Source organism: Osmerus eperlanus, chromosome 12, assembly GCF_963692335.1.
Source record: "Osmerus eperlanus chromosome 12, fOsmEpe2.1, whole genome shotgun sequence".
Taxonomy (NCBI): domain Eukaryota; kingdom Metazoa; phylum Chordata; class Actinopteri; order Osmeriformes; family Osmeridae; genus Osmerus; species Osmerus eperlanus.
In genome coordinates this window covers 5,617,625-5,689,713 of record NC_085029.1, presented here as the reverse complement: position 1 = coordinate 5,689,713, position 72,089 = coordinate 5,617,625, and the positions used below count along the sequence as shown (strand labels likewise).

The 72,089-nt window shown below is 40.5% G+C and overlaps 2 protein-coding genes across 7 annotated transcripts; both read left to right on the top strand.

The window, feature by feature from the left end:
- Nucleotides 1–22,222: 22,222 nt before the first annotated feature.
- On the top strand, nt 22,223–64,717 carry plekhm1 (pleckstrin homology domain containing, family M (with RUN domain) member 1). 6 transcript variants are annotated; one of them, XM_062474377.1, is made up of 12 exons: nt 22,224–22,445; nt 23,170–23,259; nt 38,048–38,295; nt 39,478–40,146; nt 42,086–42,566; nt 44,682–44,856; nt 55,227–56,204; nt 56,348–56,493; nt 59,085–59,278; nt 61,464–61,527; nt 61,664–61,821; nt 61,897–64,717. In XM_062474377.1, the coding sequence occupies exons 2-12, from the start codon at nt 23,206–23,208 to the stop codon at nt 62,003–62,005; spliced, it is 3,276 nt and encodes a 1,091-aa protein (XP_062330361.1). In that variant the 5' UTR covers nt 22,224–22,445; nt 23,170–23,205; the 3' UTR covers nt 62,006–64,717. The 6 variants fall into 6 exon arrangements, with proteins under 6 accessions (XP_062330366.1, XP_062330361.1, XP_062330364.1 ...); XM_062474380.1 differs by having other exon boundaries at nt 22,241–22,260; XM_062474378.1 differs by lacking the exon at nt 22,224–22,445 and adding an exon at nt 22,861–22,978.
- LOC134031547 (uncharacterized) lies at nt 25,544–27,144 on the top strand. The gene is made up of 2 exons (XM_062475230.1): nt 25,544–25,767; nt 26,100–27,144. Exon 2 carries the CDS (start codon nt 26,176–26,178, stop codon nt 26,821–26,823), a length of 648 nt encoding a protein of 215 aa, XP_062331214.1. The 5' UTR covers nt 25,544–25,767; nt 26,100–26,175; the 3' UTR covers nt 26,824–27,144.
- Nucleotides 64,718–72,089: the final 7,372 nt, after the last annotated feature.

Genomic DNA, 72,089 nt, shown 5'->3' with positions numbered 1-72,089 from the left:
ACAATTTACCGGGGCAGCTTCTCCACACAGGGCTATATCACATTTTGCATTGTTACTGACAATGATCGCTACCAGTGAGCTTTTTATGAATGAGCAATTTTCCACTAAATAAATGTCAAGCTTATTTACGTTTTTGGGGGCATATTTTCAGTTAGCAGATGGTAGCTGTTTGAATCGCGATTCCATCTTCTGCTGCCAGTAACGTCGTAGAATAATCTTCAAAGGGGTTAATGAATGAATGCAATATGAGTAGCTAGGCTAAATGCCTGAAAATATCACGAGAAGGGAAAACTTACAAGGACGTTTAAGTCATAGAGATTAGGTCAATTTTTACACCGGTCTGCCAAATGTATTCGTTTTGATTCAGCTATGAGGCTGCCTCTTGCAGGGGAAATGAGAAGATATCATATTTCATTCTACACTTCACTCGTATTTTGAGTTGTAGGCTAAATGAGCAGCAAAAAAAAGATGCTTTTTAATCTATGTCATCTTTATAAATAATAAGTAGGCCCTATGCATTTTTATATAAAATATACAGAAATATCAGTTGTAAAAATGTCATTAAAAAATTGACTCCTGTGCAACCGACGCAAGAAAGCACACCCTACAATTTCCCCAGAAATTGTACCCTCTCTAGTTTTCTTTGTTAGCAGTCTGTAGTCAAACACCTTTGTAATGGTCACTTTGCTCCAACAAAGCGATTCAAAGTTAGAGCAGGGAGCGTGGCATTTAGGTTAACGTTACTGCAGATAAATTAGCCTACTCCATCAGTTATTCACACCGTAGCCATCTCGTAACAAGGCTAATCACATTGTACGATAGCTATCCTAGATAGGACGGCTAACTGTTTATAAACACAAATGTATCTCATAAGGATATTGAAATTAATAAAATTAAATTAATCATCTCATAAAGGTACCGAACACATGTTTTAACATTGTATATGTTAACATTACAGTCACATTTATGTAATTCATTATTACTGCCCCACTTGTACCTGTACCTAAGCAATGCAGCGTTACTTGAAGTTCCAATGACTTTCCGTTGCGCTAAATGACAGGACTACTTGCAGAATGATATGAAATATGTGAATCGACCGCAATTAGAAGCACAACACCCGTTGCCAATGACAGCGGTCATTACTTTTTCGCAGCGGTGAATCTAAAAAGAATTACTGACTTGCAAACATTGGGGTGGCCCATTAAAATCAACAGAACCTTTTGCAACATTGAGAGTGATGAGAGTATTGACTGATTTGTTTTGCATAGTTTCAGCTGCCATTTCGTACCTGCGTATTTTGACCAAGAATTGCGTAGTTGGTACACAAAATGCATTCAGGTTGGCAAGTATGCTCTTGGTCCATTGCCCTGGGCACTCTCCACACCAGATGGATTGCTGAGAAAAACAAACAAAGCTACTTTGGCCACAGCCTTGCAGAAAAATGTAGCACTACAGGAGAAACACCCAAAAAACTCTGCCACAGTAGTTGATGGGATGCACTTAGTCCAACGAGTGAAAAGGTGATAAAGTTACTTTCAGAGATGTTGCCACAACAATCCTGGCTATGGCTCTGAGGGAAGGCAGTCAGAGTAGAAGAATAGCTGTTGTGTTTGACACATATAAGCAGAACTCAATCAAGAATATAGCTGCAAGCAGCAATGGCGGATTCCTCCATCAACATGGCAAAATGTTGTAAAATTGACATAATAGATAGTTACACTGGGATTAACCAGAAGACTTGAAACTGTAATTTCTGTCAGAATAATAAAAAAAGTTTATACCTTTGCCTGGATTAGAACCCACCACCCTTCGCACATCAGCATTGCGTCTCATCCTACTAAGTTATTCACAGACTTAGACATTTGATTGTTCAGTTTTTGTATCAGGAAATAAGACATTTCTCCAATGGCATTGTCAGATTTGGTTGAAGTTCAAACAGCTGTAATTTAGTCCTATTTGAATATGGGACATACAAATGGGACAACAGGATGACTGGGTTGCTGCTGTAAAGAATAGCTTACTCGTAGTGCTTTAAAAAGGTTGTTTGGGGTGCCATAACTTGTCATGGAAGGGAATTTCAAATCATGCCTAGCATCAGTGGCGATTTGTCCTGGCTTAGGTTACTGAAATGAATTTGTGCAACAGGCAAGGGATCCACCTGAACAATCAATATACTTCATTAAAGCTAACTCGGTTGTGAATCTGAGACTACCATGCATAGACTCCAAGTAGCTAGCTACTGTGGTAAACCTGTCTTGTTTTGCAGTGGTTTACACAGTCTAGCTAAACAGATGATCGGAGTGTTGTTATGGGCTCAAATAAACACTCATTGCTATGTTTTACAACCGGAGGATTGACCGGAAAACTAGAAACCGTTCTGTCCAAAAAAAAAAATTGCCTTTGACTGGTTTTGAACCTACAACCCTATGTTTACCAGCACAACATCTCATCCAATTGAGCCATTCCCAGATCTGGACTAAGCATCCTGTGAAATGTGCCTAAAAACGCCTAAACAGCATACCCAAAGTAAATTGGAAGCTGTTCTTGAACCATTTGGAGTACATGCATGTAAATGATCTCTTTTGAAAGCTGACACTCTGAAGTTATGTCCCCTGTTGTCAGGACCCCTGTCAGTCCTTCTAGTGTTGAGTAATAGAAGCTTGAACACAAGGAAAGTGAAAATTTCTATTTCCGCCTAGATTTTGTTTTGAAAACAGAGGCCTGAAGAGGCCTAGAGGTGGTAGGTATTATCTGGAAGACTAAATTGGACCACAGGTTGAAGCCTTACCCAATTCAAATCAAAAGTCAAACATAATACCACAATATATTCATATTTGACACATGTTTTTATAAGAGTACATCCAGGAATTTTCTAAAAGGGTCTTTTGGAGACTCCAAAATGACCCTTTGTAACCAAGGTCAAGGTCAAATAAAAAGGTATTATTTTTCATAATTGTTATCTCTAATGAAAGGTGGTACTTAGAACTATCATATATAATAGCTAAATCCCTAATTAGTAATACTGAAACACAAAAACTGAAGCATGAACACATTGGAGTGCTTTATCTGATTCCAAGGATTGGCGCACAAAGAACACTGATTCTGTCAACCATATTGCGCAATCGACTGTTATTTTGAAGGCTCCACAGACGCATACAAATGAGGTATTGGCATTTTCAGCTAGCTGTCAGCTACAAGGCTAACGAGATAATTTCAGAGCCAGTCGAAGCCAGTTCGAGAAATTTGTTTAGAACGAGTGTGGGGGGGGGGGCGGGGGGGGGGCAGGACGCACAGACCTAGTTGGCTTTAGAGGGCTGTCAACGGGGCATGGAAGCTCCTATTGGGTCGAACAAGGTGTCAATCAAAAGGGGAGGGTTCAACGGACATTTTGATACCTTCATTTTGTAAATACTCCGTTGCTAACCGGAGAAAATAACACTTTTATGTGAACAAGTTGTTTCTTCCGTCGGCTAACTTGCATAATGAAACAAAGGATAATGGCTATTCATGAACGTAAAACATTGTATTTGGACGAATTACTTTACATGGTTAGATACTTTGAACCCTTGGGACTTACGCAGATCAAGTTTTGATGGCATGATTTGCACACCTGGACCTATTTGAACAACTTAGGGTGAGTACAACTTTTTTCTTTGGCATTGTTGAAGGAATGTTCACCGGAAAAAGACGTTGACTTTGCTTGCTATTGCGACTTGATCTTGAATTGGTTTATTTCAATGGAAGCACAAGAATCGTAGCTTTCCAACGATGTATAACATGTGTAGCGTCTAAAAAATATATTTGTTAGAATTTAGTGCGTCGTAACTGAGGGAGGGGGAGGCAGCATTTTTGTCTCACGGGCGAAACAGGAGCGTAAACAGGTTCCATGTTCAGTAACTGGATAATAAAATAAGGCAAGCATTGTCAGATTTGGTCCAAGCTCAAGCAGTTGTAATTCAGTCATATTTTCACATATCAAGGTGAAACTTTGCAGGGTACTTCGGGTGTCACCTTAAAGCCTATTAGGTTTGAAAAACCATCATTCAAAATGACATTGATTTAGTGACACAAACATATTGAGGCAATGTGGACATTTACATAAATACACCCCTTTCAGCCATTTTGAATTTGATTCAACTGTCTTAAGTAACGTTTTTAAATACATCAATGATACATATCTGTACAAAATTCCAAGTCAATTTGATCTTTGGTTCAAGAGAAGAGGAATTTTGAAGGTTTTCCCAAATTATCACTGTACAGGAAAATCCATCATGGCGGACCTTATGGGTGCTTCCACACCAAGATTCAGAAGAATTGGAGCAATGGGGTGGGAATGCCATCCCTTTGAAAATTTGACTTTTGGGCGTGGCCTGTGGCGCCCCCTATGGTCTGATGTGGCCCATATTTGGTGTGGGGGTACCCACTTGGATGTAGTATCAAAGTGCCAAATTAGAAAATTTATGACCAGGGACTTTTTAAGGTATTGAGGCGCAAGGAGAAGAAAAATAATAATAAATATAGCTGCAAGCAGCGATGCGGGTTCCTCCGCAAAATGGCAAAATATTATAAACATGTACACTGCAGAAGATCGAGAGTTGGACAACAAGGGAGCAAAACTACTTCATGTTTGGCCAACAACAGGCTGAATAGGGATTTGAACTCATGAGCATAAGGTTACAAGTCAGTCTCTCTACCCTCTCTGCTACACACCAACTGTTGAGATTGTATGAATAGAAAGGGCAGAGTATTAGCTTTGGTCAGCTTTTGGACAAAGGTTAAGAAACGGTTGACATTTCAAGGTGAAATTGCATGAAATTGTGCATCGTATTTCAGAATGATGTCATCCTGTTTAACTAAACAGATAATCAAAATTATGACAGGCCAAAAGATAATGGCTGGATTCCAACCAACTACCTTATACTTTACAGGTCACCATGCCAGCCCATTGAGCTATTCTCAGTGTTGAATATTGTCATGTTCAGTTACTGTATAAAAAAGTAAGCTGTTTCTCCTGTGGTAAGTGTTGTTAGATTCAGCCAACGTTGAAACAGCTTTAATTCAATCATATTTTGACATACCAAGGATAAATTGTTTGTGGTACTTCAGAAAGATGTCATCCTGTTGAACTAAACAGATAATCAAAATTATGACAGGCCAAAAGACTATGGCTGGATTCCAACCTACAACCTTATACTTTACAGGTCACCATCCCAGCCCTATTTTCAGTGTTGAATATTGTCATGTTCAGTTACTGTATAAAAAAGTAAGCTGTTTCTCCTGTGGTAAGTGTTGTTAGATTCAGCCTAAGTTGAAACTGCTTGTACATTTCCTATAAAAACGGGATGACTGGGTTGCTGCTGTAAAGAATAACTTTCTCATCGTTTTTTTTAACAGGTTGTTTGGAGTGCCATAACTTGTCATGGAAGGGAATTTTAAATCATGCCTAGCATCAGTGGGAATGTGTCCTGGCTTAGGTTACTGAAATAAATTTGTGCAACAGGCAAGGGATCCACCTGAACAATAAATTGACTTCATTAGAGAAAACCATTAGAGTTATCTCTACCATGCGTAGACTACAAGTAGCTAGCTACTGTGGTGAACCTGGCTTGTTTTGCAGTGGTTTACACAGTCTCGCTAAACAGATGATCAGAGTGTTGTGATGGGCTCAAATAAACACGCATTGCTATGTTTTTACAACCGGAGGATTGATCGGAAGACTAGAAACCGTTTTGCCAGAATAAAAAATTAAAAACTATGCTTCTGACTGGTTTTGAACCTTACCAGCCAATTGAGCCATTCCCAGACATGGATTACACAAAACTGGATAATAAAAAAAGCTGTTTCTCCAATGGCGAGCATTGTCAGATTTGGTCGAAGTTCAAACATCTGTAATTCAGTCATATTTCGACATATCAAAGTGAAACTTTGCATGGTACTTCAGGGGCATCTCACCTTAAAGCCTATTAAGTTTGAACCATCCTTCAAAAATACATTTGATTTAGTGACACAAACATATTGAGGCAATGTGTACATTTACATAAATACACCCATTTCAGCCATTTTGTACTTGATTCAATTGCCTTAAGTAACGTTTTTAAATACGTCAATGATACATATCTGTACCAAATTTCAAGTCAATTTCACCTTTGGTTCAAGAGAAGAGGAATTTTGAAGGTTTTCCCAAATTATCACAGTACAGGAAAATCCATCATGGCGGACCTTATGGGTTCTTGAGGCTTTTTTGTTCCTCATGAAAAATGAGGCATGCACACCAAGTTTCAGAAGAATTGGAGCAATGGGGTGGAAATGCCATCACTTTGAAAATCGGACTTTTGGGCGTGGCCTGTGGCGCCCCCTATGGTCCGATGTGGCCCATATTTGGTGTGGGGGTACCCACTTGGATGTAGTATCAATGTGCCAAATTAGAAAATGTATGACTAGGGACTTTGAGATATTGGGGCGCAAGGAGAAGAAAAATAATAATAAGAATACCAACAATAACAATAGGTTCCCTCCTACCGGAGGAACCTAATAAGAATACCCACAATAACAATAGGTTCCCTCCTACCGGAGGAACCCTAATAATAAATATAGCTGCAAGCAGCAATGAGGTTGCCAAACCGGTAAAGCAGGTAAAATGAACAAAAAAGATTTTAGACATCCTCAGAACAGGGTTCTGAGTAAATGCAGCTTTGAATCCATCATAGATTTGCTGAGATATGACCCAACTTCCTGTTTGCCGGCCTTGCCGCAGTTTTATAAAAAAAAATCACGTTTTATAAAACGTGAAATTGGCGTCCGCATCAATTCAGCTGGTATCACAAGTTAAAATGTGTCAGACACGGGATCGCCGCCTAGCGGTTAGATGACACAACCTTTTGTGGACCTCTTTGCAACAGGGTTCCGAGCACCTGTACCAAGTTTGATGTAAATTCAGCAAATATTTCCTGAGATATGATCTCACTTCCTGTTTTGGCGGCTTCATTGCCGACTTTGATCATTTACCGGAAAAACTATTTTGAAAATCCAAAACCATGTGAAAACGTTTGTGAATCTTGATCTGAAGATAATTGGTGCCAAATTTGTTCTTATTGCAGCGCCACCTAGTATGGAAGCAAATCGTTACCAAAATTCAAATGCATTTCCAGAAATGCATTTGCATTTTAAGAATGTGGCTGCATTATTTGACTCATAAATGAAATTAGTAATCAATCATTCTATTTGCATTTTAATTTTCTTCTTCAAGAGTGCTCAATCTTTCACTTAATTAAAATGAAAAAGAAATAGACATTTGAGATTTAATTTTCAAAACATGCCCCAGCAAATAGATACCAAAATTCAATTTGAAATGTAAAATTTGAAAATTAAAATGCATTTCCAGAAATGCATTTTCATTTTAAGAACGTGGCTGCAAAATCGTGACCACAATTCAAATTCAAATGCATTTCCAGAAATGCATTTTCATTTTCAAGAACATGGCTGCAAAATCGTGACCACAATTCAAATTCAAATGCATTTCCAGAAATGCATTTTCATTTTAAGAACGTGGCTGCAAAATCGTGACCAAAATTCAAATGCATTTCCAGAAATGCATTTTCATTTTAAGAACGTGGCTGCAAAATCGTGACCACAATTCAAATTCAAATGCATTTGCAGAAATGCAAAATGAACGAAAAAGCATTCTGAGCGGCGCAGCAGAGTGACGTCAGTAGCCGCTCTTCTTCAGCTCCCTGCTGACCGAGCTACCCATCTTGTTCGGTAGGGGGCGGTGTGCACATCTGCATTGCATTACATTGCAAATGTGCCGGGAAATTGATTGAATTGCCGGGTATTTAGAGCAGCGTTCCCCAACCGGTGCCCACCGGTCCGCGGACCGGTACCGCTCCGTGTGTCATTTCGTACCGGGCTGCACAAAAAATAATTAATAACATTATTTCCTTTTAATTGATTATCAGAGTCTGAAAGACGTTTTATTCTGAAAAATGACCTGATTCTCTCCTTCTCCGCGGGCCTTTTCCCCTGAGCAAAAAAGCTCTGCAAAGACGTGTGTTTACTCATTTTTTAGCAAGTTTGTGGGCTTTATTGTGCGGTCTCATGCGCGGTCTCATGCTCTTCCTCTTGACACATGACAAGTGATAGTTACTAAAGAATGTATAATACATTACAACACATATTCTAGAACTGTAATCACCAGCTGCATATCGGGCACGGCACTATCTATAATCCCAGTTATTTATATGTGTGGCATTTTAATCACTGAATGCATCACGGGCACTATGCACGAGTGAATATAACAACAGGAACAATGTTCGTACGACTTTATGAAGGATGCATGTCTTAAAGTTATGTATTGTGCTTATTAAAGTTATGTCTTATGAAACTTAGAAGTGTGCTCAGGCTTAAACATAGGGTCTCACACTGAGTGTGGGAAGCAGGCTGTTCTTTGTGTCTCTATCTCTTCATTTTCAGAAACAACCTTGAAACTGGGTGGAGATGGCACCCGAGCAGGTGGGATGCGTAGGCAAGAACAACTCCCTGATGCACGAGAGAACTCCTGTGGGAAGCGTTGTCAGATTTGACCCAAGTATAAAAAGCTGTAATTCAGTCCTATTTTGACATGTCAAGGTGATTGTGGTCTGAAGATAATCTGTCCCAAATTTGGTGATACATTTTGTAGGAGGAGTAGGACAAAAACGTTTTATTAATTCATTCAAAATGGCGGCATCAATTCGGCTGGTATCACAAGTTAACATGTGTCAGACACGGGATCGCCCCCCTAGAGGTTAGAGGACACATATCTACAAAGCACAATAAATCTGACTCTTCTTAAGTATAGATCCCCTGAGAATGAAACATTATCATTACCATTGTACTGTTAGACAGCTACTGTGGCATACCTGGCTTCACTAAACAGATAAACCAGTATCATGACATGCTTGATGACTGTGGCTGGGTTCGAACCTATGACCTTGCATTCAGAGGAACCCGTCTTATCCCAGTGAGCTATTCTCACTGCAGGGAAATGCTGTGTTCAGTTACTGTATAAAAATTCAGTTGCTGAATTTGATTGGCTGTAACTAACAAACAGTTGCGAAAATCAAAGCTCCAGAGGATAACTTTTGTGAGGCTTGGTCTGAAGATCATCTGTGGCAATTTTGAAGAAGATTCGTCAAGAATTGTAGGAGGAGTAGCGAAAAAACGCTTCAAAATGGCGGAGAATCTATATGACTGGGTATGACGTCATAGAGTACGTTGAACTTGTCTTGATCCAGGGAATCCAATGATACCTCATTTTGGAAAATGCGGCATATGGTTCAAAGGTAACGTGTGTAAACACACCTTCAACTTTGACCCATTGGTGGCGCTAGAGTGTATAAATGGGAGACATGAAACTTGGTGAAAGTGATGAGGGGACAGGTCCCTAAGAGTGTGCCAAATTTCACAACTTCTGAGCATGTGGTTCTAGGGGCTGCCATAGACTCCCATGGCAGATGTATAATAATAATAAAAAATATAGCTGCAAGCAGCAATGGAGGGGTCAAGCAGTCCAGAGCAGGACATGGCTTCCATAGCACTTGTGCAACAATTAAGTCACAACAACCTGTTGCACTCATGCAACACACCAAGTTTGGTTGAAATATATGTTTGCGTTCAAGAGTACTGAGAGTTCAAAGTTATTTTTATGGTATAACACTGCAGGCCTCCTCTGCTCCTCATGGGAACGATGGAACCCAAGTTTGGTGACAATCGCGCAAATGGTTGCTGAGATATGCTCTTGCGCCTCGTTTGGCGGCTTCGCCACCGCTTTTGATCGTCTCTACCGAACAAACGTTTTTGAAAATTCATCTGATTGCTTTTGTGAAACTGGGTCTAAAGATCATCTTTGCCAAATTTGGTAAACATTGGACAAAAATTGTGGCGTGCAAAAGGTTTTTACACTTTTCCATGAAATCCAAAATGGCGGCCACGTCCATTCGAATTTTATGAAAAGTTATTAATAGTCAGGCTTTATATCTCACAAGACATCAACAGACAAAGAAATTACTTTATTAAGGTAAACACTTCAACCGTTATTAGCCAAAACGCGTTTATGCTTCCGGCCACGCCCCCTTTTAGTCACATGACACAATTTTTGGAGGACATCCTCAGAATAAGGTTCCGAGGCGGCGTACCAAATTTAGTTTCACTGCCTCAAACAACTGCTGAGATATGACTTCACTTCCTGTTTGGCGGCTTTTCTGCTTATTTTGATTGGCTGTCACGGACAAACGGTTGTGGGTATCAAAATGCTCTACCATAACTTTTGTGCGGCTTGGTCTGAAGAGCATATCTGGTAATTTTGAAGAAGATTTGACAAAGATTGTAGGAGGAGTAGGCTTTTAAAGGTTTTTGATAAAACCGGAAATAGCGGAAAATCTATATAACCGGAAATTGACCCCATAGGGTGTGTTGAACTCGTCTTGGTCCAGGGAATCCAATGGTACCTCATTTTTTAAAATTGGTCATACGGTTCAAAAGTTGCGTGTGTAAACACAAGTCCAACTTTGACCCATTGGTGGCGCTAGAGTGCCCGAGTATGGGACATGAAACTTTGTGAATTGGACCAGGGGACTGTCCCCAATGAGTGTGCCAAATTTCACAACTTTCGACCAAGCGCTTCTAGGGCCTGCCATAGACACCCAGTCTTAAGAAGTATAATAATAAATATAGCTGCAGGCAGCAATGGCGGGTTCCTCCTCAGCATTGCAAACCATTACAAAATTGACATGACACAGACATGTATTTCATACATGTACACAACATTTCAAGACAATTGGATCAATGGCTGATTTGAAGTCATTTTTTGAAATTCTTCACAAATTGTCACTGTAGAGAAATATCCATGCTGCCGACATTATGGGTTCTTGAGACTTATTTGTTCCCCATTGGCAATAAGGCATGCGTACCAACTTTTAGACATGTTGGACTGACAGGGTTAAAATGCCACCCTTTTGAAAGTGGCAACTTTGAAGCGTGTTGTGTCAGGCCACCTGTGCTCTGGTCAGGCCCATCATGCAGAGATCCATTCTTTAACCCTTGTGTTATCTTCGGGTCATTCTGACCCATCAGTCATTGTGACCCACCGTCGTATTGCGACAACTTTACCGCATACCAAAACAAAGTGAATCATTTTCTTTTAACCGTTGGGCTGTCTCAGACCCCCCACATTGCGATGGTTAAAAGAAAATTATTTTTATTTGTTTTTGTATTGGGTAAAATTGGGTAAACACAACGATGGTTCGTTATGAACCTTTGGGTCATGTGACCCGAAGGCAGCACAAGGGTTAAGCTTTGATTACAACAATAACTTTATGAAAGTGAGGATACACTTCACTAAAGGAAGTGTGTAGGTTATGTACTACTACTGCTTGCTCTGCCCACACACTTTCCCCATCCATGCGGTTTCCCTCTATCCCAGCGCAGGTCATGCCAAGGCATAAATGCGGCAGCCGTATGAGTATTAGAAGTAGCCCAAAAAACATACCATACACAGTCACACTGTTTACAAAACTGAAACTGGTTACAAGACCATGGCTATTAGAACTCTACCTGAATTGAGCTCTCTCTAGAGTCTCAGTCAAACAACTGTCAAGAGTCATGTAGGGAACTGGACCAAGGTATAGCTAATGTCCAGCTGTTAGCAAGTGTACCTTGTGATGGTACAGCAGCTTAACAATACTTTGTCATGGTCAGACTCTCTGATCCCATTAAACTACACAACATGCACAATCAGGGTGACCAACAGTATTATCTTAAGTAAAAAACAATAACATTACACACATTTAAGTGAACGAACACAACAACTGAAATCCCTTGCACATCTGTTGTAACCAAGCTATTTGCGTTTCCACAGCTATTTGCGTTTTTGGTGTGCACTGCATGCTGGGTACCCAAGGGCGCTGACGCTACAATATTTATTATCTAGCTGTCTTCCGGCTGTGTAATATGACGAGATGCTAGCGATGCAAACATGAAAGCTTGTCTCGGGGGGTCATGCATGTGATCTCACTACAAGCTTTTGATTACACGTGAAGACTGTTAGCAAAGTATTTCTATTCGTGTTTTGTTAGTGATTGAATGGTAATGTCAGCTAGCTAAAAACAATGTTAGTTAGCTTGGCTAAAATGGTTTTCATAGCAACAGATATCAACAAATCAGATCAATCTAACTTTATTCAGAAGGGGGGGGGGGTGGGAACATATAAACTAGAGGTGAAATGGTAGGCATTGTTCTGCCTTGAAGCTGCGTGCGCATCCTCATTGTTTGTAACCACCAACCCATCTATATGTAAAGATAACATCCAAGCTAGCAATTTCGCCAAATTTGACTGCAGATTTTTTACACCACATGTACTTCGTTATGGTTTTTGAGTCAAACAACTTGCTAAATGATTAAATGTCTGTTAAATGTCAAATCTAACTTTAAATGTATAAAAGAGAGAATTAAACCTAGAGGTTGAAAAGGCTACGTTTGTCTAAACTGACATGCACAAACTCAGAGCACTGAGTTTCAACATCCATGTACACATTTTGTCTCTATTTTTTACTCTACTCTTTAACGCATGACTATGTTTAACTTAATGTCAGCACCTCTCTGTCATCAATTGTCTCTGGAGTGGGGGATGGGGGCTTCTTATCCAACAAATTACATCCCTGAACTTTTAAAACATATCAATGGCCTACTACAATTGTAAACATCCTTTGGCCTTCCCATGCTGGGAAGAAAACTACAGTTTTTCTTTGATTAAACGTTGACCTTGAATAAACGCTGCACCAAAAATGAACATTGTGTAATAAATGGCACCTTCGATTAAACGCCTCCCCCAAAAAATCAGAAAACGGTTATTTAATTGGTTAAAACACAGTATTTATTACACAAGTAATTTACAAGTGTAGCATACTATTATCCCATGAAACACTGGCAGGCACAAGTGTCTTTCTTGCTACAGATTTATTTGAAGCTTTTTCTCCAAATCCACCGTTAAAACTAAACTCACGCTGTAATGAGAAAATAAAGACCACATTAGCTTAATATGAACATGCAATGACATGCGCAGCATGTAAATAACATTCACCAAAGTCAAATACAGACACAAAACAACATACTTTGTTGGCTGCATGCTGTAGCCTACACAAGGGAATAGAGGTTTCCTTAGATTGCTAACAACCTCTATAACAACCTTAAACTTATCACTTAGAGTGAATGTGCATAAAGCTCCAGGACCTGACAACATCCCTGGCTGTGTTCTCAAGGCCTGTGCTCCTGAACTGGCAGAGGTGTTCACTGACATCTTTAACCTCTCCCTGTCGCAGTCTGTCGTCCCCAATAGGTTCAAGGGGGCCACCATCATCCCAGTCTCTAAGAAACCATCAGTGAGCTGTCTCAATGATTACCGCCCTGTTGCCCTGTTGTGATGAAATGCTTTGAGACTTTAGTCAAAGACCACATTACATCCTGCCTGTCACCTGCATTAGACCCACTCCAGTTTGCATATAGGCCGAACAGGTCTACAGATGATGTTGTAGCTTTGGCCTTGAACACTGCTCTCTTTCACTTGGATCAGAACAACATATAGGTGCGGATGCTCTTCATCGACTTCAGCTCCGTTTTCAACACCATAGTACCATCCAGGCTCATCATAAAACTACAGGACCGAACATCAGTCCTTCCATGTGCAGCTGGACAGGACACAGGCAGTACGGCTAGGTAACATCACCCCACCAGTCTAACACTCAGCACTGGTGCCCCACAGAGTTGTGTGTTAAGTCCACTGTTGTACTCTCTGTTCACCTATGGTTGTGCAGCCACAAAAAGGTCCAACACTATCATTATGTTTGCTGATGACACCACCATTATCGGCTGCATCAAGAATGGTGATGAGTCTGCCTACAGAGCAGAGTTGGCAACAATGACATCCTGGTGTCAGCATAACAGCCTGTTGCTTAATGTAGCAAAAACCAAGGAGTTGATAGTGGACTACTGGCGGCTGCAGGGAGAACATGCACCCATTCACATCGCGGGCACAGCTGTGGAGAGTCAAAAGTTTCAGATTTTTTGGTATCAACATCAGTGAGGATCTGAGCTGGACACCATATTGGTGTGGTTACAAGGACAGCAAAACAGAGGCTCTTTTTTCAGCGGCGACTGTGGAAATTTGGCATGGACTGCACTATACTGACCAATTTTTACCGGTGCACCATTGAGAGCATACTGACTGGTGGCATTACAACATGGTTTGGCAACAGCACTGCCCAGGACAGGAAGACACTACAAAGAGTGGTCAAATCTGCACAGCGTATTACAAGGACTGCATTACCATCCATTCAGGACCTTTACAGCCAGCGGTGCAGGAGAAAGGCCAAGTGGATCATTTCTGACCCTAGTCATCCCTGCCACAGTCTTTTCTCCCTCCTGCCTTCTGGAAGGCGATACAAGAGTATAAGGTCCTGTACCAGCAGATACAGGGATAGTTTTCTCACACATGCCATCAGGATGCTGAACTGTCCTTGAAATATCTTTTTGCACTACAATTTTTCTTATTTTTTCTACCCTTTTTCTCCATTCTTTAGTATTAATTTTTTTTATTCTGCAAGTTGAACGGACATTGAGCACAAAGAATTTCATTACTTATAAATGCTGTTTATGAGTATATGATCATAAACTTGAACTTGAAACTTTTATCAGAGCTTTAAATTGTCTGTGCTTCGCTTGCTGTTAGGTTGTCGACTCTCTCACTCATGAGCGTCCCAAAAGGCCTTCAAAATAAAGTCACGTAATAATTCTGAATACAATTATATAATTCTAAATTAAGACATTGCTTGAAAAAAAATTATACATTATTATAATGCAATTGCGACAATTGCATTCAGGCCTATAGATAGTTATACATATTGTATACAATATGGCGAGGTAGCTGACTTAACCATTCCTGAATGTGCTTTTCATCAACACCAAGTTTGCGTGCTATAGATCTGTTGCTGGTGGTGAGTGCTTTCTGCACAGGTTTCTGTTTGAAAGCTGTAAGAATGTTACGGCATGCTGCGTCAGATTTGTACACAAAGTAGAGACACGCGCGGCATACATTTTACACTGGGCTTTTGTTTGACTTCCTTGTCTATTCTGTGTTTGTCTATGGCTGCACTGCAGCTACAATTCACTGAATCTCTCTTACCAATTAAACGTTGCCCTTGAATGAACGCCACCCTCGAATAAACGCTGCACCACTAACTGCTCTATTAAAAGGGTTCACTATGAAGCAAACCATTCTAACAAAATAATAACAACATTTACAATGATTTCAACAAGAAGTCTCTCTGACTTGACAACTCTCTAAACAAGCAACTTTCCAAAGCAATCTCTGAAACAGCTGACCAGTGTGGTAATTTTATGTTGACAACTAAACCGCTGATTGGAAGTGCGCGGCTGATTGCCAATCACGAGATAGGGAGACTGATAGCCAACCGCCAACAAACGCTGACTAGACCATACCTGCATGCAGCGAATAGAAAGAAAGAGGGGAGAAAATAAAAAACACACAACCACAACTATACAGACTGAATTAGGACATTTTAAACATGGGTCCGTAACAAAGACGTTGTTAAAAATGCTCATTCACATTCATTTTTCTCAATTAATCTTATCACTTAAACACACTGGTTTAGCATTTTTTCCCACAAGGAAGTCTAACCTCAACAGTGGATCCTTGGTCCCTGGATCTCTTGCTGGAACATGGCATCTAAAAAACACATAGAAAAACCATCAAAAACTATGAAATGTAACATACCACACTACTGCTTAACAATTTCATAGTCTTACATTATCATAACTTCATACTCAACAGTTCTAGTATACAGACCTTTAAGAAAATATTGAAATGGTTAGGATTCTCAAAACACCAATCTCTGTACTTAAAAAAAATATTTAGACATCCATTATTTACCTTTATTCAATTTTACACTGTCTACATTCAAATTTAAGTCTGTAAAATGTAAACAGAGAAACGGACTCGACTATAAATACAAATTAAGACCAATTGAGAACAATTTATCTTGCAAATGGTTTTTACTTTAAATTCATGTTTCACCAAAAGAATCATCACAGTTTAACACAAATAACCAAACCTTACTGTTAAAATACTGCCAAGCCACTGACTCACATTAGAAAATTAAAACAAATAAACATAGCCTAGAAGATGTACCTGTAGGTCAATTACATAATCAAGAGCATGGAGTAGGAATGGATGGATGACAAAATACCCCGCCGAGCCCAATCCATTAAATATTTCCTACCCATAAGTTAATTTCCTGAAATGCAATAATTCACCAACATTTTGACAATTTCATGCTCCAAACTTTGTGGGAACAGTTTGGAGATGGCCCCTTCCTGTTCTAACATGACTGTGCAACAGTGCACAAAGCAAGGCCCATAAACACATGGATGAGGGAGATTGGTGTGGACGAACTTGAGTGGCCTGCACACAGTCCTGACCTCAACCCAATACAACACCTTTGGGATGAATTAGAGCAGGGACTGCGAGCCAAACCTTCTTGTTCCACATCAATGTTGGACCTCACAAATGCACTTCTGGAAGAATGGTAAAACATTTCCATAAACCTCTTAAACCTTGTGGAAAGCCTAGACGAGTTGAAACTATTATAGCTACAAAGGGTGGTCCGACATCATATCCTATGGTTTAAGAATGAGATGTCACTCACGTTCATGAGCGTGTAAAGGCAACCGAGCGAATACTTTGGCAATTTAGTGTATAAAATTGATACAAATATAAAATGTTATCAAGAGATGGGAAATCGTGCAGCATAGGACAACATGCCGATTACAAACGTATTGTAGCTCTATAGGCTTTCAATGGAACTCCTAAACGATCAAACCATGAACCCAAACAAAGCTAGCAAGCAAAACAACCATGGTACCATTGCTACTTGTTTAATGCTAGGTAGCTCTATCTGTGCAGCAAACTAGGCTACCTAGCTACAGTTTGGAAAAGAATAACTTACGATGTGAAGACCGTCAGAAAAACTTGGAACGAACAAACAAAATGACATCAACAATGACATGTAGCTAAAGATAGAATAACCCAACCGTAGGTACGTACAGTACATAAATTTGAAACGCCGTCCACAAAAGCAAAAACTAGCCTTAAGGGTTATAGCTTGCTCGGCATTTGTTTGACCTCCTTGTCTATTTGTTTGTGTATGGCCGCACTGCAACTACAATTCACTGAATCTGTCTTACTAATTAAACGTTGCCTTCGAATAAACGCCGCACCACAAATGATCATTGTGTAATACACGCTGCAGTGTTTAATCGAAAGACACATTTGGAACTCACCGTACTAATTTAAATTACATCAACAATGACATGTAAAAATATAACAACCCAACCGCATAGTTACGCACAGTATACAAATTTCAAACGCGTCTCACAGAAGCAAGTATAATGTTAAAGATTTTACGACTTGCTAGCCTGTAATACTGTCTGTACAAAGAGATATCCTTAGCTCAGCTAGCCTAGATAGATTAGCTGCTATCCTGTTTACGACAGTATAAAAGTCTTCAAGTTATCATACGAATACAAACGCTAAAATACATGTTTTGTACTGCCATTGTAGGATCTTATTACTCACTGTCAAATGTAACAATGAAAATCTCTGAGGGCTGCAGGAGTTCTCCAACGATAAAATAAAATGGTCGTCTTCTTGTGCGTGTACCAAGCTCGCGCGTGTGTCAAGGGGCTCTGGCCCCTTGTGTGTGTGAGAATGTGGAGCACGCGCGCACAGGAGCAAAGGGAGAGATGATTTGGGGAAACAGCCCTAGAAATTAGCCAAGCATGCATGTTTCAAATATTCACTAAAAATCGAGTTTTCATGTTACAGTCAACTTTTTCTCTGATTTGTGTACTCAACATTCTCAAGAGTCTTCATATGAACTAGTGATTGAATCAGAGTATCAGTTTTTGGCCGGCGGATGTGTAAAGCATTATTTTAGCATTAGCAATAAATTCAATTTGCTTTATATCAATCATTTTTAGAGGTATGAAGTTGCCTTTGCACATGGTAACATGTTGTAGTGTCTTCCACGTGACATACCAAGTTTGGTGTTGATATCTCAAAGATTTGCTGAGATTTGACCAAACGTCCTGTTTGGTTGCTTTGTTGCAGATTTTGATTGGCTCTACCGGACAAACGGTTTTGAAATTCAGAAATCCCTACGATAACTTTTGTGAGGCTCAGTCTGGATATCATCTATGGAAATTTTGAAGAAAATTCGACCAAAAATGTAGGAGGAGTAGGGAAAAAACGCGTTTCCTTAATCTTTATTATACAGACAAATTAAATATGGCGGCCGTTATAGCTTCTTGAGGCTTTTTTATTCCTCATGAGAAATAAGGCATATGTAATGAATTTCAGAATTTTGGGACTTATGGCCTGCAAATGGCATCAATTTGAAAATTGACATATTGGGGCGTGGCCTGTAGCGCCACCTATTGTCTCACATGGCCCATGTTTGGTATGGTAGTTACTAATGGTCTGCAGTTTCAACATGCCAAATTTCACAACTTTTTACGGTACTGGTCTAGGGGCTGCCATTGACTCCCATGGGTAAAACATAATAATAATACCACCAATAACAATAGGGTTCTCCTACCGGAGGAACCCTAAATATATATATGTCAGAGAACAATGGTTGTGCTCGCCGAAGGCGTGAGCACACCCAATAATAATATATATGTGAGAGAACAAAGGTTGTGCCCTTGCCGAAGGCACAGCACACCCAATTATGCCCTTTGAAGGTTTAATAATAATAAAGAAGCTGTCCTACATTCATTAGTCTCACTGTTGATCTTGGAAAACTGCCACATCACCCAAAAAAATATTGGTACTCGTACTTGGTCCTTAAAAAATGGTATCGGTGCATCCCTAGTTTAAATGTAAATGTATAGTCATAGTTGACTATGACTATGACTGAACTGCTATTCAGCCGGCTGTTGGTTGTGGGGGAGCAGTGCAGCATGGAGGTAGCCAACATCTTCAATTTTGAGCTAAGTCCAGTACCTGATGCCATGATCGACGAGTATAGCTGCTTGAGGAAAGGTGACAAGGCAGTGCTCGTCAAGTGTCTCTGTGTCTCTGTCACGACTCCACCTGCTCCAGACGTGGTGCTAGTAGATGCTGGCCAGCTGCTCTACCACCACAGGAGACCTGGCTGCAAGCTTCGGCACTCGACTGGCCCACTACCCTCCCAGTTCCAAGAAAAACGTCCTGTTTGACAGGTATGGCGAGGAAACTCCGAGTGCAAAGGACCACGAGCGGATGAGAAGAGGAAGCACTAAGGAAGTCCGGCTGACCCCAAACTCCCCCCTTCCTTGCCGAAAAGCTATTCTTCACAATGCCTTTAACAAGAGCCTGCTTAACAACATTCTTTGTGGCTACCCCCTTCCACACAACATCCAGCTGGTCAACTCAACAAGCTGGACTGTGTCGTCACTCATGCAGAAGCAGACATCACCCAGTGCAGCTACATGCTGAACACAGTGGCGGACGGCGCCCAGACAATCCGGATCCTCAGTGATGACACAGACGTCTTAGTCCTACTTGTGTACTGGACAACATTCAGATGGAAAAATGGAATGGCAATGTACTGGATGTAAACAACTGTTGAGCGGTTAGGCCCCAGAAAATGCAGCCAGCTTCTTGGTGTACACGTGCTGTTGGGCTGCAATACGGTGTCGTACCCCTTCGGAAAAGGGCAGCAGTCTGCTCTCAAGCTCCTGGAGATCGACATCCCAGGTCTTGATCAAGTGCTTGGACAGCCTGGTGCAACCCATGCTCAGCTCAAGGAGACAGCAGATAGCTTTTTCTTACCCTTCTATGTACAGAAGAGCTGTACAACAAGGACGGATGCGCGTGCTCACTTCTACCGCAGCCGTAAGAAGCCTCCGTCACAAAAAAAACTGCCGCCGACTGATGTCAACCTGCAGCTGCACATAATCTGAGCTCACCTTCAAATCCTTCTGTGGAAGGCAGCAGTAAAAGCAATCAAAATTGACGTAATTTAGCTGATTTATGGTCAAATTTGACCTTTGACCTTCTTTTGACCTTGACTTGACCCTGTAACAAAAATATAACTTCAGAAAGGGACTCTGTGCCATTGAAACCACCTAAAAAGAGGTATTACACAACCCTCTAAGTCATTGAGATCAAAAGTTGAAAATTGGCCAACAACCAATATGGCGGCACCCGCCATCTTGAATTCTGAGAAATGCTCAATGTTGCACAAGTAGCAACCCAGCTAATTTAGCTCTTCAAACTGCATAGAACACAATTCTGTAAAAGAGGTTTACAGTAATTAACATTGCAGGGTCAGCATTTTGGCAACTTGACTAGGATAATTTAGTCAGCTAGTAGTAGAAGAATGTGCAACAAGTTTGAAGTTTGTATGGTCGATTTTGACAAAGATATTGAGGAAACACTGAAAACCCTTACAAAAAAGAAGTTTATTAAAGTATACTATAAGTATACTAAAATATGAATAGTACACTTTTAGTTCACTTTTGATATACTTTTAAGAAGTATGCTTAGAAAATAGTTCACTTTTGATATACTTTTAAGTATGCTTTGAAAATAGTTCTCTTTTGATATACTTTTAAGAAGTATGCTTAGAAACACAAAATGAAAGTTTACTTACATTAATTGAAAGTGCACTTGAAAGTATTGCAAAGTATGAGGTACTTTAGGAAGTATACTTCATGAACTGAAAGTGCACTACACAGGTTAAAGTTTAGAGTATTCCAAAGTATACTTTGAAGTACTTTAGGAAGTATACTTCATGAACTAAAAGTGCACTACACAGGCTACTTTACAGTATTCAAAAGTAAACTTCAAATACACTATAAGTTTACTTTAAAGTATACTAAATTACCTAAAAAGTGGGCCAATTCAGTTTACTTAGTACAAAAATAGTATATAAATAAGTACACTGCTAGTATACTTTTAGTACCATGATAATAGTATACTTTTTTATACTAAGTATACTTACAAAATAAACTTACATTTACATTTAAGCAGACACTCTTATCCAGAGCGACTTACAGTAAGTACAGGGACATTACCCCCGAGGCAAGTAGGGTGAAGTGCCTTGCCCAAGGACACAACTTCTTTTGGCACGGCCGGGAATCGAACCGGCACCCTTCAGATTACTAGCCCTCTTCCCTACCCGCTCAGCCATCTGACTCCCTAGGCAACTTTGAAGTATACTTCTTTTTTGTAAGGGATATTTGTGTTTTCATTGATTTATTGGCTATGGGTTAATCAATAATCAACCTTATCACAAAACCAAAGTTTGGACAACGTGGTCAGCTAATAGTAGAAGAATGTGCAACAAGCTTAAAGTTTGTATGGTCGATTTTGACAAAGATATTGAGGAAACTCTGAAAAATGTGTGTTTTCATTGATTTTATGCTGCACTGCACTATGTTGACCATTCACGCTGCTCATTATTCTTATTTTTATATATATTTTATTTTATATTTAAATTGTTGTATTCTTAGATTGTTTAGTTTTTAGAAATTTGTACTTTTACTTAATTTAAGATCTGTATATGTTTAGTGTTTTGCACCTCCCTGCCACAGTAAATTCCGTGTTTGTATAACATACATGGCGAATAAACCGAATTCTGATTCTGATTTATTGGCTATGGGTTAATCAATAATAAACATTATCACTAAACCAAAGGTTGGACAACTTGGTCAGCTAAAAGTAGAATAATGTGCAACAAGTTTGTATGGTCGATTTTGACAAAGATATTTGAGAAACATTCGGGCTGTCTACTCTTTTACCCCAGTCCCTAAATATGAAGCGGAGCCTGAACGGAGGTACGAATATGAACGTCTGTTGAATATCTAATATAAAACTGATGTCACCTCGGTTCTTCACCGGACGTAAGCACATCTCACAATTTCACCAGAAATTGTACCCTCTCTAATTGTTAAAGACATTACACAAATCTTTTCAATTCCCGAAAATAGCAAAACAAAATAATCTTCAGGGAATGTAGCATTGACATTAAGATTCCTGATACTTGTGTTACTTTTGTAACTTTCACTACACTGTAGTGACATTACACCGGATTGCAGTAGGTGGCGCAGGTTTACCACAAGATCCAAGGAGCAAGAGTTCTTATCCCATAATGCATCAGCCAGCCTGTGAGTGTTGGAACAGTTAGTTTACCTGCTTGTACTGAGGAAAAATGTACTATTTCTGTAGTTGAATTTCGAATTGTGTGTGCTAGACTATAGGTCTACAGTCTTGAAGAGACGTATCGAAAACTGCCCGCTGCATGACTAAATTCCAAAGCAGCTAGCCATTTTGATGGTGCTGTCACAAAACGGTAAGCGCATGCATGGCCTGGTTGCTTGTGTTCGAGCTTTAGGAAAGCCTTTTCATGTCACAAACACAGCTTGCTAGCTAACGTTAGCTTATCTTCTCAGCCATATCAGTGTTTAAATATAAGTGTTTACATATCATGTTTGTGGCTCTATTGAAAATTCAGTGATGCAGTCTCAGATGACAATATGCTGTGAACAGTTTAAATTGCGCAACAGACAGTTGCTGAAAGAGATCTCGAGTTATCTTCAATCTTGGAACTCTGTCATGCATAGAGGCTGCTCCGTACCAGTCATAATATTTCCAATTGAGTCACACGTTCTGATGTCTGCCTTGGTTTAACACACACACTGTTCCCATGATTAGCAGTCACTGTACCCATGTTTCAGGAAGTATATGGCTAGCAGCTTCCTTTACAGTCGACCAAAAAACATCCAGTAGTCGCGTGACTGATTTTGTCAATGACAATAACCCAAAGCAATATCACGGAAAAAGCAATCGCCAGGTTTCTATGGATGACAGGGGGCAACAAATCCAGTTAATCCAGTTTTACATTTTTATGAGTTTAGGTTTTCCAGCGAAGTCAAATATAATTTTATGTTTCGTGTACGCTACGGGCTATGCTGAACATTGTAATAGTTGGAACGTGAGAGGATAGTTTTACGTAGTAAGAGTTTTTGTTTTGTGGAGTTGTCTGATAGTTGACTGTGTTATTTTGTTTGTTACAGTTTGCAATGCGGGACTAGAAGATTTCTGGAGACAAAATGCTAGCCACACAAACCCTAGATACGGGGCCAGAGGTGAAAGATGTCAAACTGGTAAATCTGACTTTTCACACTGAGAATTTATGACAACTTACTTCTTTACTACACGTTGTACATTGTATTTGTTGTAAATCGTTTTTGGAAAGTTTACGGACATGCAGAAAAGCTTGTCAATAACATTAAGTCAAAGGTTAGTGTTTTATGACGTCATCAAAATACCTACAAAATGTACTGTATAGTTTACTGAGTTACTTAGCCTACTAGTGAGTTATTATTCAAATTAGAGAGGTGTGCTTGACCATACCGTACCAGCGCTCCCACTGGCACATGACAGCGCTGCCAACATCTTACTATGGAAAGCCAAATGTGCCATAAAACAGCACGGCAAAATTTGTTGTCTGTATGTAACCGGTGTGAATCGGTGCAACTCACTCCTCAGGTATGTAACAGGCCACTCGCGTTAACGAATAGCTAGCTTTTCTTTGGCGTAGCTGGTAGTGGTTGCGCTTGGCAGTTCAGAGGTGGCGTGTTCGAGACCAGGCAGGGACGAACAAATGGTCCATAAAGCCTTCTGACAGAGCAAGACCACGTCTGTTACACCCCCGTTACATGTACACAGACGTAAGATTTGGGGTTTTGGCACATTTGGCTTTCCATATCTTACCAGTGTCTCGCGGCAGTGGCACTGTCTCTTGCAACAGTGTCTCGTAGCATTTGCATTCAGTGTCTTGCAGCTCTCTACTGCCCTGAAGCAATTTTTGAATGGGAGAACAGGCTACAAACTAGAAATAGAAGTTAAGCTGTTCGTGGTAACAAACGCCAAACCATACTTTAACTAGGGCTGGGCAATAAATCGATAAAAAATATTATCTAAGTAATGACTTCCCTCAATAAAGATATCATAACATTAATTCATTTTCAATATGATTGACGATAGAGAATAATTAGGAACAGCAAGGTTTCCCGCGGAAAATGTGTTAGTTAAGGTGGTAGGGTGGGGTGGGGCGATAGACTAATGCGTTCTGCAGAGAAGGGAGACTGGCTTTGGTCACGGTTTGGAATGGAAGGGAGGAAACGGGACAGAGTAACACGGCGGATATCGCTATAAAAAAAAAACGACAACGTAGTTAAGGCGGCAGGCGTGTGTGCTTTAGGCGGCCGCCCTAACTGAAAAGTGCTATGGGAAACCCTGATGAACAGCAGTCCATTAAATTTCGGTGACGCAGCAGGAAGTTGCGGAGGAATGGTATACGCCCACTAAAATACACTGAGCACCTCAAGTGGAGTAGCTAATATTAACCGCGGAAAATGAGTCTTGTTCCCGAAAACTGGCAGCGATAGCCATGGCGAGGGAACAACTTCCAATGAAGAAATTATTGATAAAAAGGGTTCGTCTTCTTCGGTTATTTAGAAGTGGTTTGGCTTTTTGAAATCCGACAAAGAGCAGAGCAATGTTCGGTGCAAATTGTGTAGCAAACAGGTGGCTACCAAGTCTAGTAATACGAGAAACCTTTTTTACCACCTGAACAGACTTGGTCTTTGTTGCGTGTAGACAGTAACTACCTCAACATAAGCTGGCATTCGCTAGAAGTTATAATGCATATTGATATGCATTTAGTCTTTTAAAATGTTGTTTATCTTGTTCATAACGTGTAAGGGTTTATAGCTTTCACATTGTTTTGTGAATGATAAAATTGTGATAAATATTAAGGGTGCTCCGATCGATCGCCGATCATTATCGTCCGATAATCATTTTAAATATTCAGATCGGTGCTCACTATAAAGGCCAATCAAAAGAGCAGAATTGTTTACATAATTTTTTGCTGTGCAGATGGTCCTTTATCTCCTACCTAAAGAAAAAAATGTGAAACAATATTTTGACTAGGGCCTTTTACGTTGCAGATTTTATAGTCTAAAGTTAAGATGTAAAACATTTATTTTATTATTCGGCAGGATAGTATAAGCAGTTATCCATAACTCAGCATAGGCTGCTATGGTTTATGTTGCGTCTCTAAAAAGCGTCTCTAAGAAAGAGAGTGGAATATGTTAAACATGTTTCATGATATTTTATCGTCTCTTTATTGTTATACTTAATATACATACTGAAGGTCTTTGCACACTGGACGCAACACAAATAAACGGCACGAAATAGCGAATAATTCGGATGAATATTTCAGAAAATGTATGACGCGCCTTATCATGCAAATCAAGCCTGACGCAATTTTGAGAATAAATTAAAGTTCTAAAATAATAACGGAAAAAACAGAAAAAAATTGACTCAACATCAAGCGATGATAAGTTGGTGCTTCTTTTAATAAATAATAAAAAAAAAAAAACGAAATACCTGGGTACACCCATTATTAACATGGAGAGGAGCACTTGGGGAGTTCCACTGCCTGGTTCAGGAGCTAAAACTGTACCACAGCCGCTTCAAAGCGTACTTCAGGATGTCCGTTGGAAAATTTGAAACACTGCTGCAACAGCTGGCACCATCTTGAAGAAGCAGACGACTAATTTCAGAAAGCCAATTGACCCAGAGCAGCGGCTAGCCTTATGTCTGAGGTAAGATGATCTTTTTTTCTATTTAATTTTAGGAAAGTCCCGTTTGTGAGTAAAGATTTGTAGCTGTGCCTAATGCTCATTTGGTCCATCCCATTCTTCCAATAGTTGGGTAGCCTGTAGCTCAGTAAAAAATAATTCAAAACGTCTGATCTTGAGTTAACATGTGCACCCATCAGACATTTTGCTTGGTCAATAAACACCCATTTCTGTTGTATAGCCATTTTGTGCGCTCTGAAGAAGGCAGCAAACTGCAACATGATGGTTTTCATTTAGTTTGAAGTCAATTATTTAGCAATTCAGAAAATTAAATACTTGTTTTAATTTCTTTGCAGATTTCTAAGCACTGGTGATAGTTAAACCACAATTGCAGCAAGTTTTCGTTTAGGTAGCTCAACAGTGGCACCAATAATGAGGGGAACCTGCAATGCCATCTGGGAAGTCCTGAAAGAAGACTACCTGCCATGTCCAAATAAGGATCTGTGGATGAATACTGCGAGGAGATTTGAAGAGCGATGGAACTTTCCACATTGCATAGGTGCACTGGATGGGAAGCACATTGTGATCCAGGCACCTCCCAACTCAGGATCACAATTCCATAATTATAATGCCACCTTCTCAGTAGTCTTGCTTGCCCTGGTAGATGCAGACTACCGATTTCTGGCTGTTGATGTTGGAGGTTTTGGCAGCAACAGCAACGGAGGCATCTTTGCCAACTCTCAACTTGGCAAAGCCCTCCAGGCAGGTGACCTTGATGTCCCCCCACCAGCTCTCTTACCTTCTGCACCAGAGTTGGGACATGTTCCATATGTGGTTGTGGCTGACGAGGCCTTCCCAATGAAGCCCTACCTCCTCCGGCCTTATCCAGGGCGACACCTTCAAGAGGACATGAGAGTCTTCAATTACCGTCTCTCAAGAGCACGCCGTATAGTGGAGAACTGTTTTGGCATCCTCATGCAACGCTGGCAAGTCTACTGTCGAAGACTGCAAGTGTGCCCTGATGCAGTAGACAGTATCGTGAAGGCAACATGCATACTATCCATATCTGCATTCTGCTGAGGAGGGTCAGAATCCAGACAATGGGGAGCCAGCTGAAGATGATGGTGGAGAGAGCATCCTAGGTCCAATCAGGAACCTGCGAGGAAACAGGGCATCGGCAGAAGCCCTAAGAGCGCGGGAAACCTTCCGCAACTACTTCAGCTAACCAGCCGGACAAGTGCCTTGGCAATATGCCCATGTACGTGGTTCTGCTTCCAAAAGAAAATTATATGTCCTGATCAGTTCCTTTAATTTTTTATCCCAGTAGAGCATACAAATACAAAACATTTCTCTGATAAATAGCCTATGTAGACTTTTAAATGTTAACTGCTTTTAGTACAAGCCATGTTTCTTGAACTTGCCTTACCATGTTTTTCAGACAATACAAACCAATTTGTTGTTACAATAAGATTTTATTGAACAAATTCAACAATAACATTAATATAACTTAAATAAATATGAAAAATATAGCAGCACCGTTACAAGGAAGTAACATTTGTGTATGGCTGAGAATAAACAGCTCCAAACTCTGCCTCATGACACACCTCCTGCATCTTGAACCTAACACAGGATTGCCTTTCTGGGGACAGATGCCTCATTGCAGGGGCTAAGCTTAAAAGAAACTGAGTGACCCCATCTCTCTCTAGTGCTCTTTCTCTCTCAGCTTCTCTGGCTTCCTTCTTCTTCAGGTAATCCTCCAGCATGCTGTCATTACTCTTCCTCTTTGCATTGGCTGGCCTGGGAGCTACAGCACTAGCTACAGCACTACCCTCTCGCTCACTTTCCTCTTGGTCACACACCTGCTCTCTTCCTGCTCTTCCTCAGCATCTAGATTGCTCTGGGTACTATTCAGATAATGACAAGTGTATAAGAGTCATTCTTAAACATAATATTCAGGCCCTGTGTAGATAACATTTTTTCGAATTGAGCCTACCTCCTAAATGAAGTGGACTTGTCTAGGAAAGACATTGCCTCCATATACTTCCATCTCTTCTTCTGTCTGTTACCTGCCTGGCCACTCTTCACATCTTCCTCTTCTTCATGTCCCTCAAATTTTTCCACAACTTCTTTATTTGTTCAACTATAAAGTAGTAATTATGCTGTAATGGTTAAACACAGTAAACAACACCAACTTGACTACACTCAGTCAAATAATAGGGATTAAAGAGCACACTACAGCTCATTGTATAATAGCTAGTTTGTTTGGAAACGTTCCTACAACGAAAATTTATTTGTGAGGAATGTTTATTTTAACGATTGAAAACAAATGCATCATAGACCACTGAAGTATGTGTTGCCCGGGCAACAGAGGCTAATGTCATGATGCTAATACTTCAGTGAAATAGTAGACTAGCCTACTGTTTCCGAAAGTAGATGTACTTCCTTAATAATATCAGCTTATATTGTACATTACACATCACAATTGTGTGTCATATCACAAAGTAAAATTAGTAAATAGTTATCACCCTGGCCTCTTTGCTTTTGGCGTTTCTGCAGCTGCCGTCCAGTAAAGCAGTTAGCTTAACTATCTCCCAGAAGTTAACGAGCTGCTAAACTATTGTTCTGCTAGAGGTAGTCACGCGAGTTTTCGTGACGTTAGTGACATAAGTAGCGTCATTGACTGTGGCTAGCAAGTTAGCCACCGTTAGCTTCACTTTTCGCCACAAAAACGTAATTTCTACTTAAACCGTGCAACGGAACGTAAATAAAAATACAAGCAACCCAATCGCTACCCAGATGAAACTTTTGACATTGACGTTGTCTATGTAGTCCAAATATGGATGAAGATTTAGGGGTGTGAAGAGAAACAATAATATTAATAATATATATGTGAGAGAACAAAGTTTGTGCCTTTGCCGAAGGCAAAGCACACCCAATAATAATAAAACTAACAATAACAATAGGTTTCCTCCTTACGGAGCAACGCGGTGGCGCTACCCCGAAACTTTTGATTACCTTCACGGCGTTGCGCAAAAGACGTATACCGAGTTTTGTAACGATAAGCCGATGCGTTTGGTAATTGTCATTTTGAGACAAAATGCGCTGGCTAGATGTAGCAGCGTTATATGTACAAAGCACAATGAATCCGCTTCTTCTTGACTATAAATCACCTGACAATGAAACGTTATAGTTACCATTGTGATAATACTGGGAGTCAGGTGGCTGAGCGGTTAGGGAAGCGGGCTAGTAATCAGAAGGTTGCCAGTTCGATTCCCGGCCGTTCCAGATGACGTTGTGTCCTTGGGCAAGGCACTTCACCCTACTTGCCTCAGGTAGAATGTCCCTGTACTTACTGTAAGTCGCTCTGGATAAGAGCGTCTGCTAAATGACTAAATGTAAATGTAAAATACTGGCTTCGCTAAACAGATGATCCGGTATCAAGACTTGCTTGATGACTGTGGTTGGATTCGATCCTACGACCTTGCCTTTCAAAGGAGCCCGTCTTATCCCAGTGAGCTATTCTCGCTGCTGGGAAATGCTGTGTTCGGTTACTTTATAAAAAAAAGGAAGCCGTTTCTCCCGTGGCAAGCTTTGTCAGATTTGACCCAAGTATAAACAGCTGTAATTCAGTCATATTTTGACAATTCAAGGTGATTGTGGTAGGAAGATGATTAGATGACGGTAAACCGTCGCAGAGACAAGGCCTCACGTCCGCTTTGGCGTGCTCTTTGTCAAATTCGTTTGCGCGTTACTCGTGATCGGTTTGACTTATCGATAAAATTCTAAAGATTTTTCGTTGGCATGGTCTGAAGATAATCTGTTACGATTTTCATGAAAATCGGAGCAACCGCCTAGGAGGAGTTCGAAAAAGTTGGCTTTTCGTACAATACAAATGACGGAAAAACCACCATGACGACAATGACGTCACAGGGTTCAGTCGAATCATCTGCATCTAAGGAATCCAATGATACCTCACTTAAGATAAACTGTCTCATGGTTCAAAAGTTATGGGCGTAAACACAACTCCAACTTTGACTCCTTGGTGGCGCTATAGTGCTTCAGGGATCGACATGAAACTTGGTGACAATAATCAGGAGACCGTTCCCAATCAGCATGCCAAATTTCAAAACTTCGCACCAATCGCTATGCATAATAATAATAAATATAGCTGCAAGCAGCGATGCGGGTTCCTCCGCAAAATGGCAAAATATTATAAACATGTACACTGTTGAAGATGGAGAGTTGGACAACAAGAGAGCAAAACTACTTCATGTTTGGCCAACAACAATAGGCAGAATGGGGATTTGAACTCATGAGCATAAGGTCACAAGTCAGTCTCTCTATCCTCTCTGCTACACACCAACTGTTGAGATTGTATGAGTAGAAAGGGCAGAGTATGAGCTTTGGTCAGCTTTGGGACAAAGGTTAAGAAACGGTTGACATTTCAAGGTAAAATTGCATAAAATTGCGCATGGTACATCAGAATGATGTCACCTTGAAGCCAATAAGGTTTGAATAACCATCAGACAAAATTATATTTGATTTATTGACACAAAGATATTGAGGCAATGTGGACACTTACATAAATACACCCCTTTCAGACATTTTGTATTGCATTTCTCATTCCATTTCACCCTATATAAAGTCACATCTGCCCGCACACTATCCCCATCCATGCTGTTTCCCTCTCTCCCAGCGCAGGTCATGCCAAAGCAGAAATGCTGCAGCAACCGCATGAGGTTTAGATGTAGTCCAAAAATTACCTCCCACAATCAATACATATCAACCGCAACATTATCAAACTTTCTCAAAGATGGCTTGAGAACCGTGGATATTCACTGTCTTCTTGAGTAGATCTCAAGAATAGCCTCATAGGCAACTGGTTAGGGTACAGCCCACGTCCAGATCCTTGCGAGTGTAGCCTCTGACAGTAAAATAGCCGACTCTCTGTTCCCATTAAACTACACGACATGCACACTCAGGGTGACCAACAAGATGATATTAACTAACAAACAACAACATTACAAACATCTAACTGAACGAAGACAACAACTGAAATCCCTCGCATGGCCGTTGTAACCGAACTATTTTCCATAAGTCTTTGCGTTTTTTGACATGCCGCACTGCATGCTGGGTACTCGAGTGCTGACAGCTGATTATCTAGCTGTGCTCCGACTGCGTGATATGACGAGATGCTAGTGACGCGCTAAGGTCTCCGAGTTTCCTGCATTAACAAGTTCTGCTCGATTAGCAAGCTACTTTTACTAATGTTTTGTTAGCTATTGAATGGTAATGCAAGCTAGCTAAAAACAATGTTAGTTAGCTTGGCTAAACTGGTTTTCATAGCAACAGAAATCAACAAATCAGATCAGTCAAACTTTATTCAGAAAGGGGGGATCTGTATTTTTTACTCTACTCTTAACGCATGACTATGTTTAACTTAATGTCTGCACCTCTATGTCACCAACTGTCTCTGGAGTGGAGGGTGGGGGCTTCATATCCAACAAATTACACCCCTGAACTTTTAAAACAGATCTAATGGCCTACTACAATTGTAAATATCCTATGGCTTCTTCTCCCATTGGGCCTCGATACAATGTCATCTAATATTTTCTGCCCATTCTGCACAGTTTTTGGGGACTTTCCACACCAGCACCCTTTGCCCAGTCCCTCTATTCTGCCCTACTACATGTGTTTTCAAACACCAGTTACAATCAACCCTGGGCAGGGACGGCGCCAGAGACTTTTTAATACAGGTGCTGAGGAGGTGCTAGATCATTGACAGGGGGAGCTGCGCAATTATATATACATAAATACTATTAATAAAGAATCAGTACTTCTCTTGAGTGGTTTTTATTCAGATGAATAATCATTGGATTCAGGTCAAAAGTCTATCACTTGAACTGGTTTAATCACTTAAGACACTAAAAGTCAGCAGCTTGGCATACTGGGACATTCAAAGGATTAAACATTTAGACTTTCATCAAAGTAAAAAATGCTGGTTTGTCCTTTTTCATCAATGTCCTCAAAAAAGCAGTCTGCAGAGCTACTGTGTCTGTGGGGTGACTGCAAACAGGGCCTGCAGGCAGGCAGGCAGGCAGGGCAGGCCAGCTGAATGAAGCTGTCCAGCTAGAGAGGGATAGTCCAGCAAGGGGTCTGTGATGCGCTCAGCATTCTCTGTTGTTGCTCTCAGCATCCTTTATTGAACTCTGTTGAGCAGGCCTCTGCATCACCCTCCAGACCTGTAAAAGTGAAGAAAAGATCCATGTCAGTTCAGTTGTGAAAAAAGCAGCTTTTTCCATCTACACTTGACATAAACAACAGTTTTGACTGTGAAATGCAGTGGCATTACTTGAACTTGAATCCAAAAATGCAGATGACACAGTGATCTATGCATCTAACACGTCGATTTCTAGGATTCAATCCACACTGCAATCTAACTTTAATGCCATCCAACTTTGGTTCCATTCCAACCACCTACTACTCAATAAGAAAAAATCATATAGTATGCTGTTTCCCACCAGATCAGCTACACTGAATCAAGACAACAATCTCTTACTTAAATTCTTAGATGATACTCCGCTAGTTAAAGTTGATAAACTCAAATATTTGGGCCTTGTACTTGACTCACAACTCTCCTTTAGGCGTCACATTCATTCAGTAGTCAATAAAATAAATTGTAATTTACGAATATTGTATCGTTCTATTAACTGTTTCACTCAACTGATTAGGTTAAGAATTGTGACACAGCTAACATTTCCTATATTAGACTATGTAGATGTTGTCTATCAAAACACATCAGAATCCAATCTAAAAGCACTAAATGTTGTTTTCAATAGTATGTGCAGATTTGTGTTGAGATGTCCGTTCACTACTCCCCATTGTATTATGTATAACACACTGAATTTATTATCACCAAAAGCCAGGAGACAGTTTCACTGGTACCAGATTATATTCAAATGTATCTACTCTGACTATCCTCCTTACCTGAAGGAATATTTAATTCCATATAGACCTATCTACAGACTGAGACACACCGAATACCCCTTCTTTACTGTACCAAACATCTCAAAAGAGAGTGGCAGGCGTACCTTTAAATTTAAAGCCCCTTCAGACTGGAATAGCCTACCAGGGTCTCTAAGATCTATCACCTCTTTGCACTCCTTTAAAATATCCCTTTATAATCACTTACAAGCAAATTGTTGCTGTAAATGTTTTGCTCATGTTTGACTGGACTTTTTTTTTTTTTTTTTTATTATTTATTTTTATGAATAAATACTATACGTGTGTATGGGTGAAGGTTTGTGTATATGTGTGCATATATATGTATGAATATGTGTATGTATGTATATGTGTATATATGCCTCTCAATAATACGATATGTTTTCAATAGGGAGTCGGTGGGGTGGGTGAGGTCTGGGGGTGGGAGAACTTGAGCGAGTTTGAATGTGCATGTATTTGTCTTTGTCTTGTGTCTTGAGGACCCCCTCGAAAACGAGATCTCAAGGGGTTATCCTCCAAACAATAAAATGTCAATATAAATGTGTTGACCTGATGGAGACCCATGCAAAGTCACTCAAAACACGGGTTCGATTCCAGGCTCTGGCAAGAGTATTTAGCTCTAAACTGGTCAATATATACACATCTGACAAAAGACCAGCTCGACCTTTGCCTGTAAACAGTGATTCTGACTGTCAGAGACCTTTAAATAGCCTGACTTACTGAAATTGGCAAAACTTCCTCCTTACGGAGGAATCCTAATAATACCACCAATAACAATAGGTTTCCTCCTACCGGAGGAACCCTAATAATACCACCAATAACAATAGGTTTCCTCCTACCAGAGGAACCCTAATAATAAGAATAAGAATACTAACAAAAACAATAGGTTCCCTCCTACCGGAGGAACCCTAATAAAACTAACAAAAACAATAGGCCCCTAATAAATATAGCTGCAAGCAGCAATGGCGGATTCCTCTTTACATTGCGAACCATTGAAAAATGTATATTCTTCACAAATTGTCACTATAGAAAAATCCATGCTGCAGACTTACCAATGGGATACCAAATCTGAAATGCAATACCATCAAGTTCCACAAGGGCCTTTGCTTCAAGCCAAGGAATGAGTGGAGGCTTGGTCAGCCCACAATCTCTTGAAATGTTGTGTGTGCGTCTTGCCAAGCTCGCGCGTGTGACAAGGGAAAGGCTGAGTGTGTGAGAATGTGGAGCGCGCGCGCTGAGGAGCAAAGGGTGACATTTCATTGGAAATATCCCTAGCAATTAGCCAAGCATGCATATTTGAAATATTCACAAGAAATCTATTTTTCATCTTACAGTCAACTTTCTCAGATTTGTGTACAAAACATTCTCAAGAGTCTTCATATGAACTTGTGATTGAATCAGATTATCAGTTTTTGACCGGCGGATGTGTAAAGCATTATTTTAGCGTCAGCGATAAATTCAATTTGCTTCATAACAATCATTTTTGGAGATATGAAGTTGACTTTGCACATGGGAACATGTTGTAGTGTTTACCACATATTTACCAAGTTTGGTGTTGATATCTCAAAGATTTGCTGAGATTTGACTCAACTTCCTGTTTGGTTGCTTTGTTGCCGATTTTGATTGGCTGTACCGGACAAACGGTTATGAAAATCTTAAATCCTTTGATAAGTTGAGTGAGGGTTGCTCTGACGGTTTTGAAAATCAAAAATCTGTTGAAGAATTCAGTGAGGCTTGGTCTAAAGATCATCTCTGGTAATTTTGAAGAAGACTTGACAACAATTGTAGGAGGAGTAGGCTTTCAAAGGTTTTTGATAAAACCGGAAATTGCGGATAATCTATGTAACCGGAAATTGACGCCATAGGGTGTGTTGAACTCGTCTTGATCCAGGGAATCCAATGGTACCTTATTTTTGAAAATCGGTCATACGGTTCAAAAGTGGCGTGTGTAAACACAAGTCCAACTTTGACCCGTTGGTGGCACTAGCAAACTCGCCTGACCTTAACCCCATTGAAAATCTATGGGGTATTGTGAAGAGGAAGATGCGATATGCCAGACCCAACAATGCAGAAGAGCTGAAGGCCGCTATCAGAGCAACCTGGGCTCTAATAACACCTGAGCAGTGCCATAGACTGATCGACTCCATGCCACGCCGCATTGCTGCAGTAATTCAGGCAAAAGGAGCCCCAACTAAGTATTGAGTGCTGTACATGCTCATACTATTCATGTTCATACTTTTCAGTTGGCCAAGATTTCAAAAAATCCTTTCTTTGTATTGGTCTTAACCTTTTCATGTTCCTGTTAAATTTGCCTGAAAACGCCTAAACAGCATACCCAAAGTAAATTGGAAGCTGTTCTTGAACCATTTGGAGTACATGCATGTAAATGATCTCTTTTGAAAGCTGACACTCTGAAGTTATGTCCCCTGTTGTCAGGACCCCTGTCAGTCCTTCTAGTGTTGAGTAATAGAAGCTTGAACACAAGGAAAGTGAAAATTTCTATTTCCGCCTAGATTTTGTTTTGAAAACAGAGGCCTGAATAGGCCTAGAGGTGGTAGGTATTATCTGGAAGACTAAATTGGACCACAGGTTGAAGCCTTACCCAATTCAAATCAAAAGTCAAACATAATACCACAATATATTCATATTTGACACATGTTTTTATAAGAGTACATCCAGGAATTTTCTAAAAGGGTCTTTTGGAGACTCCAAAATGACCCTTTGTAACCAAGGTCAAGGTCAAATAAAAAGGTATTATTTTTCATAATTGTTATCTCTGGCCCATCTCTGGTACTTAGAAATATCATATATAATAGCTAAATCCCTAATTAGTAATACTGAAACACAAAAACTGAAGCATGAACACATTGGAGTGCTTTATCTGATTCCAAGGATTGGCGCACAAAGAACACTGATTCTGTCAACCATATTGCGCAATCGACTGTTATTTTGAAGGCTCCACAGACGCATACAAATGAGGTATTGGCATTTTCAGCTAGCTGTCAGCTACAAGGCTAACGAGCTAATTTCAGAGCCAGTCGAAGCCAGTTCGAGAAATTTGTTTAGAACCAGTGTGGGGGGGGGGGGGGGCGGGGGGCAGGACGCACAGACCTAGTTGGCTTTAGAGGGCTGTCAACGGGGCATGGAAGCTCCTATTGGGTCGAACAAGGTGTCAATCAAAAGGGGAGGGTTCAACGGACATTTTGAGACCTTCATTTTGTAAATACTCCGTTGATAAATCGGAGAAAATAACACTTATGTGAACAAGTTGTTTCTTCCGTCGGCTAACTTGCATAATGAAACAAAGGATAATGGCTATTCATGAACGTAAAACATTGTATTTGGACGAATTACTTTACATGGTTAGATACTTTGAACCCTTGGGACTTACGCAGATCAAGTTTTGATGGCATGATTTGCACACCTGGACCTATTTGAACAACTTAGGGTGAGTACAACTTTTTTCTTTGGCATTGTTGAAGGAATGTTCACCGGAAAAAGACGTTGACTTTGCTTGCTATTGCGACTTGATCTTGAATTGGTTTATTTCAATGGAAGCACAAGAATCGTAGCTTTCCAACGATGTATAACATGTGTAGCGTCTAAAAAATATATTTTTTAGAATTTAGTGCGTCGTAACTGAGGAAGGGGGAGGCAGCATTTTTGTCTCGCGGGCGAAACAGGAGCGTAAACAGGTTCTAATTTTATGAGATACTGAATTTGGGATTTTCCTTAGTTGTCAGTTATAATCATCAAAATTAAAAGAAATAAACATTTGAAATGTATCAGTCTGTGTGTAATGAATTTAATATAATATACAAGTTTCACTTTTTGAATGGAATTAGTGAAATCAACTTTTTGATGATATTCTAATTATATGACCAGCACCTGTGTATATATATTATTTTTTATTTTTTATGTATTTTCCGACCCCAACTCGTCCCTCAATTTCTGCACTACATAGACAATGTCGGTTTCAAAGTGTTCGTCTTTGTCACGATTGCGCTGCTTGAATTGGATTTCACGTTCCGTTGCATGGTTTAGGCTTAACTTAAGTTTTTGTGGCGAAAAGTGAAGCTAATGGTGGCTAATTAGCTAGCCACAGTCAGAAACGTCACTAACATCACGAACACACGCGTGATTATCTATAGTAGAACATTAGTTTAGCAGCTCGTTAACGTCTGGTAGATGGCTAGAGTGAGCGGCTCCATTATCGTCCATTCAAACTCTGCAACATTCCAGACCCCACTATCATCCACGACCGTTTCTTCCGTTAATTTCTTAAAGAAGATATGCAGCAACAACAAAAGAAAGAAAATAACTCACCGATATGTACACACCTTTATATTGCTGCACACCAAATTACAGGCTCTTACTTTGAGATTTGACTATGTAAACACATTCTCAAACCGTATGTGTAGCATCTGCCTTGCGCAGCGTCAAACTTGACATTTCTACACAATGCTGTGACATAATGTTTTTAATTTGTATTATATCGACATTTTAATAACAATTTCTGACTAGCGTCAAGAGCTAGGTGGACGCTAGTTGAAACGTAGGCCTACATCTACGAATGTGTGGTCTCACAAATAAAAAAATAAATATATTAACTCCTCAAAAAAAGTTTGGAAACGTTATTTTGGTTGATTATTCCTCCCCTTTAATAATACCAATTGGTATTGTATTTTATATCGTTGGAAAGCCTGATTAGTCACCTTTACAACGAGGTACAACTTGTAAGGATCGTGCATTCGTGGAATGAGCAACACAGCTAAGCGTGTGGGTAGCGGCCCAAAAAAATGTGCCAGCAATATTCTTCTGTTGGTATTCACTCTCGTTTTGAGTTGCTTGGTGGATTGGATGATTGCACTCTCCTCTCTACTCTCTTGCACTAAGGAAAATGAGAAGAGAACCGTGTCATTCTACACTTCACTCTTAGCATTCTGAAGTGTAAATGAGCAGCAACAAATGTATGCTTTTTAATCTCTGCAATCTTCTTAAATATTAAGTATGCATACTTATTTAAAATAAACAAAAATATCAGTTGGAAAATGTAAGTACACATGAAAAATCTTTGAATCTGGATATTAGTTTAAACAATAGGTTACCTCAAGACGGAGATTATTTAGTTTTTTTCTGCCTTTGAGTTGTTTCCACTGTGGTAGAAAGTTACTTCCAGCATTGTGTAACTCAAAGTGGTAGTGCTTGGTCGTAGAGTGGGAAAGTTGGGATGTTTCGTTCAGTGTCGTTTCTGGCACCCTAGGCAAGAGACTTTCAATAATCAGACACTTGTGTCCTCTAGTGCATCAAAGAGAAGTTGGCGCTGGCACTCAAGGTTCTGCAGAAGCGTTATGTGACGACCGATGCTATGGTGACCAGCGAGGACGGGGACGCCAACCTCCTGTGCTGTACCCTTGAGGCTGTCTTCATCCACGGGATCAAGAGCAAGTATATCCGCTATGAGGCTGGGGGCCGCAACCGAAAAGAAGGCTCCCGGGGACCGCTACCTCAGCCGGTCTTCTGGAGTTTGCTCAAGAGCGTCACTCATCGGTGAGTTGCGGCAAAAGCAGTGCACCAACTGCAATTTCCACTTTTAGTATCTGATAATACAGAAGACAATCAATACTTGATAATACCTGAGAATATTTAATAATGGATTGTGATGTGTTTAATAACCAGTGTTAGGGAGTAACGGAATACATGTACCGGCGTTACGCATTCAGAATACAAATTATGAGTAAATTCTGTTACAGATACAATTTAAATAGTTGGTATTTAGAATACAGTTACATTGTTGAAATCAATTGATTACATTACGATACTTATCTGTTTCACAAGTTTATTCACTCTCTAAATAAATTAAGGCAACTAAATTAATGCATTTCCCATAACTTCTATCTGGTGGTTTCTACACTGTACAAACACAACTACATCTATCGCTCCCATGTCATTGCCTCTCGTTCTTTCCTTCTGCAATGCTATTGGCTAAGCCAATGCATGGTCATCACATGCACGGGGGATGCAAACTTGCATACCATAGTTGGCCAAAGCATGCCTCATCCACTCTCAAGTAGTTCTTAACCCTCGTGCTGCCTTCGGGTCACATGACCCAAAGGTTCATAACGAACCATTGTTGTGTTTACCCAATTTTACCCAATACAAAAACAAATTAAAATAATTTTCTTTTAACCATCGCAATGTGGGGGGTCTGAGACAGCCTAGCTGTTAAAATAAAATGCTTCACTTTGTCTTTGTATGCGGTAAATTTGTCGCAATACGACGGTGGGTCACAATGACTGATGGGTCAGAATGACCCGAAGATAACACAAGGGTTAAGAGACACGTACGAGGGATCTCCTTACGAGCATGTTCGGGAAACGCACGTAAGAAATAACGATGGTTTGTTATTTTGCTAGTAGAGAACCCTCGTAACAACTAAGATCCATCGTTATTGGGAAACACAGTTTAGAAAGCAGGATTTGATGGCCGCATTCCTGCACTTATAAAATGCAATTCAATGTCGAAGTAATCCAAGTATTCAGAATATGTTACTCAGATTGAGTAACGTAACGGAATACGTATTCTGTAACAAAATATGTTTTGAAAGTATCCTTCCCAACACTGTTAATAACCTACAGCAAATGGATACCATTTGGACACTGTCTATACTGTACACAATTACACGTAAAGTACTTTTAATTATAAAATGGCATGATGTCACTCTCCCCATAGTGACGTGATTACAGAGGTGGAGAAGCTGTGCTTCGTGGGCACTGACGTGGGCCGTTGCCGAGCTTGGGTACGGCTAGCCCTCAACCATGGCCTGGTGGAATGTTACTTGGCTGCGTTGTTCCGTGAGGGCTCCAAGCTGCAGGGCCACTATCAACCCAACGCTCTGCTTTTGAACCCAGAAGAGCGTGAGGTGCTGCTCAGCTACCTCCAGGGCCTGGGATCCCTCACCTTTAACCTGTCCTACAAGTCTTCTGTGCTGAACGAGTGGACCACCACCCCGCTGGTTCTTTCTGGCCTTTGCCCTGCCTCCCAAGGTGAAACCGTTGACCTTTTCCTCAATGGGGCCAGTGGCTCCTCCTACTCTAAGTGCAAGGAGTCCTGGGATACAGCGTCCCAGTCGTCCTGTGGGTCGGACACAGTAGAGGTGCAGCAAGTGGGGTTGGGAGCAGTGATGGGGAGGGGGATGGGTGCAGTAGTGGGAGGACGGTCCCCCCTGAACTCATCCAATTTGAGCCTGGACACTACAGGTTCATCTCAACTCTCTTCCAGCCTGAGCTCTGACAGCCTGCTGCAGGGTCATGACCCCAGGAGCTCAGACAAGGAGCCCTGGCCATGTGACCTTGAGATATCCTCGATTTTAGAACACAACACCAAGAGGCCTTTTATAGAGTAAGTAATGCATGCAGTAGGGTTGGGAGATAGGAAAATATGCTCCTATCATCAACGCAATACTCGGAATACTATCTTAATTAAGTAACTTCATAATTTAATGAAGTGATGTATTCGGCAATTTGAAGTTAGTGATGTGTATATACAGTTAGGTCCATAAATATTTGGACATTGACACAATTTTCATCATTTTGGCTCTGTATACCACCACAATGGATTTGAAATGAAACAATCAAGATGTGCTTTAAGTGCAGACTTTCAGCTTTAATTTCAGGGTATTTACATCCAAATCAGGTGAACGGTGTAGGACTTACAATACATTTTATATGTGCCCCCCCCCCCTTTTTAAGGGACCAAAAGTAATTGGACAATTGGCTGCTCAGCTGTTCCATGGCCAGGTGTATGTTATTCCCTCATGGGAGTTTGTTATTTCATTGACAAGGAGCAGATAAAAGGTCTAGAGTTCATTTCAAGTATGGTATTTGTGTTTGGAATCTGTTGCTGTCAACTCTCAATATGAAGTCCAAAGAGCTGTCACCATCAGTGAAGCAAGCCATCGTTAGGCTGAAAAATCAAAACAAACCTATCAGAGAGATAGCAAAAACATTAGGTGTGGCCAAATCAACTGTTTGGTACATTCTTAAAAAGAAAGAACGCACTGGTGAGCTCAGCAACACCAAAAGACCCGGAAGACCACGGAAAACAACTGTGGTGGATGACAGAAGAATTCTTTCCCTGGTGAAGAAAAACCCCTTCACAACAGTTGGCCAGATCTAGAACACTCTCCAGGAGGTAGGCGTATCTGTGGCAAAGTCAAAAATTAAGAGAAGACTTCACCAGAGTAAATACAGAGGGTTCACCACAAGATGTAAACCATTGGTGAGTCTCAAAAACAGGAAGACCAGATTAGAGTTTGCCAAAAAACATCTAAAAGAGCCTGTACAGTTCTGGAACAACATCCTATGGACAGATGAGACCAAGATCAACTTGTACCAGAATGATGGGAAGAGAAGAGTATGGAGAAGGGAAGGAACTGCTCATGATCCAAAGCATACCACCTCATCAGTGAAGCATGGTGGAGGTAGTGTTATGGCGTGGGCATATATGGCTGCCAATGGAACTGGTTCCCTTGTATTTATCGATGATGTGACTGCTGACAAAAGCAGTAGGATGAATTCTGAAGTGTTTCTGGAAATATTATCTGCTCAGATTCAGCCAAATGCTTCAGAACTCATAGGACGGCGCTTCACAGTGCAGATGGACAATGACCCGAAGCATACTGCGAAAGCAACCAAAGTGTTTTTTAAGGCAAAGAAGTGGAATGTTCTGCAATGGCCAAGTCAATCACCTGACCTAAATCCAATTGAGCATGCATTTCACTTGCTAAAGACAAAACTGAAGGGAAAATGCCCCAAGAACAAGCAGGAACTGAAGACAGTTGCAGTAGAGGCCTGGCAGAGCATCACCAGGGACGAAACCCAGCGTCTGGTGATGTCTATGGGTTCCAGACTTCAGGCTGTCATTGACTGCAAAGGATTTGCAACCAAGTATTAAAAGTGACAATTAGATTTATGATTATGTTAGTTTGTCCAATTATTTTTGGTCCCTTAAAAAGGGGGGGGCCACATATAAAATGTGTTGTAATTCCTACACCGTTCACCTGATTTGGATGTAAATACCCTGAAATTAAAGCTGAAAGTCTGCACTTAAAGCACATCTTGATTGTTTGATTTCAAATCCATTGTGGTGGTATACAGAGCCAAAATGATGAAAATTGTGTCAATGTCCAAATATTTATGGACCTAACTGTATAAACATGATATGTATAAAATATATCAAGGAATACTATCTTAATTAAGTAACTTCATAATTGAATGAACTGAAAAGTTAAACATGGAATAAAATCTTGTGCCGTTCCTCTTGTGCTTGTGTACTACAGAAAGAGTGGCCACTCCAGTCAAGACTCCATGCGTGAAGATTCATACGTCTCCAGCTCTGGTACCAACCTCTTCTCTGAGACAACCGCCATCAGTGGCTCCGACAGTGAGACCCAGGGCCATGCTGCACTTTGCCCCGACAGTGAGACCCAGGGCCATGCTGCACTTTGCCCCGACAGTGAGACCCAGGGCCATGCTGCACTTTGCCCAGACCTCTCTGACCTTCAACTTGAGACCCGAGACCAGGAGTCGCCGCCAACAGAGATATTTGTGCCCTCAGCAATAAAACCCTCCCTCATCGGGCCTGTAGGAAAAGTTAAGACGCCTGACCTTGCGATTGCTGAGACTCCTCAAATAAGGAATAATGGACAAGAGAAGAAGGCGGAGAATTCCTCATTGAGTGTCTCAGAGCCTTCAGGCAAAATGGATCTATGGCGATCTGCTTGCATGCATAGCCGGAAAATGTCTGCAGACTTTCTCTCTGTAAGCAAAGTGCCTGCCTCCCCTCCCTCTGTCTGTCCTGAGTCGTGACTCGTCATATGATTGCCCTGACCTTTTTATCTTTGAGTGCTTTATGAAACTTGTACATTGTTTGCGACGTTAGTCCCTTTTACACAGCCTGTTTACGGTGGGAATGTTGTATCTTTATGCCTCCTTGCAGTTCTGTATAAAGGGTAAAAACATGAAATGGGGGGGTCATTGTTGTACTGGCATAAAGCTAGCAACAAAGGTAGTCACAGAGCTGAAAATATGGATAATAGGGAGATTCGCCGACATGGCGGGACTACATGCTAGATGCTGCCGTCACGCCTCTGATTCTGAATCCAAAACCACACATGGGGCAGCATTATGCAGGATTTGTTTGGTTCAGGGTGAACAAGCGATGTTGGCATAGTGATGGATCTTTATGGAAATTGACCTTTTGCAAAAGCCTTAGTTACTGTTGCTAGCCCGTCAAGCTTTGCTTCTTTGTATAGCGGGTACTACAGTAAACTGCTATAATTAGCATACTGCCAGTCAGTGTAAGTGATTCTTTTTGGAGTAATACATCCACAATATCCTCCAGAACGAGGCAAAAGGGATTGCAAAATGAAGTGGAGGAATATATTCAGAATAATTAAATCAACTAGGGAGGGGCCATAATAATAATTGAAGCACACATAATTCAACAGACACTACTACTACAGTACAGTACTACTAGTGGTCAAGGTTAAATTGTTTCAAGGATTTAAAGCTAAATAAATGTGTAATTGGTTTTTGGTATGTCATGTTCAAGTTTATAATCTTCAAAACGTCGGCTATGTGAAGCTTCCAGCACCCACTATAAATGCAACACAACATACTGTAGCCTAGCTCTAATACATTTTGTAGATTATAAATACGTAGCTCTACAGTAGCTGGCTAGTAATCTGTTGTAATTGTCTAGCTAGAGCCAATGCTATGTTAGATGTGAGGTAACATTTGCTAAACTGGATTTGCAAATTTTTGTAAAGAGTACAGTAGCTACGTTGGAACACAACAGACAGAAGTTTTTGATCTTTTAGATATTTAGCAGAGAATTGGGCATTCCACACAGTTTTACCCATGGGCTTTGGAAAGGGGAGAAATGACTCCAGTCAGCTTTCGGGGTAGCTCAGTTTACTTCATTTATACCCATAGGTACATTTGGTCTGCAGTGGGTGAGTTTGTACGTTTGACATATTTACAAGAACACAAATAGTGTATGACCTAAAAGTCTAAACAACATGATAAAACTACTGCTCCATGTTCCAAACAAACATTTAAAAACATTATAAATAAACAATAAAATCGACTTTGCTAGTACAGTAATATAGATGCAACGTTGCTTGGACTTATTCAAGCTGGTCTTGAAAACAAACCTGTTTTTATACCACTTTGTTCTGCACTTTGGAACAATAAACCTTCATCCAGAAGGAAGAAGCTGAAATTCACTGTGCAAAGGATGGGAGTCGTCATTAAATATCGAGCCAGCCAGCCAGCTGTAACTGGGTTAAACTGTGACTCCCCAATCAGGCTACTAGACTATTTGACAATTTGACTCAAACTATTTAGGTTCTTTAAGGATAGATTTATGAACCATGACACTAAAGAAAATTATAAAATAGATTCAATTAAAGCACGATAGAATAAAATCTTCATAGTTTTGTCAATGTGAAAATGAGACGGTTTTCTTGAGCAGTACACTTGCTATTGGATTTGTAGGTTCCGTATGCCCTTTTGCGCCTTAACGACCAAAAGCTTGACGGACCGTCTTCAAGTAGTGACTGGATGCTTAGGTAGACTTGGTCAAGCAAGTTTTGGAGTGGGGCTTTTGCAAAAGGTTGCAAAATTGCGGGATCTCTTAATAAATGTGTTTATTTATTGTCCCTCATCTGTATATCATAAAACTGCAGCTTGTGATGAAACTGAAACTATTCAACACAAATACATGATACTAGGGCCTGTTGTGTTCCATAACTATATTCTATTTTACCAACGTGCTCCCTCTAGAACAACAAACGTAGTTAAAGACACTGCAGACACAGCAGCAGTCTTTTGTTATGGTGACCCAGCAGTAACTCTTCTTTCTGTGTCCAGCATTCCTACTCCTGGATATCTGAGGATGACATCTACAAGCCTCACCTGGATATACTGTCTGACCATGCCGAGTTGCATGCTTTGGCCCCTGCTCATGTAAACTGCTCAACCTCACCCCCTCTTGAGCCCAAGGCCCCCCAGTCACCCCCCAGCGTGATTCACCGAAGACAAATAGGTAAGAATTTCAGACCAAGCCAGATGTTGCACTCTAAGCACTGATTTTGTCTCAGTAAGCCATTTTTGAGGGTCAAGCAGCGAAGTTTAACCTTTTCTATCTTCTTCTTATTATTATTATTATTACGTTGATTAGGGCATTTGTGAACAAGCAACGTCGTTTTTCCTAGGTCAAAATGGGTTTTCGGTGCTCCAAAAAATAATAATATATGTATATATATATTCTTATTTCTCTTCTTTTTTCTAATCAATGTATTTATTCCCAGGTGTTTTGCATCTCTCCTCCCCCCCCCCCCCCCCCCCCCCCCCACCCCCGCCGAAACTAAACCTATATTTCGGAACAGGTTAATGTAATAGTCTAATAGCTAATGTAATATTGCACATATTTTCGTCCTATTTCCCCTAAAGCAATAAAGTTAGGCTAATTAAAGACACCTTACACTCAAAGTATGTTCTAAATGGCATAAAGGCTGCCAATTAATAATTGACGTAACAACTTAATGTACATGGTCAGTAGCCTAGCCTATCGATTAAGGTAGGCCACTCTGAAGCATGTACACTGCCTGCTTCATTTGATCTTGATAGGCTAAGCATTCTGTAGCAAATAATAACAATAAACCCACTTTTTATTAATTAAAACCACTTCAGCATAATAATGCACCTAAAATACAAACCTGAGCAAGGGCAGCAATCGCTATCGAATCAACAGAAAATGTAGCTAGCAGGGGAAGAATACAAACAACGAAAATCACCAGATAACTTGATTTCAATTTGCTAACAGGCTTAAATGAACTGACAACAATACGACTTGCAGTTCACAAGGACGCACACACGCAATCTCAACTGCGGTGTGAAGCGCGTGTCCGTGCAATTCTCCGACATGCACTCTAACAATCACTGCTGATAGACGGCCTAAAATTTTGTACAGCCTGATTTCTGATACCGTGGCGGCAGAAATTTAGCCATAGAGGAAACACTGCACTATATATTATCATTCCAGGTTAAGAATACCAATGGAGGCTGCATTGGAAATCGTAAATCAAACTTTTGTCAGCATTTTGAGTGGAAATTTGGCAAGTTAGCCCATAGCTAGCATGAGCCCCCTCTATTTCTAGATCTAGAGGTTACCGGTACTTATCTGAACTAACAACATGATCACTATCACTAGATATAAAGAAAACGTTGACTTTCACTCGGTGCTATTCACTGACAGAAAAAAAATATATGTGTCGTTATTGTATGCACTGCTGTTCGTAGACTAGCTCCAGCGCTCGTTGCTAAATGATAGCAACTAACCAGGACACTTCACCAACTCTCCACTCATTCTCCTCGGACCGTGCATTTAATTCGCTTTGACGGCCATCTGTTCTCGGCAATTCCTCATTCGCCCTCTCACGTCTGACAGGTTCTAAATTATACGGCTGCGGGCCATAATACATACTATAAACATCTCCCCAACGTTACGTCATCACCGAATTGCGTTAAAAAAAAACCTGCTAATACCAAAAACGACAAACTGGCCTTTAACACAATTTGGAGACATATTTTTTTAATGATACACATATCTTGAGTACTTTATGTACCCGTTAATCGACAGGGGTGGTTAACCTGCAACATGGCCTTTAAACTAACAATAACAATAGATTGACAACATACTGAATCCCTAATTAAATCTTTCCCCTGACGTTGTAAACACATGTCCGATTAGATATCCCACGTTTTGATGGTAGCCTAGTGTCTGTGTCGCTGACGCGTGATATTAAGCTGTTTTCACATATACAGGCAATTCGCTTATTGCTCTTCGCCTCAAAAGTTACATTTATATTTGACTAAAGTTTGTGCAACGTTGCCCTTGTTATATACCTGATCGCCTGTCGATGAGTACACGAGATCCACTGGCAGCGACTACATTTGTGTGAATTCGCCTATTTGCTTCCCACAAGCGACTGTGTGGTGCTGGGAATAGCATTTACTTCCTTGCAAATAGCCTACTGTGCTAGCTGTGTTAGGCTAGCTAGTTTATTTTTGATTGACAACATACTGACGTTGCTTGTCCACAAATGCCCTAATAAACACATGGAATAGGGTTTGCTTCTTTTGCTAGGCTGCCTTGCGGGGCCTGTAACGTAACATCCTTTGAAAATGAAGGGGAAAGCCCCCTGGGTGGGATACACTAATACACTAATAGGGGAAACACTCAACACCCTGTGTTTTCGCCCTTCATGCTAGTTAGCTCTACGCAGCAGCAATTGTTAGCTCAGCTGTACAAGTTACTTACCGGTCCAGGGGTCAGATCTGAAGCTAGGAGCAAAACGGAGCACAGTCGGGTTTTCCAGGTGAGCAAAATGGTTCATTATTCCTGCTAGGATGTGCTCTTCTGTAGTTGAAACACAGTTCTCCAAAGCACTGGATGTACGAGCTGGTAGCCAGCTACAGTACTAGCTACCAACCAGTTTGTAAGCTTTGTTTTCCCTGTATGTGTTAAGGGTGGAACGGTAAATGTATTCGTACCGAACCGTACGGTACGGGCGTCACGGTTCGGTGCATGAAATTACACAGAGAATACACGGTGTAAAAATAAATAAAACTTGCGTGCAAATTAATTAATGTAATGCGGAACTACTGTTAGATACTCAAGGCCGGTTTAACCATTTGGGCAACTGGGCACTTGCCCAGGGGCACATGACATCTAAGGGGCCCTGGACAATGTCAACTAAAATGTTATATCACGTTATGAACGCTGTCCTAACTTTCCTTAATGTGAGTACTTTATTGCAACTCGTTCGATCAAAATATTATGTCAAATCACGTCAAAAACAGTGTTTGTGTAGTCTAGTAGCCAGTGCCGCCGCTCCCATAACGCGCACTACGTGCTGTGCGTAGGGCACCAACTCCTGAGGGGGCACCAAAAATTAGCCAACTGAAAAATCATCATAGTTATAATACTTATAATGCCGATATTATTTTAGTATATTAGGCACGTATATTACAAAACAGGCATAACAAGAGATATAGCCTATTTAAATGCTCAAAAAAGTTACGATGGTGCCCCCCCCAAAAAACAAAAAAAAACAAATACACACTCAACTTCCCAAGCTCGCTGTGGGTGCCCTTCCGTATCTCAGTGGCCTGACGAACTTTGACAGTAGGCTAGGTCAACTTTTCTAAAATGGTCTTAAAAAGATAAGTCAGGGGAAGAAAAAAAGAAAGAAAGAGACTGCGAGATGGTGCCCGTGCATCACTTTCAGGTAAGCCCATGTTTAATCATTGTTAAATACGGGAAATGTGCTGCTAATTTAATGGTTAGCCTATGCATACACCTTAAACTAGCTGACGTTATTGCTAATGTTAGCACAAATATGTTTTAACTTAGGTGCAAGCTAAATTGAAATTACTTTACATTCTATGATGCTTTTATATTCGATTTATCAAATAGTTTTTAAATTAGTAATAAAGGTGGAGAGCTCCTTGGCTAAACCAGGCTAAGAAACGCAAGGTACGTGGGGCTGAAAAATTAAGAGACAAAAAGACATCACCTTCTCTAGACAAGATTTTACCAATTGAAAAACGGCTTGTAAAATGTTTTTTACATAAAGCTCAAAAAACTATCTTGCGCTCAAATAAAGGCCCCAAAAATTGCGTTGCGCGCGAGCATTAATTTTAGAAATCAGTAACTAGCATCACATCAAACACGGGGGGGGGGGGGGGGGGGGGCCTTGAGCCTTGTTGCCCAGGGCACATACATTTGTTAATCCGGCCCTGTAGATACTCGTGTACTTTAGGGACATCTAATCTGTAGCTCTGAAGCTCTGATTGGCGCCGCCGTGAGTCAGAGATAGGCTAGCTAGCAACACTCAGGACGAGTATGGCGAGTGGTGGCGACCCACGAGAGATAGAGGACCCGCCTGCCTTTTTAAGATTGCAAGTTTGGGAAAACTTCGGTTTCCCATTCAGTTACAGTAGTACAGGCGAGAGAGTGGTGGATAAGACGAACACTGTGTGTCGGCGTTGTTCAGCAGTTGTGGGCAGTGACATGCAGTCTGGGTAGGCAAGGTAGGCACTGCCTACCCTGCCAAAATTCAAACGTAAAAATGTTGATTAAATCATTTTATTTCATGTATTTATGTATTTTTACTGTTTATTCTTGTGATATACAGTACTGTGCAAAATTATTAGGCAAAATGAAAATAAAAAAGGTTAAGGAAAAATGCTTTAAGAAATAATGAAATTAAAAATTCACAAAGTTTAGCAAAATTGCACTTTTATACTGCTGCACAAATAAAAACATTATATTACATATATTTCTTTGATTAAACGTTGCATTCAAATCTGATACACTTAAACGAAAAAATGCAGCAACATTACATTTAGATTTACTATAATTCAACTTTATTTTTACTACAAGGTACGGCACAAAACTTTTTGCATCACTATTAGTATCCTCATCTGCCTCCTCACCGACGAGACACCAGAGATGTCGCCTACTAATTAATAAACTGCTTTGCGCAATTCCTGTGTTGTTCTTAATTACGAATTAAATAATAATAATAAAAGCTACCCTTGTGTACACACCGACCTCATCGAAACATGTAATTCAAGAAAAGCTGTAGCATTTAATTGAAGAAATACAATATAACACATTATTTGTGTAAAAAATCTTGGGTGCCCAAGACTTATGCACAGTACTGTATATGCAATATGTGTGTTATTCCAATTGTTTAGACGTTACAATGACAAATGTTAGCCTTGTCCTAACCAGACCCTCGTACATTTAATTTGTACAGAGGGTCTGGGATTGCTCCATTGACAAGCGTTAACTTCCTTGAAGGTGGGTACTCTGTTGAAGTTTAAAACTATTGTATCTGCTCAGAGCCACTCTGATCTGCCATAACCAATCGCTAGCGTTCGCCTTAGCCAACTCCTTCACCACTACTGTAACGGAGCTAGCTGCCGTTGCTGGAAAATCAAACTTTTCCCGAACCCCGTGGGGAGGAGGGCCACAACATCATGGCCACCAACAAAATTCAGCAAGGATTTAACTTATGGATATTCGTCAGTGTTGCCACAACAGACCGAATAGCTTCGCTCGCATCTTTCTCCGCCGCCATTACTGAACTACAACTTAAACTAATGCACGACATCAACGTCATCGTTCTCAGCCACTCCCTTTGTTCGCTGATTGGACCTACAAAAAATTTGTTTCTGAAAACCGACTAATACACCGAAATCCCAGACCTAGTACAGAAGCAAAATCAAAATTGAGCGGAAGTACGTAGGAGGGCAGAGCCAGGCTAGACAAATGTAGCAGTTATGCATAATCAAATAGCCTACAAAAAAAATTGTAGAATAAGCAGTGATATTACTGTACGTTCACTGCGGATGACAAGCGAAAAACTCACTTGCGCACTTGGATCCTGTATTCTTCTACATGTACGTTGAAAAGCACAACTCTGCTGTGACTTTACACATAAATATGTTATGCCAGTAATTACCCGTTACGTATCAAACATGGACCAATTAAAATCGAGATATTATTGGACATGTGCGCAGCTAACTTCATTACACCAGCTACATTGTAAGCTTAATCCCCGCGAAATTCAAGTCAAAATGACAGCAGCGGTGTCTGCCGATATCACGGCGTTGAGAAATTTCTCCAAGCTCAATTTTATAAAAAAAATGTGGTAATTAGGTAATCTGGCTTTCATAACTCAGTGCCTAGCCTCTTACTGACATCACCGCACGTCACTGGTTGTGGGGTATGTGAGTGGAAATACATCTAACATGCTAACGCATATAATGCATCTGGCGTGTGCTAAATGACTAAAAATATCCGACGCCATCACCCAGGTGTGCCATCAATGGAACGAGACAAAAAAAAACTTCTCCCTACAGTGCTTAACCAGCCAATAGATACACATACAAATAGGGCCAAAAAAATTACTGACGCAACGGAATTTACATGTCATCTTCAATGCGCCCGTATTCACTCGTAGAGGAACCTGGTTTGTTTTGCTTTTCCGTTGTACCGAACTCGTACCGAACCGTGATGTCTGAACCGCGGTATGAACCGAACCGTGACTTCACCGTTCTACCCCTATTCCACACAGGCCAACATCCCAATCAATTTAGCACAACTCTTATCAACACACCGGCCACTGGATACATCAAACACTGGACGTTTACATGTTGTCTCTGACCCTCTGAAACTCAATGAAATCAAATTGACAAGGACCAGCTGGTTTATACACCTTCTAATCGCTAACAATCCAAACACTAACATCCTGGCCCTTGACACACACGCAAGCTTGGGAAGATGCACACACATTCAAAGCTTTCTGGAAAGGGTGGGCTGACCAAATGGCCCACCATTGCCCATAGGTGGCGCTACGGGCCACGCCCCAATTGTCAATTTTAAAAGTGATGGCATTTCCGTCCCATAAGTCCAAAATGTCTTATTGTTGGTATGCATTCCTTATTACTCATGGGGAACAAAACAGGCTATAGACTCATGATGTCTGCAGCATGAATTTTTGTATGAAAGGGGTCACCAACACGGTGCCCGCGGGCACCAGGTCGCCCCCAAGGACCACATGAGTCACCCGCAGGCCTGTTCTAAAAAGAGCACAACTCACCAGTGAACTGCGTCTAAAATTAAATTGTATTCTGTTGCTAGAATTTTGTAATCACACTTGCATTTATATACCGTAATTTTCGGACTACAAGCCGCACCTTTTCTCTCATTTTTCGACCCTGCGGCTTATATAACGGTGCGGCTAATCTATGGATTTTTACAGCTAACGGCCACTAAGATATCAGTAAATTTTCGCTTTAAAAAAATATAAATATTCAAAGATGTGCACACTTTTTCAAGGTTTTTCAAAAATAGCCAAAGTTAAGTGGTTAAATGATTGTGACGCTATTAACTAATTTTGTTGGGGAACCCCTAGCATTCCCTCAAGGACCCCTAGTTGAAAACCACTGCTGTAGATCACTGCCGGTATGTGCGCTGGGAGCGCACCGTTTAAGTTTGAAAGTTGAAAAGTTTGTGTCTGAAACGCTATGTGATACAGTACAGTTTACACAGCACAGTAGGCCTATATGTTCTGTAGCTACTATTGCACTAAATGGTAACACTCAGTGTGCGAAATACCCGTCAATATTCGGGTGGGTCCCCATCTCTCTATTGTTGCGCAATACCGATCTAAATTTGCTCAATATGCAGTAGGCAGGGACGGACGCTACAGGCAGAAAAAGCAACATAGCTCATGATTTGTTAAAAGGGTTTGTCAGTAGCTAGTGAAAATGGGACATTTTTCCTATGAAAAGTTGTAGAAGTGATCATCTGAACATTTAAATAATTGCTGAGATTAAAAGTAATAAAGTGTTGAATATTGATATTATCTGTTTCCCACCTTGTTAAGTCATTGTTGATAATTATTTTGAGAAATCATTAACGTGATCAGTGTCTTCACATGGATGAGTATCATTAATCATTAATAATAATATAACTAAAGGTAAACTGAGCAAATTTGTTATTTCAGAAGAGTGTATCAAACTGGTAGCCCTTTGTTTTTAGTACCCATGAAGTAGCTCTCAGTTTCAAAAAGGTTGGTGACCCCGGTTCTATACAGTGACAATTTGTGAAGAATATACATTTTTAAATGGTTGGCAATGTTTTAGAGGAATCTGCCATTGCTGCTTGCAGCTAAATTTAGTTTTTGTTTACCTAAGCTTCAAGTTGAGTTGGTGGCGCGTCATACGTGATGTGATTTGATTTGCATCAAGGTGCAGCTTGTTTTTCCTTGGGCTGCTTATGCTAGCGCGGATGTACTAGATGTAATGTTTTGTATGTAGGCTGTTTGTGTCTGTACAAAGTACAATCCAATCCCCCCTCCTAATCAAGTAGTGAATCAGCAGATTTGGTCTTTAGTCAAGAACCCTTAAATATAATGTTTCACAAGTAGGCCTAGTTGTCAACTTTCAAGCATGTGTTCTGTGTTCGGCGTACATTTTTGCCATAGGCCTACGTTCGTTTTAGCCTACATCCATGGACTAAATAGAATGATTAATCTCCGGCATTGCATTGTGCACAGGATTAATTTTTCTTTGTTTGCCCTGGTAAACCATGAATAGGCTACATCTGTCAGGCTGTTTTCAGAATATGCAATTTGCACCAACAACTTAACACATGACTTGAACCATAATCGGGCCAGGTACAGTGCTGGGTGATAAAACGCATATCTAAGATCAAGTGCGAATATTGTTTTCTTTTCTTTTCTGAACGCTTCTAATGATTAACACAAAACAACTACTCCTCTCTGAAGGCGTGAAAAGGTCTCAAATCTTTGAAGCCGATTATCTGGGCTAGAACTTTCTAGGTTTAACAACCTTCAAATACGCGTATCTTCTTAAACTATTTAAGATTTCAATGTATGACACATCATTTGAAAACTTACAATCTGCACTTTCACAACCTGTAAAAAACTGAGAAATGACCTCGCCGACAACGTCCCCTTTTGACTGGACCGTGTCACAAATGAAAAAGACTATTAATGAATCTATTTGCATTACTAATTTTGTCACAGTAATGTTGCTGCTTTAACATTTACACTGTGTTCCAGTATTTTGAAGTATTCAAATCTGATTAAGAAAAAAAGGTTGTGGTCACAAACCACAGAATCATAAAACTCATACAAAATTGTTCTTAAACATCAGTTTCAAAGAAGTGTCATAAGGGTCACGCCCCTTGGTATGCTGTATTTGCCGTAAGCCATGCACCTAAGGGGGGAGGTTCCAGTTTCCTGATTTTAACATACCTCACTGAAAAGGAATTATTCTATAGGCATTTCCTCTATTGTTGGTTTGTTGATGTGTTGGCTTTGAATCTTCTGACGAATGGCACATCCTGCTTGTCTAGTTTTAAACAGAGTTTAAATGTAGCAGCAAACAGCAATGGTGGATTCCTCAAGAAAATTGCTAAACATAAAAAAATGGTCATAGTAGAGAAACGTATTGCACACATTTACATTTAGTCAGTCATTTAGCAGACACTCTTATCCAGAGCGACATACAGTAAGTACAGGGACATTCTCCCCCGAGGCAAGTAGGGTGAAGTGCCTTGCCCAAGGACACAACGTCATTTGGCACGGCCAGGAATCGAACCATGTGTATGTTGTATACACATGTATACAACATATCAGGCAATTGGATCAATGGGCAATTTTCAAGTAAAAAATCACTTTAGAGAGAAATCCATCATGCAAACACTATGGTTCTTTGTTTCCCATGAGCAACAACGCAAGTATACAAACTTTCAGACATTTTGACCCCTCATGGGGTCAAAATGCCATAATTTTCAAAGTGACAACTTTTTAGGTGGGGCCTGTATTGCCACCTATGCTCTGAGCAGGCCCATGCTTTCTGAGAATTGTAGCTCTTTCCATCTGCTACTGGCCTCTTCAACAAGGCCAAGGACTCCCACTGACATTCATTCATTTATTTAACTATTATAAGTCCATCTAATGGCAATTACACTATGCATGTCTACCCCTCGAGCACTTAAGCGCCACCATTGGATAAAAATTTGAGGTGCATCCCCATATGTAACTTTTAAACCATATGTCTGAGAAAAATTGGGTGCCGAATTGGCAAACAAAAATGTTTGTCCGGAACATCATTGCATTTGGCAGTGGAGAGTTGGATCATATCTCAGCAAAAAAGATCCTCTTCTCTTCTGAGGATGTCCAAAACATTTCATGTCATGTGACCAGCTGGAAATCGTTCCTATGGGCGATGTCAAGAAGATTTTCCTGTTGTTTTTCCCATATTTTCAATGTGCGGAAAAATCAGATAGATTCTAAATTTAAAAAAAAGATGGCGGACATTAAAGTTTCTTGAGGCTTTTTTGGTTCCCCATGAGAAATAATGCATGCACACCAAGTTTCAGATATTTCTGACATATGGGGCAGAGCGTATATCACTATAGCACAATATCCCCTGCTATGGTTGGATCAGGGTCATTGTAGGTGGTCTAGTAATAAGTAGTATATATTATCAGTATGCCAAACTATAGCATAGTAAAAGCTGACTGTGTTTTACTGAGGTGATCAAATTGGCATTGTGTTGTCGGTTGACTCTGTGTTACAGTGAGGTTAAGTTTACCTTTTTATTTCTGATTAGTAAAAAAAGACTACTTACAATCCCTGTGACAGAAAATTCAATCGAAATGTGTTGTTATTGTTTTGACTTTGGAATGATTTAGCTGTCTTGCATATTTGAAGTCACTCAAGAAACAATGCCTTTGCTTCATCAGTCGCAGTGTGTTAATTATTATTTATTTGCACCATTTCTCAATTTGTGCTACTTCTGTAGGCTTGTCAAACCCTTTCCGAGGTTTGCTAAAACTGGGCCACCTTGAGCGTCGCGGCGCTGTGGGAATGTGGCGTGACCACTATTGTGAGCTCTCGCCTTTTGAGTTCCGCCTCTACCTCAACGCAGAGGAGCGCACCTGCTGCGATAACTGCTCCTTACTCCGCTGTGAGGACACTCGCATCACCTCTTCTGAGGGCCGGTTTGAGCTCACCTTTCCCGGGAAGAGACTGTACCTCCGGGCAGCCAATCAAGATGAGGCAGAGGACTGGGTGGACCGCATCATTGAAGCCGTCAACAAGTGCCGCCCTCTACCCCGTTCTGATGACCTATGGGAAGTTCTGCAGCCAACCTCCAGACAAGATGAGCCTCCATGCTCCTTGCTGTCATCCACTTCCTCTGTCCCTTCCAGCCCAGAACGAATGGGAACAGCCGTTGAGCTGTTAGATGCTGGGGGGGAGAAACCAGTGTTTGAACTGGACTGGACAAGGCCCACTGACTTGGAATCAGACTCCATCAAGGAGGCAGTGCTGTACCTTTCCACCGATCCCGAGGTTCGCACCTGGGTCCCCCTGGTCTTCTCTCTTTCCTTAGAAACCCTAAAAGGCTTCAATGTTCAGGAAGAGAGGAAGGTGCCGCTCATGTCTCAGCCCATCAAGGAAATCCGAGACATAGTTCCTGATGTTTCTCTTGGAGGGCCTGCATTTTTTAAAATCCTAACCACCAAAGAGACCCTCAAGTTGAGGGCTGAGACTCCCGAAGATGCGCGTTCATGGAGGACTCTCATCAGGGGTGCTCTGGATTCTTACCTGGAGAGTGGGGAGGATGGGGTGGCAGAGGAACCAGGCATGCCCTCAAGCATAGGAGGAAACATTCACAGACTGGTGCAGCACAGACTAAAGGGGGATGGGTTGTTGTTAGCCCATCTATATGCTGTGCCCATAGAGAAAGGGTTGGATGCACAGAGCTTCAAATGTGCAGGTGATATACTTTGTTTTTGATCCACTTTGAGTTACATACAATATATAGTTTAATATTTGAAAAGATGGATTCAATAATGCTAACGGTAACACTGATAGAAATTGTGTTTGTGTACGATTACTTTATTGCTAACTTCTTTGCAGGATGCCCTAAGCAGATTGGTGTTTCCCTCGGGAAAGCCAGACTCTGTGAGTTTACAGGACAATATTTCTGTGACTCATGTCACCTTGGTGACACCAGCATCATTCCATCCCGCATGGTGCACAATTGGGACCTCAGTCTACGAGAGGTGAGCCCCACAGGACCAACACACATACATAATTAGTGCTTATTTGTCAACACTTATGTATTGGTAAGGCAAAATATTGTAAAAGTGACCTTGTCACTGGTTTAGCTTTGTGAGCCAACTCTACTCCTCAATCTATAAGTTTAAGACCCTGTTTAATTTATAATTGGGTGTGCTTGCCTCTAACAAGGCACAACCTATATTCTCTCTCATATATATTTATTGGGTGTGCTTGCCGAACGGCAAGGTACAACCTATATTCTCTCTCATATATATTTATTATTATTTATTATTTTTCCATCCAAACTCGTCCCTCAATTTTTGCACTACATACACAATGTCGGTATCAAAGTGTGCGTTTTGGTCCCGAAAGCGTTGCTTGTATTGTATTTTACGTTCTGTTGCACGGTTTAGGTTTAATGTAAGTTTTTGTGGCTAAAAGTGAAGCCAACGGTGGCTAACTAGCTAGCCACAGTCACAAACATCCCTAACGTCACAAACCCGTGCACTTGCTAACTTCTGGGAGATAGCTATTAAACTAAAACTGAAGAAAGCTGCAAAAACGCCACAGGCAAAGGCCAAGGTGATGACGACTCATTTCACAAAACACAATTGTGAAATGTAATGTACAATGCGATATACGCTGATATTATTTATCTACTTTCTTCTGTCTGATATTTCAGTGAGGCATTAGCATCATGACATTAGCCTCTGTTGAACGACACATACGACAGAGGTCTGTTTTCAATCGTTAAAATAATAAACATGCCTCAAGAATAAATGTGCGTTTTAGGATTTATTATGACATTAAGTAACAAGTCAACGATTCGTTGGTGAAATTATCATTATATACCTCTACTTTTAAACCAATGTAGCTCACTTTAATGCTGCACGTGACACTGGAAAGAAAAAAGTTAAATTCAACCGCTGATTAGGAAGCCAAACGGCGACAGTACATTTCCGGCACTCTCCTTATCAAAAGTCCCAGATTAGTTTTTTAATTGGTGAAACAATCTGACTACTAACCTGAACTTCAATGCCACAGCCTAAACTTTACGCCAACCTCTTTACGAAGGTCTCCTCTATAGATAAGGGCTGTGAAAACAGATAACATTTTCCAGTTGGGACTTTTGTTTAGAGATATGGAGTTTATGTCCGACGAGTGCCCCTGTTTTAGAGATACATTCTGAGTGTTACAAACTGCCCTTCGCTCTGTCTAGCTAGTTAGCTTGCCATGGGCATTTCTCTCCTGTCTGCACAAAAAAATATGGACAGATGATGGAAAATTGTGCCTCGTTTTTGCTCATTTAATCCGATCGACCTCATAAACCGGGGGGTCAGATGGCTGAGCGGTTAGGGAGTCGGGCTATTAATCAGAAGGTTGTTGGTTCGATTCCTGGCCGTGCCAAATGACGTTGTGTCCTTGGGCAAGGCACTTCACCCTACTTGCCTCGGGGAGAATGTCCCTGTACTTACTGTAAGTTGCTCTGGATAAGAGCGTCTGCTGAATGACTAAATGTAAATGTAATCCGTTTCCATATAGTTGAAACATAGGCCTATATCTACAAATGTGTGGACTCAAATATACATAAAGAAACGTATTTAAATTCCGGCGCATTCAAACCATCCCCTCAGTGAAGGTTGGCTAGCAACAGCAGCAGTGACTGACCTTCAGGTGGGGAGGAGGTGCACAAAGAACACATTTATTAGTGGTATCTTGCTTCCAACATTGGTTTTGACAAACCAGTCATTTGGAGCAGATAAACATCTTAAAACATCTAGGGCTACAGTAGGCCCAAGGACCAGGATTAATGACCAGGATTGATTTAGGCTGACAGGGAGTATTAGAGAAGCTGACAAAGTTCAATGCACTTTTCCGTACTTACAGTGTGGATAGCTAGTGACAGCCCTCTAGTCTTCAGACAGCTATTTTCCAGAAATACATATAAAGTTTGTTTTAGGGGGAATATTTTCAGTTTGCAGATGGTACAGTTTGAATCGTGATTGCAGCTGATACTGCCTGTGATGTTAGAATAAGCTTGTTTCAAAGGAGGTTCTTTATTAATAAATGAATGCAATATGAGTAAAAGCTTAAAAATATCACTAGAAGGGAAAAACTTAAGGGACGTTTAAGTCATATAAGTTAGGACCAATTTTACACAGGATTGCCCAATTTCTTTGTTTTGATGCAACTGTTTCAACTATGTGAGTCTGCATCACCATTTCCTCTTGCACTAAGGGAAATGAGAAGAGAACCGTTTCATTCTACACTTCACTCTCAGCATTCTGAAGTGTAAATGAGCAGCAACAAATGTATGCTTTTTAATCTATGAAATCTTCATAAATAATAAGTATGCATACTTAACAAATCTCTGAATGTTTTGATGTTGAATATTAGTTTAAACAATAGGTTTGGAGGTGATATAGTAAAAAATAATAATAATAATAATGGCCCAGCTGCAACCGATACAAGTGCACCTCACAATTTCAACAGAAATTGTACCCTCTAGTTAATAATTGTGTGTACTCTCATCATCTTTCGCCATTTCAGGTATTCCACAGACATGTTGTTTAGTTGCTCATTATTTCTGTAGATTTCCAGACAGGCCCTAAAGATGCTAACACAGATTGAGCATGAACCACTGCTGCACCTTGACCTGTTGAACTCTAACTTGTGGGACCACACTGAGGACATGATCCAGGCCCGAAACCTCCGTCAGAAACTGCGCCTCCTGGGAGATTACGTTCTCATCTGCCGCAGTGGAGTTGGCAAGAAAGTCAAGGCTAGGTGCGTGTATGCATCTGCAGTCTGGGTGCAACGTGTGTGTACTGTGTAGGGTTGGATAGTGATGGAAATTTCAGTTTAGAGATTTTTGGTGAAAATGTCCATGGTAACATTCAAGAGAAAAAGTTTGCTCAAAGTATTCTTTTATTGTTTGTCATTGTACATAAACTATGTAAGCAAGATATTTAAGAGGTGACATTTTATAACATTAAACCTTTATGTAATTGGAAAATACAAACCTCAAAAAAAGCCTAATATAATGGGAATTCATTAAAAGGTGAACTGAATGCAAGAACTGTGCATGCTTCCACCACATAAACTGGCCTAAACCAACGTTTTTATTAATTCTCAAGGGCAGTATCCACTCTCACAAATCAGATTTGAAATTCAATTGGCGAAACTTTGCCCTCCTTTATTTTTTATGGGAATCACGTGAAGGCCTATGTGTGACGTGGATAAGGTGCACAGAAATTAAAGCAAATCCTATTCTATGCAAATTCTAGGGATGCACAATATATCGGCGGCTGTATCAGTATTGGCCGATAAATGCTTATTTTTACGGTGCTTGTCCACTACAGCTATGCAACATGCTTGCCATCGCTTGCCTTCCCACAGTGCAGCACGCTCGGGGGCATGTCAGACAGATGAATGCAGAGTTGTAGTTCTCTAAAGTCACTGTTGTAGTTGGTATAACGTCATGGCAAAGTGTGCAGACTTGGGTTTACATACTCGCAATATCGATCAAAATACAACTTTTACACACATGAATCAAAAATCTGATACGCTGGCTAGATGTAGCATGATGTTATCTACTATACACACTAGTTCTGGCTCTTTGCTGTATTTTATTCTGAGTGAAAGATTAAATGTTACAGTACGCGATTGGATGCGAACGCCACTAATAGTGTGCAACGCAGTCTCACAATATCAATGAAACAAAACTTTTACACACATGATACAAGAAATCCAATACGCTGGCTAGATGCAGCATGATGTTATCCACTACTCACCAATTTTTATTTTATTCAGGGTGAAAGATTAAATGTTACAGTATGCCACCGGGCACTCAGGGTAACCAGTCGCGTACTGCCGACGGGGCTAGCTAGCTAGCACAGAACAAAGTTACATTTTGTTACGAGACTGAATTTAAAAGTACAAAACCCCCACCAGGAGCAACAACAACCCTGCGCCATGCCAATTCTTTTTTTGTTAACATCTCTGTATGAATACAGAGACGTATCAAACATATCCGTTTTTCCTCCATCTTGAAACTGTGAAAGCTAGAAATGTTTACCATGATGGTTGCTACGTTAGAAATAACATAAAACAATCCAATTGGCCATCGCTCGTGAAAATCTCTCATTTACATAAAGTTGAGAAACTCAACTCGAATCGCTTAGATTGCGTTGCAACTCACAATGCACCACGCATGGCTCCATTGGAAATGAATGGAGAGCATTGCGTCGCTCACATCGCTGTCGTGGACACGCACTGTTATTGTTATTGTTATTGATCCGATAAGAAAATGTGGTCGATAAATAAAAGCTAAATGATGGATTATTTCCGCCCGCTGAACCACTTATTTTTGGGGGGAATTTAAGAAATCTGATAATTTTGGTAAAAGAAAGATCTAGATGTTTTATGCGGTTAAGGTTTTAATAAAAACAGTTGTCCACTTTATTTGTCTGCCTTTTGTTTTCGTAATCAGACTCAGGCGTTTTATTTATCGGCATGTATCGATTATCGGCTTCCAAATATAAAGTTATCGCATCGGCCAAAATTTCCATATTGGTGCATCCCTAGCAAATTCCATGCAAATTTCACCACCACGTCATTAAGCAACACCCATTTGGGATTATGTACATGTGTGTTCACCCTTCCATTAAGTTAAGTTACAAGCACACTGTCACAGTACCCTATATGAAATAGGCTTTTATTGTTAACTACATTTGTGTAATTACAGCATCACCATCACAGTTTCAATGATCAAACAATTCACGGACACAGCAAGGTTGTCCCTCCGTTTACTAGGGCATTTAGTGGATTAGCAAAACCAGAGCAGCAAAATGCTGCTGATACTGTCTATGAACAGATTGTGTACACACAGTCAGATTGGAGTAGACTTCTTAAGTATACCTGTGTGTTCACTGCACTAAAATAATGACTTATTTTCTCCTATTCTCTGAAGACTGGATCAACGCACTTATCTGTTAGAATCAAGTCATCTTTACAGTGTCTTGGACTTACAACAGGTATTGTTCCTCATGTCTTTTAATGAGTGCAAAATTACATCATAAATAAGATGGTTTGATCAGAAAAAACACCTGTCATTCAGTGTGTGTCCTTGTATGTGTTTTTGTGTCTCTGTATGTTCACTTGTCTTGTTAGATAGCCGATGGCCAGTATGCTGCCTACCTGAACACCCTGATCCAGTTTGCGTCTAGCCATGTTCACCAATGTGACCTGTGCACCCAGAGAGGATTCATCTGTCAAATATGTCAAGCCAATGACATCATCTTCCCCTTTCAGTTTGAGACCACAGTCCGGTAAGTGCTCATCCTCCTCCAGTTTCTTTATGGTTCAAGAATCTGAATGAAATTACCCACACTCTCTCACCACAGGTGTATGGTGTGCAAGGCTGTCTTTCACACTGCTTGCAAGACCCAGTCACTCTCGTGTCCGCGATGCTTGCGTCTTCAGAAGTACCTGGAAAGAGATCTGAAGGACTGACACACTGAGCTGTGTTCTGTCACAAGGCCCCGTCTACCTTAAAACAACAGCAAGTGCAAAACAACAAGAAAATGTTAGTCATATTATAATCCTTGTTCATGTTATATGAACTAATCCCAAGTGCCATTAAAGTCATGAATGAGTCGGGGCCACCCACGCTTGCACCCAATGTTTGTTTCAAAGTCTAATATAGAAAAAAGGGACGTTTCATTTCCTACATTTCTGTAGTGGTCAACTCACTAAACTTTTTAAAAGCCAATTAATAAAAAAGCCTATCAATCAAAAGACGGACAAGAAGATTTATCTAGTTCATACACAAATCAAATATTTTAGACACAAATATACATTATTGTGTAGCATGCAAGAAGTTTGTTTTGGTTTCATGTTTACAGTACCCACTCGCCTTACACCTTGTTGGGAGCTTAAGGGGGGGGGGGGACAAGTATCTTTTAAAACCTGAATGTTTACTTGGTTTGACCTGACCTACAAGATCCATATAAACACTTGCAAAACAAACTACTTGAAACTGTTACATTTACAGATCCTGATTATATTGTGCCTTTAGTTACTTTGATGTTACCGTCAAGATTACTGTCAATTGTAGAATTGTGGTGCAATGGAAACTGTGCCAAACAGCAATAAGAAATGGTGATAGCTTTTCAATGTCTCAACAAAATACATTTTAGTTACAGAAGTGAGTCGCATTATATTTCCACAGTGTGAAAATATATATTTATATATAAAAAAAAAATAAACATCATTGTTTAATGTTTAAAAGTAATCACCATACTTTTGACTATAGACATGTGGACCACTTAAATGTAAGTTATTATTTTAGAATGAATTCTTAGAGTTTGACATCCCATTTAGTCAATTATAAAAATAAATTAACACGGATGTACATGCAAATTATGGTATGCAGCTAGAGTTGTACAGTATAGCTGACTGTCAGCAACTCATAAATTAATAGATACAAGAAAATTGGGAGCTTAGTCGGTGCATTGACTGGACATTTTTCTGTACATGGCTTTTTAAATGATTATTATTCCCATTGTTAGGGTTAGGTTTTTTTGTGGGGGGGGTGGCATAGTTACACTTAAACACATTAGCAAGACTGTTAATATATGTAGTGAGGTCAGCAAGACCACACGGAGCCAACATCTTGCCACACCTGAAAAGTGATTCAATCACATCAGACAAACCTAATCAGCCCTCGTGACACCCTCAGTATGCTGATTACCCACCAAACGCCAATGCAAAGGAACTATAGAATTGGGGGAGGCCCTCCCCAATCTACCTAATCAGCCCTCCTGCTAGCTTGCAAGCTTCAAAGGGCCTACTGGAGACGACACGTCTCCAGCAACCATTTGCTATCCGTTTCGGCGGCGATTTGAACAAAGAACATACCATGATCAGAACTTTTGAGGAAAGTTCTTGAGACTTCACCTTTACCACAAGAGTATAAGGTGTAGAATTATGAGAGGGATATTTGTGTCATGTTTGTTACTTTGTTTTAATGTTGTGTTCACTGAAATCTTGATTCTAGTAACAACTCCTTCTTCCTGAAAGATAACCACGTCATTCTTGGTATCTACACGAAGCTATCATAATAAAACAATCATTCAACTATATTTTGTAACTGTACCAAGATGTCCAGAAAAATATTTGAACAATCATATGAACCAGCCAGAGATCAGATCACACCTTTGGTAGGTGTGAAGGAAGGAGGGGGGAGTTGAGAACCCAGCTTCCCCCAACCAACATCTGACCCCAAACAGGTCCTCCCTCGAACTCTGAACTGTATGAAGCCCTAAGATGACCATCAATCTCAGACTCCAGCGAAAACCAACCATGGCATGAACGCCATCAGGATTGGCGTTCCAAAGGACGTCGCCAAGCTTCTCCTGAGATTCAACTTCATAGTGATCGCGACACTATCTGGATGTTTCAACAGAAGAACCAACAACGCAATTCTAATTGCGACTTCACTGAGATCCCACAGACTAAGTCACATGACCCAGCGCAGCCGCGCTTTGACTTCAGATTCTTCAAATGGACCTTTGGCGCAAACCGCCCTCAACCTCATTGATCAACCCCTGATCAAACATATATTACTAGAATTGGATTTTATTTACAAGACTCAAATGAAGCCTATTCTGATTATTAGACTCAATCGTGGACATGGGACCTGATTTAATTCTCCTAACATGCTGTAACCGCTTAGCTTCCATGGTATTGCATTTATGATGGTTGAATAGGTACCTAGCTGTTACTTAGATCTCCTCATGTCAGATCAGTGATATATACCCATGGAAATACAAAATGTTGTATTTCATGTGACCGGGGCCTAGATTAGTTTAGGCTGGGATATAATTTTTCTGTGAGACGGACCATAACCATACAGAAGATAATTTCCATTCAAGATTTCACTCATGTTATTCCTCTTTGTTTTAAATTGAATGTGCATGTTAAGATTATGAAGGGGTACTTGAATAAAATGCCTGTATTTTATTAAGTCATTTGCATTCAATAAACGACACTTAATAGATCAACAGATTACAAGGGGTATATGAAAACAGTTCCACCATATGTATTTTGGGGGGGGTTTCTACCTGTAGGTGGTGTGAGGTCTTTGTTCTTCTCTTTTTTAAGACAAACACTTCATATGTAAATAAATAAACAGACATTTCTATGTTCTAATCGATATAGATTATCAGAGATTTTGGTCCATATTGACATGATAGCATCCCGCAGTTGCTGCATTTTTGTCAGCTTGCACATCCATGATGCCAATCTCCTGTTCCACCACATCCCAAAGGTTCTCTATTGGATTGAGATCTGGTGACTGTGGAGGCCATTGGAGTACAGTGAACTCATTGTCATGTTCAAAAAACAGTTTAAGATGATTTGAGCTTTGTGACATGGTGCAACCCTTTCCTGCCGGACCATTCAAATATGGGAAATAAAATTCCAATGGTTCCCGCCTTAATATCTTCGCCGTCCAATCACCGATTTTATTTCTTAAAACTGCCAGATACTCATGACAACTTAAGCTCAAAGCACATATCATTGGTTAAGGGGATACTGGCAGTGAAATATAAATGTATCGTCAGTAACGGCAGCCATTGTTTTCTGAGGCGAAGCCAGAGAGGATACCATGGGAGATTGCCTACAGTGTTAGATTTACCACTTCGAATTGAAATCGGAGACGATATTATGAGTAGGGTTGCCACCCGTCCCTTAAAATACGGAATCGTCCCGTATTTGAGAATAAAATGGCGCGTCCCGTTTTGAATCAATACGGGACAGATTTTGTCCCGTATTTTCTGAGTTGTCTTAACCCTTGTGCTGCCTTCGGGTCACATGACCCAACGGTTCATAACGAACCATTGTTGTGTTTACCCAATTTTACCCAATACAAAAACAAATACAAATAATTTATTTTAACTATCGCAATGTGGGGGGTCTGAGACAGCCCAACGGTTAAAAGAAAATGATTCACTTTGTTTTTGTATGCGGTAAAGTTGTCGCAATACAACGGTGGGTCACAATGACTGATGGGTCAGAATGACCCGAAGATAACACAAGGGTTAAATGCAGCATCCCATGCAAATCATCCCACCCGAATTCTGTGAAGACTCGTCCTATTCTGCCCCTGATTGGGTAATACTCGCTGCCATTGTTGGTTTGATCGTTTTTTTTTCAGGTACATGGCCAATCAGAGTTAGAAAAGGGCGGGTCTCTTGGCGGAGAGTCGATTTGAGAGAATGGCGGAGGCAGCTCCAGATACCCCCCGCGTAATAAGAAATACACTTATAAAAGGAAGTAGGCTTGACACGCTTCAATACTGCACACTACTACTTCTGGTCCACTGATGTTAAAAGCCTTTTTTTGTGGTCTGACTGTCAAACTTTGTTGGCTTATGGTTGTTATCGTCATAGCTGTGTATTCAGCTATGATGATATGACCACTTGAGTTGTGATAGAGAGACGCATCTGTTCACACTGATTTCAATAGAAGATATTTTTTCATAATGTCCATGTATCAATCTTAGTATTTTTATGAAAACATGTTTTAAGTTGTGATTTACCACCACTGCCCCTGCCCCCTAATTCCCCCGCGGCAGGCGTCCCTTATTTTTCTGTATTGAAGGTGTCAACCCTAATTATGAGTAAAGACAAGTTTCTTAATATGTGCAGACATCCCAACCTGCAGAGATTCATTTCCGGGAGGTAGCTCCCCCCCCCCCCCCCCCCCCCCCCGGACGCAAAGCGGACGCATGATGTACCCCCTCAACCAGCACGTACCACCCCCCCCCCCCTCCCCGGACGCAATCACGACGCGCAATATGCACCTATCTCTACAAGAAATGACCATTAGACAGGCTCTCGCTCGCTCGAAATACAAAATCCCAGAGGTCCGGGAGATTGTACAGCATTTGCGGGCGTCAGGGAGCCGCTATTGAAATGCGGGAGACTCCCGGACCTTCCGGGAGACTTGGGATGTCTGTATGTGTGTAAATATTGTCAATTAAAAGTCGAAACTTTTTTCTTACGAAGAATTTGTAGCAGTAACGTGAGTTATTTCAGGAAAGAATTATGTGACCGGTTTGGCCGTTCGTTACAGGCAGCTATGACAGTAGTAGCTAGCATTGTTTAGCCTCGATTTGAGCAGATTTATGTAAAACTTGCAAAAACAACATTAACTAGCTAGATTATGTACACTTTAAGCTAAATGTACATGCCTTGTTTGGCCAAATCGGTATATTGTGGAAGAAAGTCAAACGTTTTTTAGGTGTGGAGAGGAGTATCCAGCCATAGCGCTAACTACTTTTGGAGGAGGGGAATTCCGTTTTTTCAAAATGTTCCACTAATCAGTAGAGTGGTCATAACTTTTAATCAAAATATGATATTTAAAATCTGTCTTCTGTTCTACATTGCCCACAGATTTGTGGATGTTCCATCTACTCAAAGTTTTCCTCCATCTTGTAATTAAAGTGGTAAAAAATTCTGTTGTCTGATGAGGTATGGTGGATGGCTGCCTGAAATCACCTTGATAAAGGATGATTTGCCTTAAGTAATCATATATTTATTCACATCATAAAAATCCCCTAGTTCTCCTCTTCAATATGGTATAAACTAGTGCTGTCAGTTAAACGCGTTATTAACGGCGTTAACGCAAACCCATTTTAACGGCGTCAATTTTTTTTATTGCAAGATTAATGTTCTTTTTGGCCTAGCAAACTTTGGCGTTTTTTTCACATGCTGTTGCAACCATAGATATATAATATAGCTGCAAGCATCAATGAAGGATTCCTCCTTCAAAATGGCAAAATGTTGTAAAATTGACATAATAGATAGTTACATTGGGATTAACCAGAAGACTTGAAACTGTAATTTCTGTCATAATAAAAAAAAATATATACCTTTGCCTGGATTAGAACCCACCACCCTTCGCACATCAGCATTGCATCTTATCCTACTAAGCCATTCACAGATTTAGACATTTGATTGTTCAGTTTTTGTATCAGGAAATAAGACATTTCTCCATTGGCATTGTCAGATTTGGTTGAAGTTCAAACAGCTGTAATTTAGTCCTATTTGAAAATGGGCCAACAGGATGACTGGGTTGCTGCTGTAAAGAATAGCTTACTCGTAGAGCTTTAAAAAGGTTGTTTGGGGTGCCATAACTTGTCATGGAAGGGAATTTCAAATCATGCCTAGCATCAGTGGCGATTTGTCCTGGCTTAGGTTACTGAAATGAATTTGTGCAACAGGCAAGGGATCCACCTGAACAATCAATATACTTCATTAAAGCTAACTCGGTTGTGAATCTGAGACTACCATGCATAGACTCCAAGTAGCTAGCTACTGTGGTAAACCTGTCTTGTTTTGCAGTGGTTTACACAGTCTAGCTAAACAGATGAGAGTGTTGTTATGGGCTCAAATAAACACTCATTGCTATGTTTTACAACCGGAGGATTGACCGGAACACTAGAAACCGTTCTGTCCAAAAAAAATAATTGCCTTTGACTGGTTTTGAACCTACAACCCTACGGTTAGCAGCACAACATCTCATCCAATTGAGCCAGATTTGGCCCAAGCTCAAACAGCTGTAATTCAGTCATATTTTAACGTATCAAGGTGAAACTTTGCAGGGTACTTCAGGGGGGTGTCACCTTAAAGCCTATTAGGTTTGAAAAACCATCATTCAAAATGACATTGATTTAGTGACAAACATTGAGGCAATGTGGACATTTACATAAATACACCCCTTTCAGCCATTTTGTATTTGATTCAACTGTCTTAAGTAACGTTTTTAAATACATCAATGATACATATCTGTACAAAATTCCAAGTCAATTTGATCTTTGGTTCAAGAGAAGAGGAATTTTGAAGGTTTTCCCAAATTATCAATGTACAGGAAAATCCATCATGGTGGACCTTATGGGTCCTCAGGGATTTTTGTTCCTCATGAAAAATGAGGCATGCACACCAAGTTTCAGAAGAATTCGAGCAATGGGGTGGAAATGCCATCACTCTGAAAAGTGGACATTTGGGCGTGGCCTGTGGCGCCCCCTATGGTCTGATGTGGGCCAGTCTGTGTTTGGGCGGTATTTGTGGCATGTTGTATCAATATGCCAAATTTCAAAACTTTTTACCAATGTGTTCATGAGATAAATTACAAGAATAATAATAAATATAGCTGCAAGCAGCGATGCGGGTTGGACAAAGGTTAAGAAACGGTTGACATTTCAAGGTGAAATTGCATGAAATTGTGCATGGTATTTCAGAATGATGTCATCCTGTTTAACTAAACAGATAATCAAAATTATGACAGGCCAAAAGATAATGGCTGGATTCCAAACAACTACCTTATACTTTACAGGTCACCATGCCAGCCCATTGAGCTATTCTCAGTGTTAAATATTGTCATGTTCAGTTACTGTATAAAAAAGTAAGCTGTTTCTCCTGTGGTAAGCGTTGTTAGATTCAGCCTAAGTTGAAACTGCTTGTACATTTCCTATAAAAACGGGACAACGGGATGACTGGGTTGCTGCTGTAAAGAATAACTTTCTCATCGTTTTTTTAAACAGGTTGTTTGGAGTGTCATAACCTGTCATGGAAGGGAATTTTAAATCATGCCTAGCATCAGTGGGAATGTGTCCTGGCTTAGGTTACTGAAATGAATTTGTGCAACAGGCAAGGGATCCACCTGAACAATCAATTTACTTCATTAGAGATAACCATTAGTTATCTCTACCATGCGTAGACTACAAGTAGCTAGCTACTGTGGTGAACCTGGCTTGTTTTGCAGTGGTTTACACAGTCTCGCTAAACAGATGATAAGAGTGTTGTGATGGGCTCAAATAAACATGCATTGCTATGTTTTTACAACCGGAGGATTGATTGGAAGACGAGAAACCGTTTTGTCAGAATAAAAAATTAACAACTATGCCTCGGACTGGTTTTGAACCTACAACCTTTTGCTTAAAAGCACAACATCTCAGCCAATTGAGCCATTCCCAGACATGGATTACACAAAACTGGATAATAAAAACAGCTGTTTCTCCAATGGCGAGCATTGTCAGATTTGGTCGAAGTTCAAACAGCTGTAATTCAGTCATATTTCGACATGTCAAGGTGAAACTTTACATGGTACTTCAGGGGCATGTCACCTTAAAGCCTATTAACCCTTGTGTTATCTTCGGGTCATTCTGACCCATCAGTCATTGTGACCCACCGTCGTATTGCGACAGATTTACCGCATACAAAGACAAAGTGAAGCATTTTCTTTTAACCGTTGGGCTGTCTCAGACCCCCCACATTGCAAAGGTTAAAAGAAAATTATTTTAATTTGTTTTTGTATTGGGTAAAATTGGGTAAACACAACGATGGTTCGTTATGAACCTTTGGGTCATGTGACCCGAAGGCAGCACGAGGATTAAGAGAGGGAGTCAGGTGGCTGAGCGGTGAGGGAGTCGGGCTAGTAATCTGAAGGTTGCCAGTTCGATTCCCGGCCGTGCCAAATGACGTTGTGTCCTTGGGCAAGGCACTTCACCCTACTTTCCTCGGGGGGAATGTCCCTGTACTTACTGTAAGTCGCTCTGGATAAGAGCGTCTGCTAAATGACTAAATGTAAAATGTAGGTTTCAACCATCCTTCAAAAATACATTTGATTTAGTGACACAAAAATATTGAGGCAATGTGTACATTTACAGAAATACACCCATTTCAGCCATTTTGTACTTGATTCAATTGCCTTAAGTAACGTTTTTAAATACGTCAATGATACATATCTGTACCAAATTTCAAGTCAATTTCACCTTTGGTTCAAGAGAAGAGGAATTTTTAAGGTTTTCCCAAATTATCACAGTACAGGAAAATCCATCATGGCGGACCTTATGGGTCCTTGAGGCTTTTTTGTTCCTCATGAAAAATGAGGCATGCACACCAAGTTTCAGAAGAATTGGAGCAATGGGGTGGAAATGCCATCACTTTGAAAATCGGACTTTTGGGCGTGGCCTGTGGCGCCCCCTATGGTCCGATGTGGCCCATATTTGGTGTGGGGGTACCCACTTGGATGTAGTATCAATGTGCCAAATTAGAAAATTTATGACCAGGGACTTTTCGAGATATTGGGGCGCAAGGAGAAGAAAAATAATAATAAATATAGCTGCAAGCAGCGATGCGGGTTCCTCCGCAAAATGGCAAAATATTATGTACACTGCAGAAGATCGAGAGTTGGACAACAAGGGAGCAAAACTACTTCATGGTTGGCCAACAACAGGCTGAATGGGGATTTGAACTCATGAGCATAAGGTTACAAGTCAGTCTCTCTATCCTCTCTGCTACACACCAACTGTTGAGATTGTATGAATAGAAAGGGCAGAGTATTAGCTTTGGTCAGCTTTTGGACAAAGGTTAAGAAACGGTTGACATTTCAAGGTGAAATTGTGCATCGTATTTCAGAATGATGTCATCCTGTTTAACTAAACAGATAATCAAAATTATGACAGGCCAAAAGATAATGGCTGGATTCCAACCAACTACCTTATACTTTACAGGTCACCATGCCAGCCCATTGAGCTATTCTCAGTGTTGAATATTGTCATGTTCAGTTACTGTATAAAAAAGTAAGCTGTTTCTCCGGTGGTAAGCGTTGTTAGATTCAGCCAACGTTGAAACAGCTAACGATTTTTCAGCCTAACGATGGCTTGCTTCACTGATGGTGACAGCTCTTTGGACTTCATATTGAGAGTTGACAGCAACAGATTCCAAACACAAATACCATACTTGAAATGAACTCTAGACCTTTTATCTGCTCTTTGTCAATGAAATAACGAACTCCCTTTATGAGGGAATAACATACACCTGGCCATGGAACAGTCGAGCAGCCAATTGTCCAATTACTTTTGGTCCCTTAAAAAGGGGGGGGCCACATATAAAATGTATTTTAATTCCTACACCGTTCACCTGATTTGGATGTAAATACCCTGAAATTAAAGCTGAAAGTCTGCACTTAAAGCACATCTTGATTGTTTCATTTCAAATCCACTGTGGTGGTATACAGAGCCAAAATGATGAAAATTGTGTACATGTCCAAATATTTATGGACCTAACTGTATGTTGACATACCAAGGTGAAATTGTTTGTGGTACTTCAGAAAGATGTCATCCTGTTGAACTAAACAGATAATCAAAATTATGACAGGCCAAAAGACTATGGCTGGATTCCAACCTATGACCTTATACTTATCAGGTCACCATCCCAGCCCATTGAGCTATTCTCAGTGTTGAATATTGTCATGTTCAGTTACTGTGTAAAAAAGTAAGCTGTTTCTCCTGTGGTAAGCGTTGTTAGATTCAGCCTAAGTTGAAACTGCTTGTACATTTCCTATAAAAACGGGACAACGGGATGACTGGGTTGCTGCTGTAAAGAATAACTTTCTCATCGTTTTTTTAAACAGGTTGTTTGGAGTGCCATAACTTGTCATGGAAGGGAATTTTAAATCATGCCTAGCATCAGTGGGAATGTGTCCTGGCTTAAGTTACTGAAATGAATTTGTGCAACAGGCAAGGGAT

Coding starts and splice junctions, on each gene's coding strand:
- LOC134031547 (XM_062475230.1), top strand. CDS start 26,176: ATGAGGGGAACCTGCAATGCCATCTGGGAAGTCCTGAAAGAAGACTAC.
- plekhm1 (XM_062474377.1), top strand. CDS start 23,206: ATGCTAGCCACACAAACCCTAGATACGGGGCCAGAGGTGAAAGATGTC. Junction 38,296..39,477: donor CTCAAGAGCGTCACTCATCG/GTGAGTTGCGGC, acceptor CTCTCCCCATAG/TGACGTGATTACAGAGGTGG. Junction 56,205..56,347: donor ACAGAGCTTCAAATGTGCAG/GTGATATACTTT, acceptor ACTTCTTTGCAG/GATGCCCTAAGCAGATTGGT.